A 67,897-nucleotide genomic window follows, 5' to 3' on the forward strand; every position below is an offset into this window, starting at 1 on the left:
GTGCCCCTCATTAAAAAAATCTTCTTTTTTTAAAATTTTAAAAAAGATTTTATTTATTTATTTGACAGACAGAGATCACAAGTAGGCAGAGAGGCAGGCAGAGAGAGAGAGGGAAGCAGGCTCCCTGCTGAGCAGAGAGCCAGATGCGGGGCTCGATCCCACAACCCTGGGATCATGACCTGAGCTGAAGGCAGATGCTTTAACCCACTGAGCCACCCAGGTGCCCCTCATTAAAAAATCTTAAGTGACAGTAGTCCACTTGGTGAGTGGATTGGGTGAAAATGATGAAGATAAAGAAGGAAGATATTTGTGAAACCCCCTCTAGAGAAGATGCTTTTTTTTTTAAAGTTTATTTATTTATTTTTTTTAAGTTTTTTTTTAAATTTATTTATTCATTTATTTGACAGACCGAGATCACAAGTAGGCAGAGAGGCAAGCAGAGACAGAGGAGGAAGCAGGCTCCCCGCTGAGCAGAGAGCCCGATGCAGGGCTTGATCCCAGGACCCTGAGATCATGACCCGAGCCGAAGGCAGAGGCTTTAACCCCCTGAGCCACCCAGGTGCCCCTAAGTTTATTTATTTCTTTAGACAGAGTGTGCGTGCATGTGTTTTTGTGTGCTCGTGAATCGGCAGGGGAGGGGCAAAGGGAGAGGGAGAGAGGGAACCTCAAGCAGACTCCCTGCTGAGCGGGCGCTGACCCCCGCCCCCCATGCCCCTGAGACCATGACTCAAGCTGAAATCAATAATGGGACACCTAACCGACTGAGCCACCCAGGCACTCCGAGAAGATGCTTTTTTATCGTGAATACTGTTGTTGTTGTTGTTGACCAAACGTCCTCCAGAGGTTTCTGTCAAAAAGAGTTTGCTGTAATGGATCGAGGGCTGGGGGTTCTATAGGCCATGGTCTGAGGAAAAGCAGGCGGGGTCAAGTCTGGGAGATGCATGGGGAGTTCAGAAGGGCAAGACCCAGGCCAGCTTGGCCTGCAGGGACCAGGGCAGCAGCTTCCTCCCCTGGCCTTGTGGGGGTGGTTAGCTCGGGCCCACCCCACGGTGGGAGGCTGCCAGGGTCCTGGGGAGCACTCTTGGTGGTCCTGGGCACCACAAGGACTATCCAGGGAAATGGAAGCAGCCCCCTAAAAAGCTCCCCGGGGAAGCCTGGGGGAGGCTGAGGCCCTGTGTCTGGGGGGCAGGGGCATGGACGCCATGGGTGAGTGACGAGATGGTTCTTGGCGCTTCCATGCCTTAGGCCTGTCTCTCTGAGGACACCTGAACAAGGCTTGGACTTGGAGGTGTTTTCATCTCTCAGGGTTTCTGTTGTCCAGGTGCGGCCTTTCGTTTCGTTGTTGTCTTTTTTTCTGGGTTTTGTTTTGTTGTTTTTTGGTTTTTGGGGGGCAGCAAAGCTAGGTGTATTGAGCAATACCACAAAGTGATGGTACAAAGCTCCGAGGAGGGAGGGGACAGGGGAGGTTTTGCCCTTTTGTTTTGTTTTGTATATTTGGTCTAAAGCGGTGGCTAGTGTGTGGCAGAATCATCTAGGAGCTTGAGAAAACAGAGTTCTGGGTGCTACTCCCAGAGATTCTGATTTAAGGGGGGGGGACAGAGGTTTGCGTATCTAATAAGCTTCAGAGTGATGCTGGTGATGAGCATTCTGGCCCCGGGGAGCACACTTTGAGAACCACTGGTGCACCGGGGTACGGACGCGAAAACCAGAGGGGTGAGACCTTCCGGCCCCAGGAAGTTCCCCAGGTCCTCATCCCTGCCCGGCCCAGCTGAGGAGGCCTGTGGTTTGAGACTCCGGCGGGCCAGCCACAGGTCACCCGCCCAACAGGCCTGAGGGGCAGGAGGTGAGTGCGTGTGCTGGGGGGTGACAGCGAGGAATGGGGTTTGGACTTAAGGCCAAAGTCTCAGGGGGACTGAGATTGGGGGTACTGGCTGTTTTGAGGGTAGAACGGAGGCCAGGGGAGGCAGAGGCTAGCAGACTGCTAGAGGAACAGACCTTGGGGGCAGAGGTGCTGTTGCGGCTCCCCGAGTGTGTGTGTGGAGGGTTGGGGGGACCGCTGAGGAGGTTGAGGGGAGGTTGGGCTTGGAGGAACCTGGGAGACCTATCGGGGATAGGGGAGCAATGGGTGTGTGCGCGCGCGCGCGATTCCTGAAGGGATTGGGGGTTGAGATTTGGGGGCTGGGAGCTGTTCTAGGGTTCAGCTCTCAGAGCGGGGAGGCGATAGGAGGCTGGGATTGGGGATCCAGGGAGGGGCGGTGGGCCTGGGCGGGTTACGGAGGGCGAGCTGGGGGGGCGGGGTCGGTAGCGGGTGTCCCGCGGCTCGGAGGAATACGGCGGGGGCGGGCCTCGGGGCGGCGGGGTGGGGCGGGACTCGGGCGGCCGGGGCCACGCAGTCGAGTCTCCGCGGGAGCCAAGACCGGCGGCCGCGCCTCCCTCGCGCTCCCCACCCGGAGCCCGGCGAAGCCACCGCCCCGCTGCCCCCGCCGGCCGCGCCGTGACGCGGGCATGAGCCTGGCCCGCCGCCCGCCGAGCAAGCGCCCCGAACCCGGGCCTTGGCGCCCAGGTAACTTGGGGGGCGTGAGGCGGGGAGGGGGCCTTAGGCCGAGCCCGAGCCCACGAGAACCTCAGGCGACCCCAGCTTGGGAACTCTGCAAGCCCAGGGGACCTACCTACTCGGTCGGCGGAGGGGCCCTCAGGGACCCGCCCGCAAAATCCCTCCCCTGGATCCCCCGGGCCCCTGAAACTCTCCCCGAGCTCCACCTACCCCAGCTCTCTTCTCCAGGGGAGCCCCGGTCAGGGCCTGCCCTCTCCCCTGCCCCACACTCGCCTTCGGAGAAGCCCAGGCTCCTGTGCTCGCTGCTCTGGGCCTGCCGTCCCCACGGGGCATATCCCAGCTCCCATCCTCCCCACTTTCCTGCTCCCCATGGCCTGCTGTCTCTCAGCTCCCCCAAACTCCAAGAGACTTCCCTACCCCAGCTGCCCACTGCCCACCCCCACCTGCAAATGGTTGCTATCCTCCAGCTTGAAGCTCATGGCCAGCTCCCCTCCTTTCCTTGACCCTTCCTCCCCTGGCCCTGGGGGACAGTCAGCCTTCTCCCTCGGAGTCCCCAAGGCCCTGCTTCCAGTGAAATGCTTTCTGTCACTGCAAAGAGGGGTGAGCAGAGGCTGAGCACCTGGGTGATGTGGGCAGAGCAGGGCCTCTGAGCCGGCCAGCCCCAAGCTGTGGGGGCCGGGTAGTTACCGGGATACTTGCATGGAGCGTGGGCTTTAGGGGTCTGCAGGTCAAGGGCAGTGAGAGGCCCAGCAGGATTCATGGCAGTGGTTAGAGGCTGGTCTTGTTTAATGCAGATTCTTTTCTTGCCCCTTGCAGCAGAGCTGGGTCTCAAGCACAGGTCATTTCTGCTCCCCTTCAGGGGTGGGTTGTCAGGAGCTGTGCCCCCTCCCACCCAGTTGCTTGCCTCTCTGTGCTTGGGTGCTGGTTACTTTTAGCTCTCCCTTCCTGGGCAGGGCACCCTATATCCCTGACCAAAGTGGGGCAGCCTGGCCAGGCCTGGACACAGTGTCAGCAGTGTTCTGTCCCCCGAGGCAGCTTTGAACTGAACTGGGTCCGGGGTCTGGCTGTTTTTCTGGGAACAAGAGCTTGCTGGCCTTGACAGCCCTGTGAAAGCCGTGGGACCCAGCGAAGTGGGAGCCCATAGCTACTGACACGCCTCTGGAAGTTGAGCTGGGTCCTGCCAGGTGGATATGGGTGGTGGCGGGAGGAAGGATGAGAAGGACAAATCCTGGAGAAAATTAGCTTTCAGGCCCCAGTTACTGAGCACCTACTCTGCACTAGGCACCAGTCTGCACTGGGATGGAGCTACGTATAACTAGACTGACAAGGCACTGATGTTCTAGAGTGTTCTAGGAGACCGAGAGCAGCCAAGTAGCAAAGGAATAGATGAAGGAACAAGACAATTCTGTAGTGATGTGTGTGATGGAAGACAGTGAAACTGGATGGAGACTGACTGGCAGGCTTCTTTGGCCAGGTTGGTCAGGGAAGCCCTCTGCGAGGAGGTGACATTTGAGCTGAGACCTGAATGAGGTGGTGGAATGAACCTTGGACCATCTGAGGGAACAGTGTCGTAGGCGTGGAACAGCAACTGCGGGGGTCCCATGTGGGGAGGATTTAGGCTTCTTGAGGAACAGATAGAAGGAGGCCATGCACGTGAGCAGCAGGGAGATGTGGCCAGAGGGCTGGGTGAGGGACCAGGAGAGAGCAGAGTGGTGGTGTGTGCCAGCGTAGCATCACTTTCCCAACCTAAGGGCCAGGACGCCATGGCTGTTCCGATGTTCCCTCCTCCCTCTGTTCCTCTCGTCCAGGTCTGTCTTTGCCACCCACCTTGGGTAAGACCTGTATTGTTTGAGTTGGTGGTTCCCCATGAGGGGTTTCCAGGGGTGGAGGCGGAGGATGGGAGGGGAGAATCCTCTCCTGGTTCCTGCTGACAAACATACCAGGGCAGAGGGGACCTGAGTACAGGTGATGGGAGATGTCCCTGGTGCCTGAGAGAATCCTGCCGATAGGATCTTTGCCGGGGGGTGAGACAGCTAGACGACAGCGTGTCCAGGTAGGGCTGTCCCTGAAGCCCTGATAAGATCCTATCTGGCATGGGGAGGGGAGGCCCAGCCAGGCAGGCAGCCTCTCCTGCTCAGCCATTGGCTGCCACCAGCAGCAAGTAGCGTCTGTTCTGGAGCCAAAGCCTCCAGGCAGAATCCAGGTGCGGGGAGGGAGTGCTTAGAGCCGCTGCCCTAGGAGGGCAGGTGGGCAGGGGGCGCCCTGTCCCGCAGCTCTGCTGGGCACCGGGGAGTCTCCCTGCCCCTGCCCCCCAGGACTCCTGCCCTTCCTGGGGAGACCTGAGGAAAGGGCCTTGGAGTCTGGCTTTCTCTGGACAGGAGCCCTTGGTGGCCCGGCTCGGGGTGGGTCCTGTCTCTGGTTGAGTGGTCATGTTGATGCCAAGCTGGGAAGGGGGAATGGGGAGACCCTGCTCCCCTCCTGCAGGACTGGGGGGGCTGCTGGGTACTCTGCTTAGCTTTTCTGGGTGTTGAGAGTGGAGCTTCCAGGCCTGAGACCTCTGGCCTCGAATGAGTGGGGCATTCTTCCGAGCTGCAGGTGGGCTCGTGAGAGGCAGAGCAGGTGGTACTGCTCACCAGTGATGGGGAAAGTGGCCTCAGCCTTGTTCCTGGCCTTCCCAGCAACAGTGCTACACTCCTTGATGCCCCCGTGGGCCTGCACAGGCCCTGCGGGCACCCCCTCTCCAGCTTCACATGGTGCAGTCCCTCAGGGGGATGTGTGTGTGCTGGGTTCTGATCCCACTGCCTGTCAAATTTGTGGGTCCACCTATTGGCCTTTCCCCCCTCCCCTTTGCTGTACCACCATGGGTCCCGAGCTGGGTCTTGGTCTTGCAAACTCCACTAGGGACTGAGTGCGGCCAGGTGAGCTGCCAAGCCCTTTGCCACCCAGGCTTCCCGTGGAATTTTGCTCTTTTGCTGGTTTATTTCTGCAGGGCTGACTCTAGGGCTTGGGGAATGGGCCTGTGCATGGACAGACACGGCAGTGGTGCTCCTGAGAGCGTGGCCTCACAGCCGCCTGGGCAGGTAGCCGGTTGGTGGAGCCCTGACAAGAGGCCTGTGCCAGGCAGGTGGAGGGTTTGGTTTTGGCGGTTTCACAGCCTTCGAAATAAAAATAGCCTTAGTTTTAAAGGCAGAAGCTCTGGGTCCCAAGTGGGCAGACAGGTGCCCATGGATTTATTTCCTCTTTTAAAGTAGGTGGATTTATTCTCATTTTTTTTACTGATGGGGAAACTGAGGCACAGAGAAGCAAAGTGGGTGCCAGAACTGCCAGGCCACTAGATTCACATTCCTGACTGTGCCACTCCCCAGACTGCCTTGAGTGGACTCAGAGGCCTTGTGGCCAGTGGCCAGCCTGCTGTCATCTTGGAGAGGAATTTTAGGGAGCTGGTCCTGGCCGTGGGGGCAAGGCAGCCCCACGGGCAGGCAGTAGCAGAGGAGCTGGGAGAACTTACCAGTCCTTGCTGGCCAGAGCCCAGGTGTGGCAGGGCTGTTTGGGGTCAGTGCTGGGGAGGGGACCCTAGGCGAGCAGAGCCCTTGGGTGTCCCATCTGGGAGGGTCTTGAGAGGGAGTGAGTGGGCAGGGAGGCAGCTGAGGGTGTGCGGAGGAGGCTGTCAGGTGCAAATAGGCTAGGGGAGCAGTCCCCTCTCTACCCCTCCCCTTGTTTGTGTGTGCCCACTGGCGTAGGCCCATCTGTTCCTTGTTAGGGACTCCACAGACAGTCCTCCCAGAGAGTAATTAATGCCGAGTTGCTGGCAGATCCAGCAGCATGCCAGCCCCAGGGCTTCATCCTGGTAGCACAGATGCCCAGCTGACCCCAGAAATGCTGCTCCGTTCCCACCTAGCAATCCCGGAGACACGGTGTGTGGGGAGGTGGCAGTGGGGGGAGGGGCGTGGTGCTGGCCTGGCCCTGCTGCTGTGTCTGGGTGGCAGAGAGGGTTTCGGTGCCGGTAGGCAGCTGGAGATGGCCACGGACCTTCTCGCCACCCTGGGCCTGCCTTCATCCATCACCTGCTCTGAAACTTCTCATTCATTGTTGGCTGCGCCCTAGACTTGCGGTGTGACCTTAGCCATGCTGCTTATCCTTTCTGGGGAATTTTCTTTTCCCCATCTGTAGAATGGGTGTGTTGGGCTGCGTCATTACTGAGAAACCCCTGCCTCCCCTTGTCTGAGTCCCAGCTATATGTTTATCTGCCCACTTCTGAGCGGCCCTGCTGGCATCCCCGTTCCCCGCCCCCCCCCCCACTCCGTATTGACTTCCCCTTGGTGCTCCTCCTGGCTCTCTGGCTGTGTCCTCAGCCCCAGAGGCAGTCCCCAGAGCCAGATGACTGCCTGTTCTCTCTGTAATTAACCCCTGCCCATGCCCAGAACGAGGGGCGCTGCATTCCCCATGCCCTGCGCAGACCAGCCGGTTTTCCTAGCACAGGGCTGGGCCGAGGTGACTGCCTCCACAGTGGCCACCTCCAGCCGGCCCAGCACATTCCTCAGGCTTATCTGGGGGCCCGCCCCGCCGGACTCTGCCCTCCCACCCAGGAAGCAGCACCCAGCGGAGCTGCTGTAGAGTTCCAGGGGCCGGGAGGAGAGCCTGAGTGGGCTTGATTCGCAGCCTGCCTGGGGCTGGAGAGAACCAGGTATAGAGTGGGGTGGGGCAGAGGGACTGCGGGGAGGGGGTCTGCCGAGCCTGACCTAGCAAATTGTCCTGAAGGAACTCCAAGGAGTGTGGGGTTCACTCGGATCCCAGACTCTGCCATCTCCTGGGAACCCCTGCCTCCCCTCTCTTGGAAGACTCTCCTGTGAGGTTCCTGAGCATAGGAGGGGGCCAGGCCCTGGGCCCCTCACCCAAAGTCCACTCCAGAGTTGTAACGGGAGATGGGACGGGACTGCAGCTCCCAAGCCACCTCCCTCTGTCCCCAGCTCCACAGCGGGAGCCAGCGCCACTCCTCCCAGGAAGGGGTTAACCGCCAGTCCCAGCCGTGAGGGAGGGGACTGGGCTGGACCATTTTCCTCGCAGCTTGCCTCCACCTCGGTTTTCCTGAATGGTTCTGCCGTCCCGGGGTGGGGAGGGAAGGGAAGGAAGGAGGGCGGGTGGAGGGAGGGAGGGAGGAGTGTGGGAAGAGGAAGGGAAAAAGAGCGAGACAGCCAGGGGAAGAGAAAGATGTCACTGTCTAATCTCCCTGTCATTTTCATTTCCAGCAGGCGCCGGGCAGAGGAGCTGCTAGAACAATGCTGAGGCGGGCGAGGTGAGGAGCGGCCGGCGCGGCCCCCCCGACGGAGCGTCGGGAACAGGTGATCGGAGGAGCCGGAACCCCCGGCCACCTGGGCAGCCCTCCCCGCGCCCGCACGGCGCCCCGGAGCCCCAGGTCGGGGGGGGGCAACCATGGCGACCAATTTCAACGACATCGTCAAGCAAGGCTACGTGAAGATGAAGAGCAGGAAGCTGGGGGTGAGCCGCGGGGCGGGGGGCCTGGCCGGAGTCCGGGGGGCGGGGTGGGGGACGGGGGTGTCCGCGGGGCCGGCGTCGCGCACTTGTGGTTTCGAGGCTTCTGGCCGGCGGCCGCCCCGCATGTGCCGCCGGCGCCCCCGCCCCAGCCGGCCTGGCCGGCGTCCCAGCAGCCGGGTCAGCGGTGGCCGCCGACGGGCAGGCGGCTCCCCGGCCATTGTTGAAGTTGGGGCTCGGCCGGCGGCGGCGGGAGCGGCGGGCGCTGCGGTGCCGCGTCGGAGCCCGAGACCCACCTCGTACTTACCCTGGCCGCCCGCGGGCCGCCGCCGCCGCCTCGCTTCCCCACCTCTCCCTTCCCCTCTCCTGGCCTCTTTTCTTTTAAGTCCCTCGTCTCCCCCAGCTGCCCGGGGCTTTCTGTGTGCGGGCCCTTGCGCATTTATCTTAGTTATTGCTTTCACTGTTCAAAAGAAGTGTTTGGAGCGGAGAGTGGTCGGCGGTGGGGCAGGGCAGGGGTGGGAGGGCACAGAGGTTCGGAAGCTGGTATTTATGTGGTTTATGAATGGGAACTGAGGGCAGGATGGCCTGTGGCTCTGGGACAGGCTGCTTTTCTCCGAGTTGTTGGCAGTGACTCCTTGCTCGCTCTTGGGGCGCTTGGCCCGGAGCTGGGGGCTCGGAGGGTCTGTGGGGATGAGACCTCAGACACACCTTACCGGGATCCCGGTGAGGCTGGCCTCCCCCCTCCTCCCCAGAGGGCCTGAGGAGGGCCTCCTGGGACCAACATAATGATCTTGGTGAGGTTGTCCTAGAGCTGCCTCTATTCCCCTGCTGACCCTCCCCCACCTCCAGTGAGGGGACCTGGTAGCCGCACCCTCCCCAGTAGGAAGGTAACCTCCTGAAATCGGTGGCCCAAGTCTGTTTTTCCGGGTCTCCTGTCTCTTTCTTCCTCCCCTCCCCCATTGCCCCGGTGGGGGTGGGGTGGGATCAGACTGCTCAAGGCTTCCTGGCTCAGCCTGAGTGGGGTGGGGGAGGAATAGGGCTCTGATAGGGCTTCCCTGCCTGGATCGCAGACGGAACACGACTAGCCTTGTAGAGGGATGGTTCTTGCCGGTCCTCCCCTTCTGTGGCCCTAGGGAGGGGGTGGCTATGGGGTGTGTTCTGACCTGGCCGAGTGCAGTGGCTGAGCTGCGGTCCTGTGAGGAGGCTTATCTGGATTTGAATTTGTGTCCCAGCCTGGGTTCCAGCCCAGGACATGGGGCCCTGATGGCCATCACCCACCCTGCTGTTGTGCTGAGAAAGGGATGGAGCCCACTTGGAGCACAGAACAAGGAGGGGAGCTGAAAGCTGAGGTGGGGGGCCAAGGGAATAGGGGCCCAGCTTCTAGGATGGCTCCTCCTTCCTGTGGGCCCAGGGGCCACCTGGGCCAAGGCCCTGTATAGGCAGAGCTTACCAGAAAGGGAAGCCCCTTGAGGCAGCCACTTGGGCTCAGTATCAGACCTGTTCCAGGAGGAGACCTGGGAACCAAGTGGCCTACAGGTGGGCACAGCCAGAGGAGGGGCTGGGAGCCAGGGTGTGGCTGGCAAGGCTGAGTTTGGGTTTCCCTCTGCCTGGGGGGATTCAGCTCCCCCCTGCAGGCCTGATGTGAAGGGCTCAGCCCCCTACCCATTCTTGTCCCAGGGCGGCCCTTGTCTCAGCTCCCAAAGGTGAGCTGGGAGGGGCGGAAAGAGCCGGCGAGCAGACCCTTCTTCCCGCCAGGGCCTTCCTCTGGCAGAGCTGTGGCGGAGTGTTTTTGGTTCTGAAGTGCTGATCAAAGACCAGGAGAAGAGGGGAAGGAGGGCTCTTGAGCACAGTGGCTCCCTGGGGCTGTGCATGCGTGTGCGTATGCGTGTGCGTGTGCGTGTGTGTGTGTGTGTGTGTAACCAAGCAACCAGGGTGCTCAGGCCCCTGGGCCTTCTGCCCCAACGCTGCAGGCTGCATGGAGCCCAAGCTGGCATATCTGGGTGGGCTGCCTTCATTCACTTCTCCATCCATTCATTCATGAGCTCCTCGTATGGTCACTCACTTGTTCAGCAGAGCTGTGCTAGCAAGATTGCCAGGGTGGGAGGGAAGATTCTGAGACTAGAATACAGCCTCTGTCCTAAAGGAGCTTCCCAGCAGAGAGCTGAGGCAGCTGCGGTTTGGGTGGACAGGCCAGGGCTGGAGCCAGGGGACAAAGATGCCTCCTATAGTCCCAGATAGGAGCCATTAATGGCCTGGTTCTGAGTGGCTTCTTGGCACGGGGGCCACCTAGGCCCACCAAGCCTGGGGTCCTGCCTGTCCAGGACCTGGTGCCCACATGGCAGAGCAGAGCGTGGAGGGGCTGTGGGCTTGGGGCTGTGGCCCCCTTGCTTCCTCCACTCTGCTCTGGCAGCCCTCAGGCTCCCTACAGTTTGCCAGTGGGAGAGTGAACCAGAGATTCCTTGCTAGTGGGCTCTGCCAGGCTTCTGGAGAGCTTGCTGGTGGAGTGGGTGCATCCCAGCCAGACTCTGGGCTGGAAGAGCGCCTGGGATGGAGGAGGGGGCCGGGAAGGAAGAGCCAGCAGCCTGGGCCGGTGGCTAGGCCAACCCTCATGGGGTTTGACAAGCAGTTTGCCCCATAGCCCTGGAGTGTGGTCAGCTCCCTGTGCCCTGGCTCCTTGTGTCTGGAGGAGTATGTAAAGCTACAGGAAATGTAGGTGGCTTTAGGCACAGGGTCATTGGCAGTGGTTGGACAGGAGGGTAACTTGCCTGGAGAGGCACTGTGCTCTGGGGTAACCCCAGGTTCTTGGCTCTGCCCCTTTACCTCTGAGAGCCTCTGGTGTCCCAGCTGGAACAGGGAACGAATCCTTGGCCCCCCACACTCCAGGGCGTCAGAACGAAGAAGGGGCAGCCAGAGATTCAAGGGGCAGGTATGATGCCCATCCAGAGCCCTCCGCTGGCTCCGAGAACAAGGGCTGGGGCGATGTGCAGCCCACAAGCTCCAGCAAGGGTCTATCCCTGCCCCTAGGACACTCCTCCGTTGTGGCTGGCACAGCTGAGCCCTTGACAGAACGTTTATTTCGTGGGCTCCGAGTATCAGCTCTGGGCCTAGACAGCCTTTTTAAGATACCGGTCCCACCATTGTATCAGCTGGGACTTAACTTTTTGGTGCCTCAGTTGCCCCTTCTGTGAAGGGCAGATGATAAACCAACCTCAAGATGGACCTGAGGTTAACTGTGAGGAGCGCTAAGAAGTACAAATGGGAAGCATTCAGTATGTGTTGGTTGGCTGTTTATATTAAGCTTAGAGCCGAACGCACAGTACATGGTGATTCAGTGCACCCTTTGGGGAGCACCCTTTCAGAGCCAGCGAAGAAACAAACCCGTTTTCTCAATTTGAGGAGGGGGCGTCATTGCCGGTGGTGTTTGCCTTCCCCGGGTTTTCTCCTGGGTGGGTCTCTGGGGAAGGCTGGGTAGCACTGCCCCCTGTGGTAGGCAAGGGTAATTTCAGGGTCATGTTGGGTGGGAGGCGTCCCAGGAGCCCTGATCCCCTTGCCATCTCGCCTCACAGATCTACCGGAGGTGCTGGCTGGTGTTCCGGAAATCCTCCAGCAAGGGGCCCCAGCGGCTGGAGAAGTATCCCGATGAGAAGTCCGTGTGCCTCCGAGGCTGCCCCAAGGTTGGTCTTGGGCCCTAACTGGCCGAGGCTGTAAGCAGTGATGATTTGCAGAGTCCTGAGGTCTGCGAGCACCCTCCTGGGGGTGGCATAACTTGGGGGGCGGAGGATATAGTGGGAGGTGCTCCAGCCTTAGTCCCTTGTGGATGCTGTCCCAGGTGACCGAGATCAGCAACGTCAAGTGTGTCACAAGGCTCCCCAAGGAGACCAAGAGGCAGGCGGTGGCCATCATATTCACTGACGACTCGGCGCGTACCTTCACCTGCGACTCAGGTGAGGAGCTGGGGCTGCAGGCTTCCATCCATCCAGCCTGCCCCGGGCCAGTCATGGTCCAGAGGCCCAGCCGGGAGGAAGCAGAGCAGGACCAGCCCCGGCTTGGTATGATGTGTGGGGGTAAAGCAGGGGAGGAAGCAGGTCCCCAGGACAAGGTGAAACAGGCAGGCCGAATCCACTGGCCTTGTCCTCCCTGCCCTGCACAGTGGGGTACTTCAGGCTGAGGCAGATAGGGTGGGCTGCTGGGGGACCCTGGTCTGGCACGAGGTACCACTTTCTCTAGAGCTGGAGGCAGAGGAATGGTACAAGACGCTGTCCGTGGAGTGTCTGGGTTCACGACTCAACGACATCAGTCTGGGAGAGCCAGACCTCCTGGCCCCAGGAGTGCAGTGTGAGCAGACAGGTGAGGACTGGTGCTGGCAGGTGGCCAGGAGGAGAGGGGGAGGGAAGAGAGTCCTCCCCTGGGGAGGTTCCAGGCCTGTTCCTCTCCCACTCCAGACCGCTTCAACGTCTTCCTCTTGCCCTGCCCCAACCTGGATGTGTATGGCGAGTGCAAGCTGCAGATCACCCACGAGAACATCTACCTCTGGGACATACACAACCCCCGCGTGAAGCTCGTCTCGTGGCCCCTCTGCTCACTGCGTCGCTATGGCCGGGATGCCACACGCTTTACCTTCGAGGCTGGCCGGTAGGACCCTCTCACCTCCCCCTGCCCTGACCCACTGTGGTCATGTTGTTGGCTGCCATTCACTCTGTCACGCATGGTGCTGGGAGCTTTAGTTCTTTATCAGCGTAGAAAACCAGAAAGGAACCTAAGATTCCCATTTTATAGCTGAAGACATTGAGGCTCACGCCAGCCAGGTCAAGTGCAGCTGTTTACCAAAAAGTCAAACTGCTTGCGCTCAAGTCAGAGCTGGTGCTGGTGCTTAGAGGTCTGTGTGGACCAAGGCTTCGTTTCTTCACTATTAAATAGGGGATCATAAAATTATCCACTCTGTAGAATGATGGTGAGGATTGGGTAACCTAGAGCTTGAACTCTGGAGCCAGCAGGCCCAGACTTACATTGTGTGTGATCCTCTGTATAACCCAGCTTCGGTTACTGACCATCTTGTGTGCCTGTTTCCTCATCTGCAAAATGGTTTGAGAAAACTCGGAATAGAGGAAACTGTGCCGGTGCGCAGACCAGAGGGGTGAGAGAGAAGGCCGAGTGGGCTGAGTCTTACAAAGCACTGAGCTCCTCTGGGACCCAGAAACCGCCAGGCAGGTTGGGGCTGTGTGGACAGCCCCACCTGCTCCCCAGAGGGCACGGGATGCAGCCAGCGGGTGGTGTCGGAGTGCCCGGCCAAACATGTGTATAACCCAGTACCCAACACCTCACCCTCTGTGCCTCTCCCGTGCCTAGGATGTGCGATGCTGGGGAAGGGCTGTACACCTTTCAGACCCAGGAAGGGGAACAGATCTACCAACGGGTCCATAGTGCCACCCTGGCCATTGCTGAGCAACACAAGCGCGTCCTGCTAGAGATGGAAAAGAACGTGCGGGTGAGGCTCTGGGTGTCAGCCAGTCTGGGGTGCCAGTGAGGCTGGAGGGTGGGCGTCTAGGAGGGAGCCACGGCCCCCAGAACTAATGGGAGGGACCCGCCCTTTTCCACTCCACAGCTGCTGAACAAGGGCACGGAACACTACTCGTACCCCTGCACGCCCACCACCATGCTGCCCCGCAGCGCCTACTGGCACCACATCACAGGCTCCCAGAATATCGCCGAGGCCTCTAGTTATACCGGTGAGTCCCCGTGGGGCCCCCTGCTCCCTGGCCACCAGGATCTGCGGAAGATGGGGGCCCACTGACCTGCACCCAAGCCCTGAGCCTGCCTCTGTGTCCACAGGTGAGGGGTATGGGGCAGCCCAGGCCAGCTCAGAAACAGACCTCCTCAACCGATTCATCCTGCTAAAGCCAAAGCCCAGCCAGGGAGACAGCAGCGAGGCCAACACCCCAGCCCAGTGACAGCAGGGCTGGTGCACGGCAAGGACCGCTGGGGGGCCCTGTGGCGGGGCTGCCCGCAGCCTACTGTGGATAGCCTTGGGGGGCTGCTGGCCAAGAGCCTGGAGAAACGGAGCAAGCTGTCCTTTCCCTCCCCCCAGGGGTGCGGCTGGACCAAGGCACAGGGCTGGCCACACCAGCAGAGCATGTGCGAGGGGCTGGAGCTACCGTGGGACTATATACTGTTAATGATTTTAATATATATGGCTTATGACATATTCTATATTAATGAGATCTCCCCCCACCTACACATTTTTTAATCCCATGACCAGGTCCCGGTCAGGCTGTTTTTGAACATGAGGGCAGCTGTTCCTGTTCTCTGTGGGACAGCACCCCCCATCCCCCCGCCCGGACGCGCTGGAGCTGCCAGGGCCTGAGGTGGTAGCCAGCTCTCCCCAGGCAGCCCAGCAGCTACAACAGCAGGTGGCTTCTCCCTTCCTCTGGGCCTGGAGCAGCAAAGGAAGGATCAGAGCTTCTATGGTGCCACTCGGCAGCCTTGCACTTGGGAGTTTTAAAGAGAGATGACATCTGGCTCATACCTCAGGTGAAAATCTGGTTTTAAAATGTAGTTTTTGCCAAGGCTCCTTCCTGCTTAGTATGCTCAGAAGATACCCCAGGGCCAGGGGTGCTGGTTCCCTCAGCCAGGCGGAGGGCAGCCAGTCCCAAGCTCTTCCCTGCCCGAGGGCTGGCCAGGGAAGGCAGGACTGCTGTGGGGAGCACCCCTGCTGCCCCCTCTCACTGACCGAGGGCAGGCGAGGGCCCAGCAGAGGGAGCCCCTCTGCCCAGTTTGGCCACCCTCTGGTCAGCCTAAAGCACTCAGAAACGGAGCCCTTCCCACTTCCTCTTCCCCACATGGTGCTGAGGCTCCCTGCTGAAATGCAATTAAAGCAATTGATTTTCTAGTGCTGGTATTTATTGACTACCTTGCAGAAGGGCTATCTTTATATTCCCATCAAACCTTTGGTTGCGTGTGTGGGTTTTTGTTTTTTAATACTTTAGGGTTCTGATTTGTGGGAACAGACCCTGTTGTAAATAACCACTATTCAAGTTGTGGCAGGACGATCCAGCCAGAGGCCCCTCCTGGAGAGCCCTGGATCCGGGGAGGGGGCCACAGCCAGCTTGGCTCCAAACCTGACCCAGGGAATGACCACCCAAAGGCCTGGGAGAGGGAGGCAGGGCCAGGCTGGCTCAAGTTAGTGGCACGATGACGCATGAAGGAGATTATGTTGTGCTCTTTATTGCCAAAAATAAAAACTTTTAAAAAGACAACTCCTGTTAATAAATATCCCTTCCTTTCTGTAGCAGGTCTCCGGTTTTCTCCTGGATTCTCCTTCTAGATGGCCTAATTAATTGCTTTGGGGTGATTCTACCTCTAGGGCTGAGGGGTCAAGGCCAGACCTCCCTTAAGGCCCTTGCTCCACAGCCTGTGAACTTAAATAATCAGGCCCCTGGCAGTAAATGCAGAAATACAGGGTTTATCTGGGGAGGGGGGCAGCCACAGTCTTAACACCATTTACTAAGGGTTCTCAAGTCTGGGCCACTTGGGGGTTTGAGTGAAATGCCTATAGGCTGGCTTGGGCCAGGAGCTGGACTGATAGCTCCAGCACTCAGTCCTGACGCCAGAAGACCAAGGTACAATGGTGAGAACTTTTAGAAAGGGGCTGAAGAGGTGAGTCTTACCCTGCAGTTCTCACCCCACCCAGGTATGTCAGGAAACCGGTTGAAGGGGTGGCCTGGGGGTGCTGCTGGCAATCAGGGGGCAGGGCCAGGATGCTAATGTCTAGTAAAAACCTGCCTGGACTCATACCAGTGGCACCCCAGGGCCATCTGTCCGCAACGGAGCAAAGCTGGGAGGGGACCCCTCCCCCTTCAGCTACTTTCCTACGGTTACTGATGGCTTGCCAAGAAGCCTGAGCAACAGCTGTCCACCCCAGAGGCTACAGGTATCTCTGGAGAGACTGGAGAGCCAGCTGCTGGTCTAGAACCCCTCTTGCTGAAACAGGTGAGCTGCCGCTAGTTTATGGTCAGAACATCACTCTGGATCTCGTGGCTTAACTGGGTCTGTAAGTCACTCAGCTTTTTCTTCAATCCAGAGAGGGCTGAGAGGACAATAGTTTCAGGACGCAGAGAGCCACAGGACTCCACATTGTAGTAAAACCTAAGAGGAAGAGTCGGGTTAAAAGCCCTCCACGAGGCAGGCCGGCTAGCCCAAGCTTCAGCCCTGGATCATGCTCTCTCCCTTCTGGGTCCTGACTCCCTTTCAGCCTAGAACGTGGCTTTGGCCCAGAGTTGAATTCCAGCCTCTTACTAACAGCAGTCCTACTGCACACTAGAGGACTTCAGGAAGGCCAAGCCACCTCAAAAAGCTTGCTGTTCACCATCAGAAGACTGGTCCCTTTCTCGCTCTGGGCTGGTCCCCTTCTCTAAGGACTGAGTCAGTAGCAGCAGAGTCAGAGTGGCTAACTGGAGGGCTCCTCCATCCCCCAATGATGAGGGGAGGATCTGCCCTGGAACATGCACATGGCACAGGCTCTGCAGTTCTCCATCCTGCCTCAGCTCCTGGGCACCGGGATGTCTCCCCAGCTCAGGGTCTGCACCAAAACCCTAAGTTCTTCCACGCTTCACCTTCAGGTACCAGATGAGGGTCTTACCTCTCTGGCTTGCCATTGGGGTCATAGGGAGCCTGGGACTCATCTTCATCCAGCTCAGAGTACTCACTCTTCGGCCTGAGATCAAAAACAGGTCAGCAGGGGCAGCTACTGATGCTGCCTGCCGTGAGGCTGCCCCCACCCCACTCCCTCGGAGCCATGTCCACACCAACCCCTGTAAAGGCCTGCCCTCACTCCCGACGAGAACTTACCATTCCTCGGGCTTGGGGTACACCGTGTGCCGCAGGGCATTGTCAGGATCATATTCAAAAGCCACCCCTGCAGTAGGGTTCCACTTGGCATGCTCCTTGCCAAAGCCCTTTTTGGCATAGGCTCGAAGTCTTAGCTCCTGGCCTTTCCTCAGCTTGACAATGAGGATGTCTGTGGGGAGAGGTGTAAGTCAGCCAAGGGCCAGCAGAGACACAGTCCCCTGAGTTTTGACCTGGAATGCCACTGGAAAACCACAGAATCTGGACAAATAGCTCAAGATCAGCTGACAAGGAGACCAGGCACCATGAGAGGTTGTGTCAGGTCCCTGTCTCCGACTGGCCTGCAAAATGACAGGTCAGTAGACATTTGCACACGCCCTCCAGCCCCTTACCATCCTGTTCCACGTAGTCATTGGGGTCATTATCTCGGTTCCGAGAGGTCACCTAGAGGGAGCCCAAATAGAGCCAGGGGTTAGCAGCTCGTCTTCCCAATCACCTCTTCCAGCAACAATGTTCGAGCACCTGCCACACCAGGCCAGGAGGCCTAGGAATGCAGGGGAGAAGTGCCTCCTAGGGCTAGACTGGTGCTGGGGCTGGACTCCGATCCCCATCTCCAGGCACAGGGACAACTTTCTCAGTCAAAAAGGTACCATGGCCTTTAGAAGGGTCCTTGGGGGACACAGGACCCCAACAGTGCTACTGTCCACCCTAGCTAGTGTCCAGAACTATTAGACTTTTCAGACCCAACAGTGCTACTGTCCACACTAGCTAGTATCCAGAATTATTAGTACTTTTCAGACCCTAGACTGAGAGGAAAGCAGAGGGTAACACAAGGGAAACCACATCTTGTAACACCACCTAAGTCTTGCCCACTTGGAGCTAAGAGGAGGAGGACAAAGGTGCTGGGTAAGGAGGATGTGGTGAGACACTAACTGGAATGACCCGGGGGCTGTTGGAGATGAGGTCTCGAGACGTGACGTGACGAGTTTGGTCTTCATTGCACCGCACGTCGAGGGTGAACTCCACCGAGCACTCGGGGCAGAACTCCTCACACGTGCAGTCCTGAAGGAGGAAGAGAAGCAGGAAGGAGTCCATGGAGAGATGGGGAATCCTGAGCTCCCCGTTTCTCATACCTGGTTCCTTCCCTTTCTCTATCTATAAAATGGCCGTCCATGGGCTCTAGGCTCTGGTGAGCTGTGTCCATCTGGTACACATTCTCAGGGGCTGCTCAATGCAGGCACTTCCCAGTTTAGAGACAACCTATACCCACTGATGCCCACATTCTCCTTCCACCTCCGCCAGCTGCCAGGCGACCGCAGGGAGACACAGTGCTAACAGCCCACCCTGGCCCCTGGGGTGCTCTTCTACAGAGAATCAAGGCATTGAGAGAATGATGCTTTCATGCTTCATAGGGCTTCCCCTGAACTAAATGGACTGACTCAAGCAGGTCACCAGCATTTAAATAAAATGATCCAGGGCACAACACAAAAAAGTACATTTCAAGTTCTAAACTACTTACCTTTTCTTAAAAACAAAATCTCTCCATTATGGAAAATTTCACAGATTCAAAAGAAAAGAGCAAGTATGAAAGGCTACGACCATGTAACCATCACTGGTTTCAGTAATTATCCACAGTTCTTTAAGCAACTGATGCTGGAAACAACCCATTCCTCTCGTAGGGACCACCACCTACAGTGTAACTTCAGGCAAGAAGAGTTACTGGAATGTAACTAAGCCAACTGTTCTCCCCCTCACACCAGCAGGAAACTTTAACCTGCTTCTGATGTTTTTGAGATGAGGAGGAAGAACGAGGGGCCACACCTGGATAGTCTGCAGTCATACACAGGTGAGGCAGGAAGGCAACCAACCTAGAGCTTTAGCAGAAATATGAAATGGAGGGGGTACCCGGCTGCCTCAGTCCATGGAGCACGCGACTCTCGATTTCAGGGTCATAAGTTCAAGCTCCACATTTGGTATAAAAATTAAAAAAAAAAAAAAAAGGCAAGATCCATTAATATGCTGTCTGCAAGAGACTCATTTCAGACCCAAAGACACCCCCAGATTTAGAGTAAGGGGCTGGAAAACCATTTACCATGCTAATGGACATTGGGAAAAAGCTGGGGTGGCAATCCTTAGACAAATTAGATTTTAAACCAAAGACTGTAGTAAGAGATGAAGAAAGACACTATATCATACTTATTCTTAAAGGTCTATCCAACAAGATCTAACAATTGTAAGTATTTTTGCCCCTAATATGGGAGCAGCCAATTATATAAGCCAATTAATAACAAAATCAAAGAAACCCATCAACAATTATGTAATAATAGTAGAAGACTTTAACACCCCCCCCCATTGAAACGGACAGATCATCCAAGCAAAAGATCAACAAGGAAATAAGGGCTTTAAATGACACACTACACCAGACAGACCTCACATATATTCAGAACATTCCGTCCAAAAGCAACAGAATACAAATTCTTCTCTAGTGCACATGGAATATTTTCCAGAGTAAATCATATCCTGGGTCACAAATCCCATCTCAACCAGTACCAAAAGACTAGGATCATTCCCTGCATATTTTCAGACCATAATGCTTTGAAACTTGAACTCCATCACAAGAGGAAAGTTGGAAAAAACTCAAATACATGGAGGCTAAAGAGCATCCTACTAAAGAATAAATGGGTCAACCAGGAAATTAAGAATTGAAAAAAATTCATGGAAACAAATGAAAATGAAAACAACTGTTCAAAATCTGTGGGACACAGCAAAGGCAGTCCTGACAGGACAAGTATATAGCGATACAAGCCTTTCTCAAGAAACAAGAAAGGTCTCAAGTACACAACCTAACCCTACACCTAAAGGAGCTAGAGAATGAACAGCAAATAAAGCCCAAACCCAAAAGGAGAAGAGAAATAATAAAGATCAGAGCAGAAATCAATGAAATAGAAACCAAAAGAACAGAACAGATCAGCGAAACTGATCAGCTGGTTCTTTGAAAGAATTAGATTGATAAACCCCTGGCCAGACTCAAAAAGAAAAGAGAAAGGACTAAAAAAAATAAAATCATGAATGAAGGAGGAGAGATCACAACCAATACCAAAGAAATACAAATAATTATAAGGACATTATGAGCACCTATACGCCAGCAAATTAGACAATCTGGAAGAAATGGGTGCATTCCTGGAGACATATAAACTACCAAAACCAAACCAGAAAGAAATAGAAAACCTGATCAGACCCATAACCAGTAAGGAGATTAAAGCAGTCATCAAAAATCTCCCAAGAAATAAGAGCCCAGGGCCAGACAGCTCCCCAGGGGAATTCTACCAAACATTTAAAGAAGAATTAATTTCTATTCTCCTGAAACTGTTCCAAAAAATAGAAATGGAAGGAAAACATCCAAACTCATTTTGAGACCAGCATTACCTTGATTCCAAAACCAAAGAGCCCACCAAAAAGAATCACAGAGCAATACCCCTGATGAACACAGATGCAAAAATTCTCACCAACCTAGTAGCTAATAGAATCCAACAGTAAGTTAAAAGGATTACTGACCACAACCAAGTGGGATTTATTCCTGGGCTGCAAGGTTGGTTAAACATCCACAAATCAATGTGATACAATACATTAATAAAAGAAAGGACAAAAATCACATGGTACTTTCTACAGATGCAGAAAAAGCATTTGACAAAGTACAGCATCCTTTCTCAATCAAAACTCTTCACAGTGTAGGGATAGAGGGTACATACCTCAATACCATCAAAGCCGTCTATGAAAAATCCACAGCAAGTATCATTCTCAATGGGGAAGAACTGAGAGCTTTTCCCCTAAGGTCAGGAACATAGCAGGGATGTCCACTATCATCACTGCTGTTCAACACAAAGTACAAGAAGTCCTAGCCTCAGCTTTCAGACACTAAAAAGAAAGAAAAGTCATCTGAATTGGCAAAGAAGAAGTCAAACTCTCACTCTTTGGAAATATGACACTTTATGTGGAAAACCCAAAAGACTCCACCCCAAAACTGCTAGGACTCATACAGGAATTCAGTAAAGTGTCAGGATATAAAAATCCATGCACAGAAATCAGTTGTATTTCTATATACCAACAACGATACAGAAGAGAAATTAAGGCATCGATCCCTCTTACAACTGTACCCAAAACTGTAAGATACCTAGGAGTAAACCTAACCAAAGAGGCAAAGAATCTGTACTCAGAAAACTGTAGAACACTCATGAAAGAATTGAGGAAGACACAAAGAAATGGAAAAACGTTCCATGCTCATGGAATGAAAGAACAAATATTGTGAAAAGGTCTATGCTACCTAGAGCAATCTACACATTTAATGCAATCCCTATCAACATACCGACAACTTTTTTCACAGAAATGGAACAAATAATCTTAAATTTGTATGGAACCAGAAAAGACCCCAAATACCTATAGGAACGCTGAATAAGAAAACCAAAGTTGGCAGCATCACAATTCCAGACTTCAAGCTCTATTACAAAGCTATAATCATCAAGACAGTATGGTAGTGGCACAAAAACAGACACATAGATCAATGGAACAGATTAGAGAGCCCAGAAATGGACCCTCAACTCTATGGTCAACTCATCTTCGACAAAGGAGTAAAGAATGTCCAATGGAAAAAAGGCAGTCCCTTCAACAAATGGTGTTGGGAAAATTGGACAGCCACATGCAGAAGAATGAAACTGGACCATTTCCTTACACCACACATAAAAACAAGCTTAAAATGGATGAAAGACCTCAATGTGAGACAAGAGTCCATCAAAATCCTTGAGAAGAACACAGACAGCAACCTCTTTGACCTTAGCTGCAGCAACTTCTTCCTAGACACATCACCAAAGACAAAGGGAAGGAAGGCAAAAAAGAACTACTGGGATTTCATCAAGATAAAAAGCTTTTGCACAGCAAAGGACACTTTTTTGTGGACAAAAAGTGTTCCTTTTGTGGACAAAAAGTCAACAAAACCAAAAGACAACCGACAGAATGGGAAAAGACATTTGCAAATGACGTATCAGATAAAGGGCTAGAATCCAAAAATCTATAAAGAACTTATCAAACTCAACACCCAAAGAACAAATAATCCAGTCAAGAAATGGGCAAAAACATGGACATTTCTGCAAAGACATCCAAATGGCCAAAAGACGTAAAAAAGTGCTCAACATCACTCGGCATCATGGAAATACAAATCAAAACCACAGTGACATACTATCTCACAACAGTCAGAACAGCTAAAATTAACAAGGAAACGAAATATGTTGGCAAGGATGTGGACAAAGGGGAACCCTCATACGCTGTTGGTGGGAATGCAAGCTGGTGCAGCCACTCTGAGAAACAGTATGGAGGTTCCTCCAAAAGTTCAAAACAGAGCTACCCTATGACTCAGCAATCGCACTACAGGGTATTTACCCCAAAGATAAAAATGTAGTAATCTGAAGGGGCACCTGCACCCCAAAGTTTATAGTAGCAATGTCCACAATAGCCAAACTATAGAAAGTACCCAGATGTCCACCAACAGATGAATGGATAAAGATATGGTGTATATATATGTACATACACAACAGAATATTCTGCAGCCATCAAAAAAATCTTGTCATTTTTAACAATGTGGATGGAACTAAAGGATATTATGTTAAGTGAAATAAATCAATCACAGAAGGACAATTATCATATGATCTCACTGATATGTGGAATTTGAGAAATAAGGCAAAGGATCATAGGGAAAGAGGAAAAAATGAAACAAGATGAAACCAGAGGGGGAGACAGACCTTAAGAGACTCTCAGGAAACAAACTAAGGGTTGCCGGAGTGGAGGGGGATGGGAGGGATGGGTGGCTGGGTGATGGACATTGGGGAGGGTAGGTTATATGTTGAGTGCTGTACCCCTGAAACAAATAATACATTTTATGTTAATAAAAAACAAAACCTTGAAACTTAAAAATATGAAATGAAAAAAAACCAAAATGTCATGGAAATTAAAAATATGAAAAAGTAGACAACCTCAACAAAATATGTCTGACAAAAGGGGAGGAATCTGAGATTAACAGACTAAAGAAGTTAACCACCAAATGCATGCATGAATTTTGGATGAATGACCAACCCACAAACAAAAATCAAGAAAGCCCATGTGGGAGACAACTAGGAAAATCTGGATAAGGACTGTGCACAAGTATAACAAATTATTGCTAATATTCTAGGCATCACAGTGTGGCTGTGTGGGAAAATATCCTTACTCTGAGGACAAACATACTAAGGTAGTGAGGGGAGAAGTGTCATGGGATCTGCAACTTTCTTTCAAGTGGTTTAGCAAAAAAAAAAAAAAAAAAAATGGGTAAGAAAAATAAAGCTAACATAGCAAAATATTAGCAATTGGCAACTAAAGGTGAAAAATAAATAGCTGTTTATTATTGGAGGTTTTTAACTTTTCTGTAGATTTTGAGAAAAAAACAAAAAAAAGGGTAGAGGGATCCAGGCCATCTATGATCAGTAAATACTAGAAAAAAATGTAATGGACGGAACTGCTAGGTCCTGGGGCATGCGTATCTTTACCCAAGACGTTGCCAAACTGCTCTTTAACTGGTTGTAAAACTATCCCCACCAATATCTGTGAGGCTTCTTTCTTTCTTTTTATTTTTCTTTAAAAAAAAAAAATTATTGACAGAGACACAAAAAGAGAGGGAACAGAAGCAGGGAGAATGGGAGAGGAAGAAACAGGGTTCCCAGGGAGCAGGGACCCCGATGCGGGCCTCAATCCCGGGACCCTGGGATCATGACCTCAGCTAAAGACAGACACTTAATGACTGAGCCACCCAGGCGCTCCCTACCCCCACTTATTTTTTAAAGATTTATGTATTTGAGAGAAAAAACAGAAATGTGATACAGATAGAAAACAGGGAGGAGAAAGAGAAGCAGGCTCCCCGTTGAGCAAGGAGCCTGATGCAGGGCTCAATCCCAGGACCCTAGGATCATGACCTGAGCCCAAGGCAGATACTTAACCAACTGAGCCACCCGGGCGCCCCTGATGTTTCATTTCTTACAAACAAAAATCTGGAGATGTGAAGCAAATAGTGCAAAATGTTAGACTATGACAAGTTGTTTGGCAGGAGCAAGAGTTCTCGTCAGATAAACTCCATACTTCTATGTGCTTAAACTTCTCTTTAAAAAAATAGATTTATAAGGTATCATATTAGCTACCACAAAAATGACATGCCCCTGGGAATATTAGAGGATGGACTGGTTCAGGATCACCCAAAGTCACCAAGAGGGAAGAGTCTCAAGCTGTTACCTAACGCAGCCCTGGAGAAAGGAAGCAGGAAACCTAATCCTGTCCGGCTCCTGCCAAGTGCAACGCCTGGTAACATATCATCAGAGAACAAACACAACCCTCGAGGAAGGGGCCATGTTTAACAAGCATCACCTATGGGGAGAGGCACAGACACCAGCCTTCCAGTCCCTCACGTCTTATTGTGGGGAACAGTTCTCACTCCCTTTGTTCTCACCCTCATGCCTCCCTAGCCCCCCAACCCTCTGCTGACTCCTTTTAGCCTCCCAGGCTCCTGTCACTGGGAAGACATACCCTGGAAAGCAGAGTCTGAACATATCAGAGTCTGAAAAGGCAGTCCCCACCGTTCAGTATAAAGGGGTATTCTGGGGTATACTCCATCTTGTGCGGCTGGATGGAGAGACTCCCCAATGCCCTGGAACCCCACCAATCTATGTCCGCTTGGGGACCCATGTCCACTTAGGGTCTGGGCAACAACCCCAGTCTTTCTAACAGTTAGACGTAAGAGATCAGGACAATGTCTCTCAGAACTCAACTCCCCCACCCCCTGCCCCTCACCCCCCTTCACCCAATCACACAGCATACCCGGGAGTACTGCAGCTTGTCCACAATGTCGTCACTAGTGAGGGGGATTAGTCCTGGAAGAAACAAAGAAGCACTTTAAAGAAGTCCAAATGGCCAAGCGAGAAGGAGAACCTAGAAATCCCCTTGGGAGTGAGGAGGCGTCCTCCTCTGATACCAAGCATAGTACCCTCCCTTTCACCTTTCAAAACTCAGCACTATGGGGCACCTGGGTGCCTCAGTGGGTTAAGCCTCTGCCTTTGGCTCAGGTCATGATCCCAGGGTCCTGGGAATGAGTCCCACATCAGGCTCTCTGCTCAGCAGGGAGCCTGCTCCACTCCCACCGCCACCTGCCTCTCTGCCTACTTGTGATCTCTGTCAAATAAATACATAAAACCTCAAAAAAAAAAAAAAGAAATAATATTAAAAAAACCAAAACCCAAAACCAAAATCCGGTACTCACCAAGTCTGTGAGCAATGAACTCATCGTGAAGGACTGAGGAATTGGCATCAATCTGAACCCAGTCAATGGCTAAGAAATAAAGAAAAAAGACATACAGTTTAGCCACCAAATTCACTTAAAGACTTACAGCAGTAGTTCAAGATTTAAGAAACACCTGATGCTTACTAAATCGCAGAAGCATGGGCCAGGCTGCCAAAGGCTGATTCTGCAGCTCAAGTGGGGAGCAGGGATCTGCATTTTAACAAGAACCACATGCAACACCCTCCCCCCCTTCCCTACTCAGGCAGATTTAATGCAGGGGAGGCCTCTTTCCCACACAAAATACTGACTTAGAAAATACCCACGGGAGTGGGAACATGTTTCTCTGAACTGAGTATCTCTGTGAGAAGCATTTACGTCTGCTATTCATGTCAACACCAAATCCAAGAACAGGGAAAATCTCAAAGACAGACTTCGGGTCCATATCTCATTTTATGATGCAATGACCAGATTACCCAATTGTAACACTTTATTGTCACTCAATCAACTAATGTTTAGAGAATTCCTTTAATGGGCACAGTACGCTAAGTACCAAACGAATTCTTACCAGCAATGACTAAAAGAAGGGTAAGAATTGTACTGTCAAACACGCTTGACTTAAGCACATATTCATTTATTCACAAATAAACACCTGCATTCAGACAAATTCATAAATCAAATGGCCAGCCACCAAAGGGCGTGGACACTAGAAGTGGAAGTCAGAAGAGGACCAGCCAGTTAGGACTCAATCTGCTTTGTCCTATGCTTTCTACTGCTTCCCCAACCCAAGCCAAAGGACCATGAGCCAAGCATTTCTGACTCTGCCTCCTTACTCCCTCCAACCCCCTCCCCCAATCTCACATGCCCTGACCCTCTCCCCTTCAGGTAAAATCCTGAGCCTCCTATAAAGCTTTGCTTGACCTCCAAGATACAAATACCAACAATCCCTCCCTACAAGCTCCTCCCTCACAAAACTGTCCAGACTAAAGACACTTGTCATATATACAGATATTTTTTAAACGATTTTTTTGAGAGAGAGATGGAACAAGTGCGGGAGGGGCAGAAGGAGATTCCACGCTGAGCTCAGAGCCTGATACAAGACTTGATCTCACAACCCTAAGTTCATGACCTGAACCAAAAATCAAGAGGTGGGGGGGTGGGCGGCGGCGCCTGGGTGGCTCAGTCGGTTAAGTCTCTGCCTTTGGCTCAGGTCATGATCTCAGGGTCCTGGGACTGAGCCCCGCATCAGGCTCACTGCTCCTCAGGGAGCCTGTTTCTCCCTCTCCCTACCCGCTGCACCCCCTGCTTGTGTGCTCTGTCAAATAAATAAAATCTTAAAAAAACAAAAAACAACTCCCTTATTTTACTTCTGATGAAACTGAGGCATAGAAACATGGATTAGGGAGAGGGAGGACCAGCACTCTAAGTGACTGGACATGTGTAGCGGTGGAAACTAGTGTTCTCTTGTTCACCAATCACTTGGCCTGCTTATTTCCTTAGGAGTGCAGCAGATAGGAATTACACTTCTTTTTCCAACCCAAACTCCGAGCGGATACTCAGGAAGTGTTTGTAACATACTTATAAATGTGAAAAACACCTGGAGCAGGGTGGCTGGAAGCACAGCAGATCCTCCTTCCTCTGGGCACAGCAACAGCACTGTGGTTCTACTTCTGAACTACTTACTGATTCACGTCTATCCCGCAGTACTGTTATCTGTGGATTCGCCTTTGCCCTGTAACTGCACTACGCGCTCCAAGAGGGCAAGAACCCTGCACTATTTAGCTCTGCATTCCCAGTTCCTAGCACACTGCCTGGCACTTACATGTTCCGTGAGTGCGGCTGAAGAACGGGCTCGTAAAAAGGAACATACTGGGCACTAAACACAAGGCATTTAGTAGAAATTCCTTCACTTAACCCTTGCCATCACTCTGTAAGTACTACTAATATCCCAACGTTACAGAGAAAACCACAGCAATGTAAGAGTGGGCCCTAGTGTCCCTGAGCCAAGGGTACAACACTGCTGTCTTCTCAGAGCCCCTCCCAGCTACCCTCCACCGCCCCCCAACCAAGCGCTAGGAGCAGGAGCCCCAAGGTGTGCGGAGGGATCTGGCCACCACAGGCCGGTTTTACTTACCTATTATGGGCACCTCGGCGATGAAGACCCTTCGTATAGAGTTGGCTACCCTGAGGAATGAAAACCAAGCGACATGAAGGCGCCGCATCCTGGACGCCGATGCCCCGCGCCCACGGTTCCCAAAGCGGAAGCCCCACCACGGGGACCCAGCTCAGGAAGGAGGCGACCCCCCGCGCGGCCCACAGCCGCCAGCCTCTTTCCTCAGAGGCCTTACGCCAGGTCCGTGTTCTCGATGATGAACTTGACATTCTCGTCGGTGAGCTCCGTGATCCGCACGGTGGGCTGGTTGGCATACGGCATCGTGCCTAACGACACACCAGCTCCCGAGTTTCAGCTGCTCTGCGCCACGGCCGCCGCCGCCGCCGGAAGTGGGTCAGCGCGGGTCGCGCCGCTTCCGCATACACGCGCTCACAGCGCCTCCTGCCGCCCGGAGGCCGCCGCTTCAGACCCCACGTTTTACACCTCCACCTGCTTTTTAAGCGCACCGGGTTCAGCCCGGGGGGTGGGGGGAAGGGGGCGGGGGAGGGGGGCAGTGGGAATTGGCAAAACCTGTGCACGCCCTCGACTCAATAATAACATTTCTAGGAATTCATACTACGAAAACGGCTGCAGTTGGAAGCAAAGATACACGTGCGGGGGCGTTCCCTGCAGCACTCTGTAACAAAGATAACAAAACTAATTGTCTATTGACAGAGAGCGGGTTAAATATAGGAAACATAAAATATTACCACGCCTTTAAGAAAATGAAGTAAATCTGCACGCTTACGGAAGAACGTAAGTATGTTTCAGCAAAGCCTGGCTCACGCCCTCCTGAAACTGCAGGAAGATACAAAGCCTTTCCCTTCAGTCCATCACCAGCACCTGTGTGGTTGCGGCAGGTGGGTGGGGGCTCATCTCCGCATGCCCGGCAGTGTGCCCCTCATCAGTGGATGCTCAGTAGAGATTACTAAATCCGCCCCCCCTCAACTGTGTAGAGAAAGGTTTGAATGGGCAGCTGCTCCTAACAGAGAAGAGGCTCTAAAATAGAACTTAGCAGGAGCTACATTTAAGGGGCAGGAGAGTAAGAGAGGGGATGAAGAGTTTGCCTTAGCTGGGGGTGACCCTCTTCCTGAGACAGACAGAACTGGCACTGAGGGGGCGTGTGCTTCCCGGCCTGTGTCATCTCAGGAAATTAAGGATTAAGGTTGGCTGCTGAATGCAAGAATGCTATGAAGGAGAGAATGGGATAAAATTTGGAAAAGCCACTGTAGAGGACTTGACAGGAAGTCATGATACAAAGAATTAAAGAGGTACAAAAAGGGGCGGGTGGAAGGCCAAAGGACTGGAAACAACTATTAGCTAGTGACTTCCCCCATCAATACCCCGTCAACTTAAGTCGGACATAGCAATGCAGAAGACAGATGCTCTGGACAAAATTGTATTCCTCATAAATGTTGAAGCCTAACGCCCAATGTGGTATTTGGAGACGGAGTCTCTGGGAGGTCAGGAGGGTAGGAAGGGTGCCTTTATAAGAACAGGAGGAGACACTGGAGCTCACTCACTCTCTGCCCTGTTAGAACATAGAGAAAATGTGGCATGTCAGAAAGACTTCACCAGGAACTGGATGGCACCTTGATCTTGGACTTCCCAGCCTCCAGAACTATGAGAAACAAATGTCTCCTGTTAAGTCACCCCATCTATGGTATTTTGTTATAGTAGCTCAAGAAGACTAAACAGAGTTAACCAGACTTGCAAAGGGAACTCAGCCAGTGTAGGGAGAGAGAAAATCATTAATGCTAAAGAACAGAGCACCGAAATGATTAGTGATAGGAAACAGCAGCCAAGGGAGCTAACAGTGTGGGGAAGGCCACCATCACCCACACTTCTAGAAGGGAAGCAGGGCCCAGAGAGGCAGAGCTGCCATAACCACCCCCTAGTAGTAGTCCTCACGAAGACCAGAGCCCAGGTCTCCTGGCTGCAAGCCTCAAGCCTTTCCAGCCTCACTGCTGTCCTCCCTGTGGGGTCCTGGATACCTGCTGTGGCCCACATGGAAACTGCCAACATGAAACTGCTTCAAACATATTTATTACTATTTTTACACTCTTAAGTTCACTAATAACCCTGCCACACGAGCTGGTGTAATGTGACAGCAGGCCTGGGTTCCCACCTCTGGCCGAGCTGAGCACCGCTGTCCAGAGGCACTGGTCTCAGGTGCGGCAGCTTTCTGACGGGTTCCCAGGTGCAGCATCTTGGATACCAGAGAGGAGAGCGGTGCGAGGACCACCTATGTGCACAAGTCTGTGCTATGCCGGGGGTGGCCAGCCACCTTGTACTGGCTCCACACCATGACTCTGATGTGGGAGCCCCAGAGAACACTCCAGGAAGGTTAAGACGTGATCAAGGAATCCGTGAGACCATGACAGGGACGTGCTGGGTTTCTGTGGCTCGAAGGCTTGGATAAGAGCTTCATTTTCCAATCACACAGCTGCAACGCAGAAAGGCATCAAAAGGCCTGGCCTGATATTTGGAACTGAGGAGGTGGCCCAACAGCAGGCTACAGCGGTAGCAAGAGCCTGGGTGGTGGTTGCAGTGACTAAGGAGTCCTTCAGTGTTTTCTCATTAACACCCTATTCCGTGGATGGCACTTCTTATTTTCCAAAGCCCTTTCAATGTATCTGTAGCTTTTCTTCTGGGCACTCTAGCTCACACTCCATGATGCTCACCGGCGCTGGTTTAGACCTGTCAAGTTCTTGAGCTGATACAGGGAAGAAAAGGGAAGGATGAGGCCTTGCCCTGTCCCTAGGACTCCTGTGGGAAAGACTGGGATTTTCAAGGTGGCAGGCATGGCTGAGACCCACAGATCTGACATGCCAGGGACCCGGGAGTCAGCCATGATTTTTAATGGCAGCAAAAAAAAGAGGTAGGGAATTTGGGATCAGAGACTAGGGCTGAACACTCTTAGTTTTATTAGTAGCTTTCCGGTATAAAGCTTTTCGGATCCTTGACACATGTTGTAAGGACCACAGGGCAGGAGTGGAACGGGAAGAGGGCAGGCGTGAGTGTGGCAGTACTCACCGTCACTGCTGCACCCATGAGTCCCTGCACCAGTGCCTCTCCAGTGGACTTTACCTAGAAGGAGTCAGGGTCAGGTTCTCTTAAGTCCCCCACACAAGCTCAAAGGTCAAACAGGCAGGACAAATCAGGGGAGACTCATGAGGACCCTGTGGACTGGAGGAAGAGCCAGCCCGACTCCCTGGGCAGGCCCTCAGGACTGTCCTCTGAGGCCAAAGGGGAGCAAAAGGACAGGAGACCAGCTGTGGCTTGAGGAGAGTGGTATGCCTAAAGAGGTGGCTTCCCAAAGGGCCAGCCCCTACTACCTGCTTGGCGGTGTGGCCCATGTTCATTGCGTCATTAATCCGGTTTTCCAAGAAGCGCCAAGTGTCCTCAAAGTCTGGGGAGGAGTCCTGCATCATCACCAGCTCTGTCGTGTTATAGATGCCAGCCAGCACAGCTCGCCGGGTATACCAGTTAAACTGCAGAGAAACCCAGCCAGGAAGGTGGGTCACCATTATTGCTGTGGACTGGGGGAAATCTGGGGTGGCTCCTATCCAAAGCCACAGGCTCATGTGGGCTCCCTCCTGATCCCTTCTTTCCCCCAAAGATATATTTGTCCTCCCTGGATAACATTACTGTTCTCAAACTTGGCTGGACATCAAAAATTACCTGGGAGATTAAAATGCAAGCTCCTGGGCCCAACCTCCTAGAGCTTAGAATCAGGGGGTCCCAAGAAAGTGCAAGGAGTTGGATGTCTGATAAGCATCCCAGGTGATTTTTGCTATAGCCAGTCCATTTCGAAACTGCTGGTGAAAAGACTAAGTCTCAGGCCACCTAAACTCTGGAGAGGCTCTATGGTTAGCCAGTTATGAGCACACTGTGGTGTGTTTATCAATCATGTGAGGCAGAGACAGGACTAAGGACAGATCAGAGCACCTGGGCTGAGCTGAGGGTTCTGGTCCCTTGGCCACTCAGGGGGGCCCAGCAAACTGCTCTTTGCGTACTAGCTCAGCTACTTCGTGTTTTATTCCTTTAATTTCTCGGGTTTCTAATTTCATTTTCTCACCACTCTGTTGGTGGTTGTACTCCCACGTGGGGGAAGGTTATTAAAGTCCTTTGTTAGAACTGTGGCAGGAGTATTTCTTTGCCTCCCCAGCCTAGATTCCACAAGGCACCATCACAAATTAATTTCATCTATGAAGGTATACTTTTTATTTTTTAATTTCCTACCAGAAATATGATAGCATTAGCAAGTCAGATTCTTTCCTAGTGCCTATTTAAAGGTTTATTGATCTCTTAGCAAAGCAGGCCAAAGTGGCCTGGGGGAGGGAGTTCCTTTTCAAAGTAATGAGTGGCTCCATGGCATTTTTTTTTTTTTTTTTAAGGTAGGCTCCATGCCTAACATGGAGATCTCATGACCCTGAGATCAAAACCCAAGGTGAAATCAAGAGTTGGACATCTAACTGACTGAGCCATCTAGGCACCCCCCCCCTTTTTTTTTATCAATCTCATGCAAGACACACACTGAGAAAGCCCACTGTAGAATCTGAATCTTAGGAGAAAATGTTTATAAAATGGCAGCCTAATCACCACTGGGGTCAGAGGGAACAACTGCTTATTTGTGGCTAGAGTGCTGGCCCTTGGGTGAGGACCTGGCTCCCACTGTGGCTTGTGGAGGGACCTTCCCCACCCCTAGCCTCTCCTTCCCTAGACAGGAATAGCACCGCAGGCCCCCGAAGGGATCTGTGATCAAAGAACTTTCACAAACCTCCTGAAGAAATGCTTAACCCAAGCCTTTCCCAGTATCCAGTAGGTTTGCAGAAAGCACTCACGTCAGTGGACTGGTCCCCAGCGTAGTGCCACATGTCATCCACCATACTGGTGAGCAGGCTGAGGCTGGATGGGATGTTGTGAGGAAGCATGAGGATGCTGAGGGCCTGAACACAGAAGGACAGAGAAATAGGACACAGGAACGACAGCACGCAGGTGGAGGGTGCCTCACCCCTCCATGGAGATATGTAAAAGGGCCTGCCCAACTCTCCTGCTGACGCCCACCATCTCCACCCAGCTGGTGTGAGCTCCTGGCAGTTGGCCAGCCTGGCTATGGCTGATGGGAGCCAGGGGCAGATCCTACCCTCAGCTGGCCGGCTCAGCTTCTCCATCCCCAGCACATGGCCTTGGAAAGGCCAGCAGCCAGAGGGTCTAGCCTGGTCTAACAGCCCTGAGAGCAAAGATGAGGGAGGGCACCCCATTCTATAACATGGAGGAAGAGGCAGAGATGGGAGAAGGGTCCGGTGGTTTCTAGGTCCAAATGCCAGGCCATTCCCAGGGCCCAGCAGCATTCCTGCCCTCAAAGCCCCACCGCAGCTTCTCTGGTGTTTTGCTTAACTCAAGTTGGTTTCTCATACCTGAAACCAAAAATCCTTCAACTCATACAAGAAATGGCACCACCCAGAGCTGCTTCCTTAGCAGATGTAACTCCTGAGAGGACAAGGTCTTATCACTTTACCAACTCAAAAATCCATTGGCTGTGGCCTATGGGGGAGCTAGTCAGAGGCCCTGGATTGGCTGGAAAGTTTTCTCTTATTGAAGGAGCCCACAAGAAAAACGTGCTGAATCAGAAGGCAGCTGGGGTCCAATCCAAACTTCCACTGTTTTAACTGCAAGGTGGAATGAGTCAAGGCCAGAGGTCTGAAGATCAAGTGTGGCAGGCACAGGTGTTCTAATGCCTGTCCACTGACTGACTGACACTACAGGCTCAGTGGTACCCCAGCTGGGTGGGGGACACAAGATGATCTTGGCTGTCCTCTTATCCCTGATGTGCTTGGACTCCATTTTCTTAACTAAGAGAATGGCCCATATGGTGACATGCTTGGAAACCAGAAAAAGGAAGCTTCCGAGAAGGGGATAAAAAACCCTTGGAATGAATACTCTAATTCTCAAGCACCATGTGGACAGCTGGCGAAGCCATCTCAGTCCTCGGACATCCAGAACACTCAGGCCTGTTAATGGCGATGGCCAAGAAACTCCTCTCGTTTTCTAATCTCTGTCACGGATTCCTCCTCACTGAAGAGCTGGTGGCACACTCGGGCCACCAGAACCCACACGGATGTGACCTAGTTCCCCGGGCTACTCACCTTTCTAGGTATTGAGACCCAGGTGTTCCTCCCTCTGGCACTCCCCGGTTTGCACTCCCTAGCTCTACGGAGTGCTCTGAGAATCCCAGAATCCCCGGGTCTATGCAGATGAATGAGCTAACTTCTGCAGAATGTGCAAGGTCCTCTGAGGGCTAGGCGCCGAGAACTAAGCCCATGAATACACTGTTGCCCTGGGGCCTAGATATGGACACTGTACCCGGGGCCAGTGCTCAATGTACGGGATCAGCATTCTCAGTCTGGTTTCCACTGCGTCCCTCAGGAACTGGTCTGTCTTCCTCTTCCTGGAAGAGGGAAAAGAAAACAGGTCAAAGGCATGGGCTCGGTTGGTGGGGGGCCCACTGGCCCCTGATGCTGGCCTATCACAGAATGGTGGCTGTGTTCTAGGCCCGTCCAAGCAGCAGGGCTGCTCCATGGTCCTCTCTCCTGGCTCTGCTTGGATTGGCTTTCTGGGGCAGACGGTGGGGCCTGAGCCTCCCCCAACCCTGATCCCTAGCTGCCACCCTGAGCGGACTTACTCTGCCTGGCCCAGCTGTACCAGCTTCTGCTCCTCTTCCAGCACGCGAGCGAGCTGAGCATTGCACTGGGTCACAAAATGCAGGATCAGCTCACTGCCGTCATTCCCAAACATGCTGGCTGCCGCACTGGACAGACCCAGGGACTACAACAGGAGACACGGAAAACAGGAATGTGGTAGACAGATATAGTGGACCCTGTGCTACCTGTTCCTCACTAGTGCCTCTTTTTCTAGCAACAGCAGATTGATTCTTAATGGGCTAACTCTACTCTTCGTTCCTGGTCCCTGCGGTTTGGGTGAAGCTGACCAGAAGTTCCTCCATGCTCCATCAAGCCCCCTGGTGCATGGTAAAGCGTGAGGTCCAGACTTGGACAGCTGGAGTTCACAGCGACTAGCTCAGGGACCTGCCAGGACCCAACCCAGGCCCTAAGAGGCTGCCTCTGGGCTTCTGCTAGTGCTGATGGGAAAGAAGTGCTCTCTTTCCACTGGGGCTGCTGAACCATTTTTAGTCCTGCATGGGAAGCCCTTGCTGAGAATGAAGCTCACAGAGAGGAAAGCGAAGGAGACAGGACGGAGAGATGATTCCCAGCAGCACAATCCAAGAACACTGTGCCAGAACTACTTCCAGATTTTCTGTTACTGAATGACTCCAAACACTTCCTTTCCTCCTTGAGCCAGTTAGAACTGAGCTCTGACACTAGTAACCTGGAGCCTGACACTTGTAACTTGTAAAAGTTACACTTGTAACTTGACACTTGTAAAAAAGGGGGCTGGGAAGAGCACTCAGCTCTTCCTCACCAGTTCACTTCACCTAAATCTCCTAGAAATTAGGCCTCTCAGTTATTTAAAAAAACCAAAAACCAAAAACCATCTCTCTTAGTGAGTTATTAGGGAGTTAACAAAGCCACGAAGATCCTCAGCTCTTCCTGATATATGGTGATCACTGAGCCGCTACCAGAAGCAGAGCCCTGACAGCACCAGGGACAGAGGGCAGAGAAGGAACAAAAAAAATGATTAACTCCAGTCGCCAGCGCTGGGAGTGGAGACAGAGCTCCTGCTGACCCAGCCTTCCCAGACCGCAGTACGGCCGGCTTCACAACACACGTGCACTTCTAATGGGGATGTCTGCTTACCGCGCCAGGCGCTCTGCTAAGCACGCGACACACACCATCTCACTGTGGGCTTGCGGCAACGCCCGCTGCTGGGCCTTATCCTCATCCACATTTTACAGACCAGGAAACTGAGGCTCAGAACTCATCACCACCAGGCTGTACTGCTTCTACTACATGGGTAACAAGAGGCTCAAAAATACACACACTTGAGTGGGCACCTGGCCAGCTCAGAGGGTAGAGCATGCAACTTCTGATCTTGGGCTGTGGATTCAAGCCCCACGCCGGGTGCGGAGATTCCTTAAATAAACCAATACTTAAGTATACATACATGCACACACATATCCACATGCACTCTCTGGACTAACACAGTGAGTTCACGTCTCAGCCCCAAGGCTGCCCTCAGCTTCGTGAGGCAGGGGCTGCAGCCCCACCAGCCACCCTCCCGGCCCCATGCTAGGCAGGATCTGCCGATTTCGAGGCAGGAGGAAGACTGCAAGGCTGGAGGGGGAGGGACCCGGCAGGTCCGCTAGGGGCTCCCATGGGGCATCTCCCCAGCCGCACTTCTTCAACTCGGCAGCAGCGCCCTCTGGCGGCCCCAGAGGACTGGTTCCAGCCAGCCACCACCCTCCCCTGCCCCCAGGGACCCTCTGTCTGAGTTCCAGAGGGCAGCACTAGCAGCCCAGGAGGCCTGAGTTCTGCCTCTACAGGGGCTCTCCTTCAAGCTTCTCCTTTTAACAATTCCACTTTCTCCCCCTGTCCCCTTAGCCCTGGAGATGGAGCCACTTCCTGCCGCAGCAGCCTGCATAACACCCTAGAGGGTGCTTACACTGCCAGTGGCCCAGTTACCAACCTTCCACCTAGCTCACCATTCTTTGTATTAAATTCTCTCTATCTGGGGGTGCCTGGGTGGCTCACTCATTAAGCATCTGCCTTCAGCTCAAGTCATGATCCCGGGGTCCTGGGATTGGGCCCCACATCAGGCTCCCTGCTCAGCGGGAAGCCTGCTTCTCCCTCTCCCACTCCCCCTGCTTGTGTTCCCTCTCTGTGTCTCTGTCAAATAATTAAAAAAAAAATCTTTTAGAAAAAAATTCTCTCTCTGAGTAACTGACATAGTCTCTGTCCCCTGACGGATACGCTCCCTGAAATTGCAACTCCACTTCTCCAAATGCACTTAAATGTGTTGCACAAGTAGGTTTAGAACACTAAAAAATCGGGAACAACTCAAATGTTCATCAGTTGAGATCAAGTAAACACAAAGGGTATTATGCAGCCACCACGAATGAAGAGATACAGAGTGAAAAAGAACAGTTACCCGCAGAATAATTCAGTATCTTTCCAAACAATCCCGGTACACTTCTCTCCTCTACTTGTTCTGCCACTTCCTGTAATGATTCTTTCAAATGTTCTCCGCCACCCTCAAATCTCTGTCTCCTCCTACCCTTTCCTAACTTCAGGTTCATGAGACAACCACACCCACTTCACAGAGAACAGAAGCTGTCTCCGCAGAACTCCCTTAATATTCCACAAACTAAACCTGCAGCTGTCTTCTCCAACCTCACCCCAATACACCTAAGACTGTCCTCCCACTCATTTTCTGGATCTCGTAGTTCCTGCCTTCAACGGACTTTGTACTTTTCTTTTGCCACTTTCTCTCATACTTTGACCTCACCCTTGTTTCTGGGTTCTTCTGGCCAGTGTTCAAGCATGCTCACCCTTCCATCCCATTTTCCCTGCAAGCTTGAGACAGGAGAAGTGAATCCGGAGTTCCTCTGCTCACTGCTCTCACAGAGCTCTTGCAGGGCAGTATGTGGCCCTGCCGGACAATTCTGTACACCGCGGCCTCAGCACAAGCCTGCGGCTTAACCTAAAGCAGCTATCTGTTCCTGTGCAGGAGGCATGTACTGAGAAAAATCAGGAGAGGTGGTCTCCTAAACGGTGCCTTCTGGAGAGTTTTCAAACAACTGATTTCATCAGTTCTAAGATGTACCTATTTTATCATTTCTTTCAAGATTTTTAATTTTTTTTTGAAGTAACCTCAACACCCAATGTGGGGCTCAAACTCACAACCCCAAGACCAAGAGCCGCAGGCTCTACCAAATGAGCCAGCCAGGTGCCCACCTGTTTCTTATTTATTTATTTATTCATTTGAGGGGGGCAGGGGGAGGGTCAAAGAGGGAGGGAGGGAATCTCAAGCAGACTCCTGGCTCGGTGGGGAGCCCGACTCAGGCTCAATCTCATGATCCCAAGACCATGACCTGAGCTGAAACGAAGAGCTGGGTGCTTAACCGAGACACCCAACTGCCCCTCTATTTTTTTCAGTTTAAACAATCAGTGTGAATTATACACCTGACATGTCCTAAGTAGCATTTTCTCTTTTTCAGAGATGCATACTATAATGGTGCTTCTAACAACCACTGGTGTCTTAGACTCAAAGAAATGTGGTAGTTGTGATCATCGGCAACGCTTCCCTAGTGCGCTGCCTTTAGAACTTAGCTCACAAGAACCAACTCTACAGTATGATCTTTCTCTACTAAAAAATAAAACCATTTCACCCTATTGGGGAAAAAAGCCTCCCCTCGCAAAATCCTGGAGCAGAGAGGGGCTCAAAGCTGGGCCGGAAGTAAGCATGAGGCCGTCTGTGTCTGCTCGGGCTGATCCCAGCCAGGCCGCCCCACCCCGTCCCCTACACACCTGGGCTCCTTCTGCGATGGCCTCTGCTGTCCACCCGTGTGCAGGCACGAAGTCCAAGGCTGCCGTCAGGATGCGGTGCTGCAGCTGCTCCTCACTCTCGTGGTCCTCCTCCTCCTCACCACCCTGATCTGTGTACCTGAGACCCACACGCAACGGAGATGTGGCAACAGAGCCCAGCACACCTCATCTCCCTGCCTGCTGCGTGACAGGCAAAATGTGCCTGACCAGAAGCCGGAGGCTCAGTGCCTCCTCTGAGCACATGTCGGGAAGATATCTACTTCTGTGCCAGTATTGCTATTTCCACGCCAATGGGACAAAAGTGATATTGTCGGGGCGCCTGGGTGGCTCAGTGGGTTAAAGCCTCTGTCTTCAGCTCGGGTCGTGATCCCAGGGTCCTGGGATTGAGTGCCACATCGAGCCCCACATCGGGCTCTCTGCTCGGCAGGGAGCCTACTTCCTCCTCTCTCTCTGCCAACTTGTGATCTCTGTCTGTCAAATAAATTTTTTAAAAAATCTTAAAAAAAATAAAAAAATAAGTGATTCTGTCTTTCTCTTCTCATATAGTCACTGAGAGAGGGGATCCAGGGAGCAAGGAGGCCAGGTCACAGGAAGGCAAATGCCCTTAGCACTCTGGATTTCTCTGTTCATAGCCCTCAGCACAATGTTTCTTTATCTGTATTGGTATCAAATGATAACTCCAGGGCCTAGCACAAAGTAGATCTTAAAAACATATTTGCTGAATTGAAATAAAAAGTATTTTAGTTGGGAGACCAGAAAAATGACAGGAACACCCTAATTTCAGGGCTAGAGGAACTTCTCAGTGGCAGGATTAAGAAGAAAAAACAGGCAATGGAAACGTAAACTATTATCACCTTCCTGGACAGTGACTTGGCCCCACGTATGTAACAAAATCCTAAATGTGCACGTCCTTTGATTCAATGCTCTCACTGCTGAAAGATAATCACATTATTTTTTTATACCAGTGAAGGAAATCTAAATATTCATCAATAAAAGATAGGTTAAGGGACGCCTGGGTGGCTCAGTTGGTTGGGCGGCTGCCTTCAGCTCAGGTCATGATCCCAGCATCCTGGGATCGAGTTCCGCATTGGGCTCCTTGCTCAGCGGAGAGCCTGCTTCTCCCTCTGCCTCTGCCTGCCACTCTGTATGCCTGTGCTCACTCTCTCTGACAAATAAATAAATATCTTTAAAAAATAAAAGATAGGTTAAGTAAATTTTATTTTTTAATTTTGGATTTTACTTATTTATTTGACAGACAGAGATCACAAGCAGGCAGAGAGGCAGACAGAAAGAGAGGGGGAAGCAGGCTCCCCGCTGAGCAGAGAGCCTAATGCAGGGCTCGATTCCAGGACCCTGGGATCATGACCTGAGCTGAAGATAGAGGCTTTAACCCACTGCGCCACCCAGGCGCCCCAGGTTAAGTAAATTTTAATACTGCCATACCACTGGAATATTATGCAACCATTACAGTCATACAGACTGAGAAAACATTAAAAATGTACTGTTGAGTGAAAAAGCAGCTTCTGAAACGGCAGGTATAGTGTAATTAATTACTATATATAGATTTATGCATGGATTATACTTAGAAAAACGTCTAAAAGGATACTCATGAAAACGTTACAGTTATTTCTGGGTTTGTGATTTCCGGTCATTTTTGCTTTATTTTTCGGAACTATTTTGTATTGTTTAGATATTTTAGAATGAACAGGCACAATTTTTCCCAAAAAACCCATAGATTCCTTTCACAGCAAACCTCAAAAATGATAGAAGGTGAAAAGGGGGACAAAAAGAAGAGAGGAAGGAGAAATAGGACAGACATACCCGAGCACGCAAAATGGCCAGAAATGGATGAATGGGGGTTCTGGTGCATACCTGGGGGGTGAACGAGAAGATTCTGGATTGGGTTCTTCTGCCTCGTGTGTCTCAGAATGTTGCTGAGAGAAAGATGGAGGAGGTTGTTGTTTCTGCTCATCTGTAGTCTTTAGCTGCATGGCTGAAGCATGGAAGGCACGTGATACCACGGCTGATTGGCAACGGGACACTGAAACAAAAACTGGGCTGGTCAGCCAGGGACACTTACCAGAGAAGACTCTTTGAAACTCAGAATGGCGAGAGGGATGGGGGAGAGGAAAAGCAGGGCTGAGTCTACTCCAGAGCCACTTATCCAACTGCTGAGTTCCAGGCAAAAATTTTGGGTAAGTTGGCAACCTTGTGATATGATGTGAGGGCAAAAGCATGAGCCAGGTAACTGAAGACCTGGCTTTTGGGCCTGCTGCTATCATTTGTTAACTATCTTTTTTTTTTTTTTTTTTAAGATTTTTTATCTATTAATCTGACAGACAGAGATCACAAGTAGGCAGAGAGGCAGGCAGAGAGAAAGAGGAGGAAGCAGGCCCCCTGCTAAGTAGAGAGCTCCATGCAGGGCTCGATCCTAGGATCCTGGGATCATGAGCTGAGCCAAAGGCAGAGGCCTTAACCCACTGAGCCACCCAGGTGCCCCCATTCGTTAACTATCTTAATGGACAAACCACCTCGCCTCAATGACCATGATTTTTAAATATGCAGAATAAGAGTAACAATCTGTTCACTCAATGGGAGTGTTGTGAAAGCTAATCAAAAAGTGAAAGTGACCTGAAAATGTCACATATTTATATCATAGCAAGAGCACTGGACTAGAAATTAGGTCTAAGTATTGGCTCCCATAGTGTTTATATGGTGTCATCAGACGGGTCATGCAGGGCTTGATCCCTGAGATCAAGACCTGGGCTGAGGGCGCCTGGGTGGCTCAGTCGGTTAAGTGTCTGCCTTTGGCTCAGGTCATGATCTCAGGGTCCTGGGATTGAGTGCCACATTGGGCTCTCTGCTCAGTGGGGAGTGTGCTTCTCCCTCTCCTTCTCCCTGTGTTCTCCTCTCCCCGCAAATAAACAAATAAAATCTAAAAAAAAAAAGAAAAAAAAAAGGCCCGAGCTGAGATCAAGTCAGATGCTTAACTGACTGAGCCACCCACGTGCCCCTAATTATAAAAAAATCCATACAAGTTTAAAGAACTATGGCGTGAACACCTATATATCTACCACCTGGGTTCTACAGATCTATCACACTCTTCATTCATCAATCCAGATTATTTTTTTAAAATCTGGCTTATTTTTATGCATTTGTTGTAGCCCTCAGTATTCTTCACTCTACACATTCTGGCATGCATACCATTAACCAGAGGTTCAATATTTATTTACTGTTCTTTTATTGAGACAATTATATAAAATGAAAACACACAAATCTTAACTGTGCCAATTCTAAGTTTTGACAAAGGTATATGTACTTGCATAACCTGAACCCCTATCTAGACAATATTATCACCCCAGAAAGTTCCCTCATGCTCCTTCCCAGTCACTCCCCACTTACACTGTTCTGAAATTTTCACCCTAGTTTAACCAGTCCTATAAGTAGAATCATACAGTATATTTTTTATGTAAAACTTTTTTTGCAGTCTTTTTTAGATGGATTAGTAGTTTTGTGGAAATTATTTTTTTTTATTGCTGAGCAATATTCCATTAAGAAACACTATTCTGTTGATAAACACCTGGATTGCTCCACCCTTGTCTTTCATGGTCAAATTTGCTATAAACATACTCTGCAAACCTTTTGGTGGACACATGCTTTAATTTCTCCTGGGTAAATACCTAGGAGTGGCTTTGCTGGGTCATAGGCATTACTTTACACATACGTACTTTGGAGTTCTATATAAAAACAATAATATTAATACTCATTTTTGTAAAAAAAAATCTGGACTAACTCAAGGAACAATGATCTTAAAAGAAATGCAGAACAGTTATGTGTAAAAATATCAGTATTTTACTATTTGTACAAAAAAATGGAACAAATACTCATAAAACTTTGAAAAGGAGGGGAGAAGTCCCCAAGCACAACTGTGGAACCACTGAGGTTCGCAAGATTTCTGATGAAATGCAGGAAATTATAATTATTTCATTAATTATATATTTATGCTAAGGCGTCAATATGTTCATTCTATTTGTGGATGGTGACACTGATTTTCCATTTACAGTAATAACATAAAGTAACCTCTTCTAAAGTAGACATCTATAGTTTTAAGAACTTGGATGTACAAACGAACATACAGGTTCTGTTGTGGGAATAATCATAGAATTACTGAAGTGGTGAGGAAATAACTGACTTAGGAAACAATGGACTAGGAGCTCTTTGCAGCTGTTTCCAACTCTGTCCCCCGAGTGGCCCTGCCCGGGGACTTGGCAACAGAGTTATTGAGACTGGGTCCGGGTCTACCAGTCTGCAACTGCCCAGCTGTGACCTTGGGCACCCACAGCCCTCTCTGGTGCTCCGTTAACTTCGCTAAAGGGAGTGACAGGCCCTGCTCCGCTACTCTTTGCCCCTCACAGCCCGAGAATCGGGGCAGAAATCAGCCAGGCGACCCCTTCGGGTCCAGGACGCCGGCGGATCCGCGCCGATGCCCTTCACGTCACCTTGGTCGCGGGCCGCCACGACGACCTCTTCCGCCCCGCACCCAGCCCAGTCGGCTTCGTGCCCCCTCCCTCCCCCACCACGCTCCCCGGCTGGGCCGTCCCCTCACCGGGCAGGCACCGTAGCTGCAGGAGCCTCCAGCCCGCCCGGCCGAGCGCGCCGGACATCGCCGCCGCCGCCGCCGCCATCTTGGAAGCGGGCACGCTGTACGCGGCGGGCAGCCCCAGCAGCTCGGTGAGGCCACTTCCGCCCTGCCAGCGCTCCGGGCAGCCTCCTCTTCTCGCGAGAGGCGCGAGGTGCGAAGCCGGTGGCGCCGGAGAAGCCGGGAGCGAGCGAGCCCCGGGAGGCAGGTGAGCGTTGTGTATGCGGCCCAGGAGCTCGATCTCCCCAACCGTCCCACCCGTATCCCTAGAACCTCTTGTTTCCTATTCCCAGCCCCGTCCCTCGGTGAGCACCGAACCATGACCACCTCCCTGGGGAGCACGACGGGCTTTTGCTCGGGGAAGCCGGTGTAGGGCACTGGCCGGCCCTGCGTGTCCCGTGCTCCTGGCGCTGTGGCTTCTTCCCCTTCCGGGACTGCCTAGACTCCCATGCTGCCGGCATCGATCTGAAACCCCGGAGACAGCTCGCTGATGGGGTAGAGCCTTGATGACCGGGGTCTTAGATCCGCTTCTGCTAATTGTCTGCCGTTGTGACCTTGGGCCTCAGTCCCTCGTCTCAAACACGGAATGACATGCTTAGCTTCTGTCATCAGAAGTCTCGGTCTTTGAGGGTACCTGAACCCCCAGGTCGTAATTTTAAGGTAGTGACTTACCAGACCCTCCAAAGTGTGGAGTTGGTGTTGTTAAATAACAAACTTTTAACCGGGTAACTTGTAAAGATCTAGCTGGCTTTATTGAAGTATTCATGAATCCGGCAGCATCCCGTCTAAGTAGAGAGGAGCTCCAAAGAGCTACAGGGAAAGAAGGGTTTTGTGTCTTTGCGGCTTTTTTAAAAGATTGTTTATTATTTGACAGATCACAAGTAGGCACAGAGGCAGGCAGAGGTGGGGGCGGGGGTGGGGAGGAGCAGGCTCTCTGCTGAGCAGAAAGCCCACCGTGGGGCTGGATCCCAGGACCCTGAGATCATGACCTGAAGCTGGAGGCAGAGGCTTAACTCACTGAGCCACCCAGGTGCCCCGAGAAGGCTTTTTTTAAAAGGCAGAGAGGGGGTGAGACAGGGAAGTCATAAAGGGGAGATAAGGGTTATTTCAAGTAAGGTCACCTTCCTTTGGGGGACAGATGGGGGTCTGTTAGCCAGATTACCTTACTAATGCTGACCAGAAAATTTCAGACTGACCCCTTAAGATTACATTCCCCGAGAAAGTCGAAACTGCAGTTAGGTTAGGTCTTAGATTCTGTTTGGTGATGATGTGGGCTTAGCACCACTGACTCCATTTTGGGCCTGTTTTCTTCTTTTTAACAGTTTAACTGAAAATATTGCAAACTTGCCAGATCAAAAGAACCATCTAGGATTTGTAGGTGATTTGTAGGATCTGAAGTTTGAGAAAGGCTGGTGGTGTTCATTGTGACATTGAATGCTAATCTCTGAGTGACTCAGGGAGGTCACGGACTGGGCACTAAACTGAAAGTATAAATGCAGAGTGCTCACTGTGATCTGTCCTCAGGGAAGGCTTCCTATTAATACGGAGAGCTAACTGGTTTGGGGATTAGGGATAACTGATGACAGAAGCTAAGCATGTCATTCCGTATATTTTGTGTTTGCAGTTGGACCCTTGTCTTTGTGTCTGTTTTGCAAACCCTTATCAACTCTAGTCTTTCCAAAACATCTTGCCCTCTCCTACCTCAGTTGTGAGGGAAGCCCTCCTAGCTAAAACTACTCCCCAAATGTCAAAATTCCAGATCCACATCTCTGGATTTCATTAAAACACTACTGATCTGTCCATGAGGTTTTGTTTTGTGAGTTCTGTCCACCCATATTCAGTTGAGCCTTTCCTGTGGAATTCTAGCTCTGGGTTGTCCTTCCTAAAACCCTTAATTCTTGACACACACACCTAATTGCCTGGAGATAGTCTTCCATTTCTTTCTTTCTTTTTTTTAAACAGGTTTTAAAAAAAAAACAAAAAAACATTTTATTTATCTGATAAAGACACAGAGAGAGGGGGCGCCTGGGTGGCTTGGTGGATTGAGGCCTCTGCCTTCGGCTCAGGTCATGGTCTCAGGGTCCTGTCGGCTCAGGTCATGGTCTCAGGGTCCTGGGATCGAGCCCCGCATCGGGCTCTCTGCTCGGCGGGGAGCCTGCTTCCTCCTCTCTCTCCCTGCCTGCCTCTCTGACTAGTTGCAATCTCTGTCTAATAAATAAATAAAATTAAAAAAAAAATAAAATAAAGACACAGCGAGAGAAAGAACACACGCAGGGGGAGTGGGAGAGGGGGAAGCAGGCTCCCGCTGAGCAGGGAGCCTGATGGGGGGCTCAATCCCAGGACCCTGGGATCATGACCTGAGCTGAAGCAGACGCTTAACAACTGAGCCACCCAGGCACCCTTACATTTCTTTTCCTTCAAGTTTCTTGTTTCCTTGCTGATTATCACCTTTTTTTCTGTGTGTGTGTGTGCGCGCGCACGCACACGTGTGCATGCTTCAGCCAGTTCATTATACTTAAAATTTTCCTTTCTGATAGCGTTCAGTAGTCTCAGAATTTTTTTAGGCACCTGACTCAAGAAGATTTGATCCTTGGTTTGAACTGATACGCTAACTTCAGTCTTACTTATTTTTTTTCCTTTCGGCCCTCTTCATCCTTGAGAGGAGCCAAATTCGAGGTTTATTGGGTGCCTTGGAAATAAACAAGTGCATCTCCAGAAGATACTTGCAGACCTCTGCTTTCCCATGGGCACGTGTGTAGGGCAGTGAGCGCTGGAGAGGTTGTTAACAAACAAGGCCTGTGACATGACAATGACGTCTTCAACTCCACCTCTTTCTAGATATGAAACTAGGCTATGAGTCGCTCTTCTAAGTATGTCAACTCAGGCGCCAGACAATTTTTTCCTTCTAGTTTTATTGCCAACACCACCAAACTCTGATGACAGACAGTATTGTCCTTTGGCTTTAGGATACTTAGAAGAACATTGTCTCCCATTTTATTTGGAAAATGCTGACCGAGAGGGGTGGCTGGGTTAATGTTTAATAAGTGCATTTTAGGAGCTCCCTCTTGCCACAGAAGATTAGTTTGTGGGGGGGGGGGGATATGGAATGCGAGCCATTTTATATTCTTCTAATGTACTGGCACAGTCCCATGGGACCAGTGTCTACGACATCATAAAATGCAGCTCTTATACTGTGTAATTCTAACAATGAAGAGGAAGCTTCACATCTCTCCCTAGAGAGTCCTCAGCAGGCATGGCTGAGGAGAGAGAATAGGTTTTATAGGGACTCTTTGAAGCAGAGGCAAATAAGCTGGCCACCAAGAGCTAAGAGTTCCCTTAGAATATCCTTTCCTTGGTAAGAAAAGAAGAGAACGGCGGACCCATGGTTGACAATCCAGTGGCAGCTAGAACCCCAGTTCATCTGTATTCAAAACCCGTGCTCAGTAAAACGGCCTCCATTAAGGTTGCTAGAAAGGTCTAGACACCTGGCATTTTGTTTTTGTCTGGCTAACAGGTAACCTTTTGGTCCTTTATTTCATGCTGGTTTTTCTGTGAGTACAGTGCAAGGTTGTAGTTGGTGGTGGTAGGCCAGGAGCCTATCCCTTTCTATTGTCCTGGGGTGAAGCTGTGTCAATATCATTCTAGAAACAGATCCTTTATTTCTTATAACTTAATGCCCAGCAATCCATATTCCTGTCTTCCCTGGATGGTTCTTAAATGGGACATTGATCCCAAGTTGCCTACCTGAAAGATTTGCGAGAGTCCTTCCTCAAAGTTTTCAGATCTTGATTATGTGCTTTTTAAGGCTTTAAAAACAATTCAGGAATTCTGAATTATCTGAATTCTGAATTATCAGGAATTCTGCTTATCTGATAACACTTGGCTTCCTTTCACTGGGGCTTGCAGTCAGGTCAGGATAAAAAAGAGTAGACATTCCACATGGAAGCAAATAGATAAAAAGGCATGATTGAAGCAAAAATGAGGAGGTTTTTCATAGAACAAGGAGGGATTCCCTTTGGAGAGGTGGGAGATCCAGAGGGAGCCAGATCGTGGAGGCCTGACTCCAGAAGAATGAGTTTTGGTTTCTCTGTAGAAAAGAAACTTCTTTAGGAAATGAATGACAAAATCAAAGTCCTATAGTATTTAAGGATGACTGGCTAACTTGACCATGTTTTATAGACAGAGGAGCCGGTCATTTGAAGTGAGAGGGTAACAGACATGGCTTACATTCAGTCCCAGAGTGTGGTGTCATCCTTGGGACCGAGTTAGCGACTTCTGCAGAAGCCAGGAGTGTTCAGCCCAAGCCCATGCTTGACCTGTCTACCTGGCTTCTGTCTTTATGCCATTTATTAGAGCTATTTTAAGTCGAGAACTTGATGGCATTAATGTTGAATAAAGAAAGGAGGAGCTAAGTAGAATGCTGTCACCTGACCTAATTGCATCCTTAGCGCATTCTATACTCTTCGTATCAGGTGGAAAAGAAAGTTGACCCACGGTGGTGGCGGGGGGCAGGGGCTCTCCATCAGTTAAAAGCATGGACTTTACAGTCCCTTGGATTTGGATTCAAATTCCAGGTCTTGCTTTATCTCACATTTACTAGTGTATGACCTGGCAAAGTCAATGGCTTCAGTGTTCTGCCCGTAAAATGGGAATAATACCTAGTTTCAGGTTGTGCTGAGGTTCAGTTGGAATAATGTATGCGAGGTGCTTTGAACAGCCCGGGTAATAGTACCTGTGACACACGTGGTAGGTGCTATGATCGTTGCAGATTCAATGGGATTGAATTTTCCTATTTTGCTGAAAGGGAAACCATTATTCAACTTGGCCAAATTTAAATATATTGTCTCTTTTTTGGGGGAAAAAAACCATTAAGCTCAGGGTGGCATTATGTCTGCCAATTTATTTGCCTTCTTTGCTGTGTCATACTTTTGCCTAATTAATGTCCCGTGTGTTTTATATTCTGTTCAAGCTGAGTTGTCCCAAATCAAAGCAGAAATAATCTTTCTGCTTCAACCTCCTTCCTTGACTGCCAAGTCAGGACTCTCATCAAGGAAGCAGCCTGCGTCATTTGGGAACATTGGGGTTATGAATCCTTGAGATAATAATGGGTTCATTATTTCAGTCTCTCTGGTGTCTACACAAAGAGGTTCTAACGTGGACAGAATGCCGCGGTGGGAGGTCGGAATTAGGTGGTGATTCTAATGGTATCTGCTGGTACATCATGGGTTGAATTGTGCTTTTCACTCTGCTCAGTCCTGACTCTCCTTCAGCCTGTAGGTTTTAGGTCCATCAGCACAGCCAGCATGGCAGAGTATGGGATCTCAGCTGGCCAGTCTGTGGCCGTGGTCTGGGATAAGTCATCCCCCGTGGAGGCCCTGAAGAATCTGGTCGATAAGCTTCAAACGTTAACCGGCAATGAGGGCCAAGTGTCTGTGGAAAACATCAACCAGCTATTGCAATGTAAGTCCCTACCCACGTTGTCTTTACAGGGCTGCGGGGGTTGATAGGGGTGCAAGGAATGTGGTTCCTTGATAATCCGAGTTTTTGTTCTGGGTGGCCCACGATGGCAGTGGGTGGTCACCCTGCTGTCTTTCAGTTGCGATCCAGTGGACTTAGGAGTGTAGTTGATTTATGTAAGTTTGTTGTTTCTTATAAGACATTCCACATTTTTTAAAAGACTTTATTTATTTGAAAGAGAGAAAGAGAGAGCGCAAGCAGGAGGAGAAGCAGACTCCGCACCGAGCAGGGAGCCCAACGCAGGGCTTGATCCCAGGACCCTAAGATCATGACCCGAGCCGAAGGCAGATGCTTAACCGACTGAGCCACCCAGGCACCCAGATATTCCACATTTTTTAAAAAAGCTTACTCTTCAGCCAGCTTCCTTTTTTACTTCTTTTCCTGAACATGTAAAAGGATATGAAATTACTAAGACCAAGGGAGAGCGGCAGCTTCATTGCCCCTTTCGCCAGTAATGGTGGTCTGATGGCATTTGCTGGACAGCTAGCTGTTCAGTCTTCAGGGCCAGGCCCAGAACCTCTCCAGGGTCTCGGGAGGGCTGGGCAGATCGCCTTGGGGGCCCAAGTGATTGCTGATTAGAAAGAATCTTCCTTCTTTTCAGCTGCCCACAAAGAATCTAGCTTTGACATTATTTTGTCGGGTGTAATTCCTGGAAGCACCACTCTGCACAGCGCTGAGGTTTTGGCTGAGATGGCCCGGATCCTGCGGCCTGGCGGATGTCTTTTTCTGAGCGAGCCAGTAGAAACAGCTGTAGGTAAGGAAATCTTCATTTGGAAGACGAGAATTTAATAGCCTTGACTCTTCAGGTATGTTTGCCGCATGTCTGTGAGCGGGAGCTGTCATCCGGAGAGCCTCCTCCTCAGTGGTGAGTGATGGTAAAAATCTGAAGCAACACATCTGAGGGGATTGTGATCTCTCACCGACCCAGCAGGCAGTAAAATAGAAGGAAACTGCCTCGCGGGAAATGGCTGGGTCCTTCAGCGGGTTGAATGGTTAAACTGTGGTACATCTGTACTGTGGAGAAAACTGTAACAATAAAAAGGAATAAGCCCCTCATTGGAGCAACAGCTTGGATCGGGCCTAATGGAAATTCATCACGGCCAATCCCAAAAGGATGCATGCTACGTGATTCTGTTCCTATAATACTCTCAGAATAACACAGTTCTAGGGATGGGGGCCAGACTGATGATTGCCAGGTGTTGGGAGTGGGAGGCAGGGGATGCGTGAGGCTGAAAAGGGTCACAGGAGGGCTCCTTGTGACTGTGGGAGCACGCACACTCAGCCTCGCCTGCACACACGCACACACGTGCGCGCATGCACGTGCCTGTGAAACCAGTGAGATCTGGGGAGCTCAGCAGACCCTCAGTGACCATTCCCTGGTTTTCCTAGCATGCCGTGCTTGTGGAAGGTGTTCCCATGGGGGGGATGGAGGCGAAGGGTCCTTTTTTATTATTATTATTATTTTTTTGTAACTTCCTATGCATTTATAGTGATTTCAAAATAAAAAGAAAATAACGACTGGAAGTCTGGGAGTGATGAGTCATATTGTTGACTCACGTGGACCTAAGGGTGGGATCCAGGAAACAAAACCTCTGTTTCTTACTCAGTGGTAAAGCTGCCAGAGAGCCATGCGATTCTGAACTTGTAAACTTTTCCATCTGTATGTGATGACTTGACTTGTAAATACAGTCAGAGAATGAAAGGATTTTGCAATGTGTAAAGGTGTTTATGTGGAGATACCAACTTGTGACATGGATCCCGGATACCAGCGTCCTGTGTCAGGGGGGTGGGCTGTGGGCGGCCACATACAGCATCTCTTTGTCAGAACCACACAGAGAGAACACTCGCGTGCTTTCCAGTTAGTTCCTCAGCCTCCTTCTCACTCAGTGTCCAGCCACCCCGGGAAGGTCTTCTAAGAAGCCAAGGGGGATACAGCACAACAACAGTGGAATTATTGTATGACCCTTAAGGGCATAGGTAGGAGCACTTTGAACAACCAAAGGGATTTGTCCATTTAACATACCATCCCTGTTATTGCTCATGGCCTGCCTGACCCAGATAGGTTGGAGCCTTTATGATTTTTCCTGTCTTTGACCCATAAAGCCACTAACTGGGGTTTTCCTCTTGGCAGTTAACAACAGCAAAGTGAGGACGCCCTCTAAGCTGTGTTCGGCCCTGACTCTTTCCGGTCTCGTGGAAGTGAAAGAGGTATGTTGGTAAATGAGGTCATACGTATACATCATTCAGTCACTAGCTTTTTCTCCCACCTTTAAATATCTTCCACATTTATCCACCTCAGCACGTTGGCCCTCACTCTTCTTAACCATCTGACAATATCAAGAGCTGTGGAGGGGCTGGGACTCACATAACCATTCGGTAGCTGTTGGACACAGAGGTGGCACTCCCCCATTTTTTTCTCCCTTAGCGTCTGCTACCTTTTCCCAAGAAGACATTTCTGTCCCTCTGTGGTTTCTTTTCTTTTGTTTCTGCTGCGTTCCTGGTGGGTCTGCTTCCCTGCCGGAGGCTGTGACCTCGCCAGCATGTCCGAATCCCCTGTGTACTCATAACCGCTGCAGCCCGCGGAATGACCAGCACAGTGCTGTGTACCTCATAGACAGCAATTGGATAAACACTTTAAAACTTTCCAGAGGGTTGGCTCAAAGCAAGCACATAGACAAAATGACACTCCAGGGTATAGAGCCCTGAGAAACCGAACATGAGGCCTGAGGCGACATCTGTCATCTCCCGCTGTCATACACTTACCAACACCAGAACGAGTATTTGATGCCCGTGTGGGTGGACACAGTCCCTCATCATTTTGTGGAGTGAGTGCAGCCTCATCCTTTCAATGTCTTGAATTCCAGCTGCAACGGGAGTCCCCGAGCTCTGAAGAGATACAGTCTGTCCGAGAACACCTGGATTACCAAAGCGACAGCCTGCTCTCTGTGCGCATGATGGGCAAAAAACCCAACTTTGAAGTGGGTTCTTCTAGTCAACTGAAGCTTTCTCTTGCCAAGAAGACTTCTCCTCCAGGTAAAACTGGCCCAGGGGCGTTGTTGTGTCCGGGTGGGCCTAGAAGGACATCTTCAACGTTGAACCTGAGATCTAGATAGAGGTGGTGATGTCCCCAGAGGATCAGTCTTTCCTTCATTTCTGTCATTTCCAAAGGGAAGAATATTTAATGTTCTGTTGTCCCGAGAATATTCAGATCCAGATGTGAAATAATGCATAGCTGTTACCTCGCTCAGCCCTTCTGCGCCAGGAGACACTGAGGCCCCCGGATTCTAGAGGCCTGAGCCACATGGTTTAGCTGACAACATCTTGCCACACCCCAGAATGACGACAGTCGTCCTCAGGAGACCTCACAGTGGCAGTCGTGGTTGATCAGAGTGACTTGCTCCTCTTCCTTTATGTCCTTTCTGTGCTGGTCAAGTCAGCTTTTCTTACTGTGAGGAGCTTAAGCCGCTTGTAAAAATATTTCTTCTCAGAAAGTTGCACCCGCCCTTTGCCACCCCCGCCCCTCATCACCTCATCCCTGTTTCATGATGCCTGAGTTGAGAGAAATTGTCCCAGCTGTGAGGTACGTGAAAATTTGCAGGTACAGTCACACTATTCTGCCTTCACTGGCCAGCCGCAATCTTTAAGAAATACGCTGGAATCCCAGCCTTTGGATTCGTGGTTCCAGAATGGGCAGGAAGGCCTCAGAGGAGCAGTTTGCCCTGGGTACAGTCTGAGCCTCCACCTGCAACAGTGGTCTTCATGGCTGCGCTCACCCCCACGGCCCAGCCGAGGGCCTGCCCACGCTGACTCCGGGCTCAGCTCTCAGGGCCTTCTCTGCACAGACAGGGTCGGGAGGGCTGAGGCTTGTGTCTGCCTCTGGTTTGCGTCACGCCGCCGCCCCCGGCTCCGGAGCTGGCTTCCTCATACGTGACGGGTTCCTGGGAGGCAAAAGCTTTGGCACACTTCCCCGCTTAATCTTCAATCTCCTGCAGTAGGTCTAGGGAGGACGACCAGCCCCAGGTTCTAGGGACAGAAACCAAGATGAGGACAGAGCAATGTGGAGTGAAGTGAGGCAGCCCAAATGTCAGAGCCGGTTTCCTCATCTATAAAATCGGGACAGCACATACCCACCTTCAAAGAGTCTTAGCAGGACTGACTCACACAACACGTATGAGATCTTCACCTTAGTGTCTCCGAGGAGCAGGTGCTTAGCAGATCCTGGCATCGGTCACCACCCAGCGACTGGCCGCAGGCCACGGCTTCTCCGAGCAGCACAAGTGGGCCTCAGACCCAAGCCCCCTGACTCCCAGTCCCGTGCGCTCTCCAGAGTCTTAGGAGAGAGCACGCACGTGGGCCTGTGTTTGGTTTCTGCTGTTTTGATGGAGCTCTTTTTCTTTTCTTGGTCGGACTCAGCGAAGCCTCCCATGGACCCTGCCGCGGCCAAGCTCTGGACCCTGTCAGCCAATGACATGGAGGACGAGAGTGTGGTGAGTCAGCCTGCGGTCCATGGACTGCTTTCCGTGTGGCCTCGCTCTGGGGCGGCCTCTCTGGACACAGAGGGGTAAAGCCCAGCCTGCGGCTCGGCCTATGGCTGGCAGTTGTGATTGAGAAGGAAACTCCACATTGGTGGCATTTTAAGAGCCTTTTTTGGCATCTCTTTTCCCCACAGATTTTCTTGTTCTCACTTCATGTGATATGTTAAAGATTCTGGTGGGTGTGTGTGAAACTGAAAAGAGTTTGTCAGCTAAAGTATGTCATTGGCTCCTTGGTCTGGGCAAGTCACTGCACACTCATTGTCTTAAGAGCCGTGCTTGTCCGTCTTTGATCAATACTGTCTGTTAAAAAGTTCTTCATTTCTGCAACTGTTGAAGTTACAGTGATAGCAAAACAGGTCATAGTTCATGTCCTCATGAAATTTACAGATGAACTGTCCACACGTTTATCAAAGAATTGTACAAATGTATATGTCATTATTTGCCTTCTCCTCTGGAATTATATAGAAAATATTTTATTTCTTTTTTCACGTGACAGCACTTCGTATATGCAAATAAAAAAATATAACACCTTTTTTTCTTCCTGCTCCCTCCCCATACACACACACACACACACACACACACATACACTCTCTCTCTCTCTCTCCCCACAACATAAATTAGTTCCCAGTCCCCCACAACCTAGTGCATCTTCTGGAGACACAGTCAAGTTCCCCTTAGTGGTCGGCTTGAACGTGATGATCAGCCCAGAGTAGGTCGGTGGATGCCTTCTTTATACGGGCCGGAGAAACCCGCTACCACAGCCCTTTATCCGGCCTTCTGGCAGCAGAGACCATGACCGTGTCCCTCACTTCTTCAAACACTCTCTAGGATCTCATTGACTCCGATGAGCTGCTGGATCCGGAAGATTTTAAGAAGCCCGATCCAGCTTCCCTGCAGGCTCCTTCATGTGGAGAAGGGAAGAAGAGGAGAGCCTGCAAGAACTGGTAAGTGTCAGCATAAGCGGAGTCTGCGGGCTGCCTCTGGTGCCTTCTGAGTCTCAAGGAATCAGAATACTTGACTATTATTGCAATATTTATTTTATCGTGAAATGCGTACTGATGACCCAGGTTAAGAATCAGAAACATGACTGGTATCTTAGAAGTCCGCGCTTCGTGCCTCCTCAGCTGCGTCTTGCTCCCTCCCCCCTACAAAGGTTACCATCCTCGCAAGTTCGTGTTCATCGCTCTTGGCTTATTGGATAGTTTCCCGCCTAGTGTGAAGCTCCAAAAGATATATTCTTGAGTGGTGAAGAACAGGGCAGGAGGCCCAAACCTGGCGAGGCAAGGAAGAGTTGGTATCCTCTCCATCTGTGAAGGCTCCCAGTGATCTTCTGGGCTGAGCTCTTCGAGGATCTCCCAGAGTCCCTTCCGGGGAAGTCAGTAGGGGGCATCATGGGAGGGCTCTGGGACACCAAGGGCATGCGCAGAGGGAACACCTGCAGGGCTGCAGTGTGACGCGGTGACCAGGTGGCCAGCAGAAGTGTGGTCAGAGGGCATGGGCTGCTCGGGCTGTTTAGCCCGAGCTCTCCTCCTTGGAGCGGAGCAGAACACCGTGTCCTCAGCAGATCAGCAGGGCGGGCAGGGACGGGAAAGCCAAGGGTTAGCAGCACGTGGTCCAGATAAGCCAGGGACAGGGTCTGGGCTGGCTTGCCTGCGCTCGGGGACAAAGAATGATGTGATGGCGGCTTGGTGTGTGACCGTGGCAGCCATCTGTCCCATCTACTGGGCTCTCGCTCCAGTGCTCTCGTGTGCCTCTGTCCATGGCAGAGCTGACATCTGGGGGGGTCCTCTCCACTGTGCTCCTCAGGGTTCCCCTCTTTCTGTCCTATGTTAGCTTTTCTGGCTTTTGTAGCACCTGCTGCTTTCTTGGTTTTCTCTCTGACTTTGGTGGAGTCCATTCTCCAGGAGCTGCATTAGAAAGGCTACTTGGGAGGCAAGTTTTGTTTTTTTAGGTTTTCAGACTGTGTGTGGCTAATATGTCTTTTTTCTGTTCTCATAAAGGATTGGACATCTGGATATAGAAATTAGCTTGGAAATAATTTCCTTACATGATTTTGGAGACATTTCTTTTTTTCCAGTGATTGTGACAAAGGTATCTGAGGCCATTCTGTTTCCTGATCCTTTCTGTAAGACCTCTTGTTCCATTTCAGAAATTCATAGAATCTTCTTTATCCCTGGTATCATTTTGTAGTATGTCTCGAATAAGGGTCTGCTCACATCTTTTGCACTAGCCATTCGGTGTGGCTTTTCAGTCTGGAAGTCATGTTCATAGGCCTGGAAAACATTCTTTAATTTGTATGTGAGTTTTGTCTTCTCGCTTTCCTTTCTCTGTCTGTGGCCTGTGCCTCAGACACTGGGCCCCTTTAACTGACCCTGTCATTTTCTTTTCTTCCACATTTTCTTTATGCTTTACTTTCTGGGAAATTTCTGCGGGTTTATGCTCCAAAATTTCTGTTGAGTTATTTTATTTCTACTATCATGTTTTTAATTTCCATGATTCCTTTTTTTGTTTGTTTTGACTTTCTGTTTTGTTTTGTTTTTAGTATAGCATCCTTTTTTTTAATTTTGCGGGTGTGATCTCTTTTCCCTTGAGGTTTGTAGTAGTTCTTTGGAGGTTTTTTTCCTCCCTGCATCATCTCTGTTTCTTTCAACTTGCTCTTTTCTTTTCAAGATTTTATTCATTTATTTGAGAGAGAGGGAGGAGAGCGAGCAAGCAAGAGAGTACAAGAGCTTGGGGGAGGGGGAGGGGGGAGGGGGCAGAGGGAGAAGCAGTCTCCCCACTGAGCGGGGAGCCCAGTATGGGACTTGATCCCAGGACCCCAGGGTTATGACCTGAGCCAGAGGCAGATGCTTAACCAACTGAGCCACCCAGGCACCCCAACTTGCTTTTTCTCTTTTAGGAGGGCTTTTACCTCCCAGGAAGCTCCGTTGTCTCCATGATTAAGAGGGGAGGACTGGGGCACCTGGGTGTCTCAGTGGGTTAAAGCTTCTGCCTTCGGCTCAGGTCATAATCCCAGGGTCCTGGGATCGAGCCCCACATCGGGCTCTCTGCTCAGGAGCCTGCTTCCCACCCCCCCACCCTCTGCCTGCCTCTCTGCCTACTTGTGATCTCTGTCAAATAAATAAATAAAATCTTTGAAAAAAAAAAAAAAAAAGAGGGGAGGACAGAAAGCTGGGAGCCCTGAGCTTAGCGCTGGGATTTGTTGACTGTGCTTTAGCAAAGGGAGCCTGAATGGGCCTGTGGGGAACACCACAAAGTCAGCATCTTTGGGTCTTTACCTTTGGGGTGGTTAGATGTTTCAGAGAAGGGTCTTTCTGGTGCCCCCTGTTCCTTTCGAGGTTTCGGGGTGTGATGTGTTTTGAGAGTCGGCCACCTGCTTGACCGGGGCTACCTCCCTGCCCCCTCGGAGTTCGGCTCTCCTCAGTTAGAGTCATAGCAACCCCCCCCCACCCGACAGTCACCAGCGCCGAGTTGCCACCGTCTCTTTTCCCGTAGTCCCTGTCTTTGCGGGTTAGGTCTTTACTGAAGTGTCAGTGGGACCTCGAGGGCAAGTAGAGTAGATGCGTGCATTCTGTCTGTCCTCTTAACCGGGAAACCTCAGTGCTTGGTGTTTTTGCATTCATTCTATGGACAGAAAGAGCAGTGAACAGTTAACTGGTGGTGTGTGGGCTTGCTGAGTCATAGGTGTTTTTTTAAGTGTGAAAGTTGCCAGCATTCACAAATCAAGCGATTTCAAGTAAAAATCCAAATTGTTTTCTGTCCTTAGCTTCAGAACACGTGGTAACACGGGGTCTGCTTCCCCCCACAGCATTAATGAGCGGAAGCTGGGTAGCGGCCAGCCTGTGTAGACAGGGCACCTCCCCTCCGGGTCTCCCGTGGCCCACCATCTGCCTCCCTGAAGAGCCTCAGGCACTTCCCTTGTCCGCCTGGCCCCGTGGGTGTTTGTGAGCTCAGACGCCCTGGTATAGTATAAAGAGACGTTTCTCAGCGACTTTGGGCTCTGTCAAGGACTTGGAGCCCCGGGGGGTGGCCCGTCTCACTCACAAGCTCCTGATGTTCCCCCAGCACCTGCGGCCTCGCGGAAGAGCTGGAGAAGGAGAAGTCAAGGGAACAGGCGAGCTCCCAGCCCAAGTCGGCCTGTGGAAATGTAAGTATCCGGATCCTTACTCAGTGCTCACGAGACCCCCACTGGTGTTGGTCCTCATCCGAAGCCAGCACAGCCTAGCTCCCGCTCCCAGTTACTGCCCGCATATTTTAATAACGGGCAGATTTCTGAGACCGTGCAGGAGAGCGCTCACCCCTTGAGGGGGTTAGCGTGCTCGTGCGCGCAGGGGAGGCTCCTGTCATTTATTTTTGGCCCTGCTCTTCCCAGCTCATAGTTGCCTAATGCCGTTCAGCCATTTGGCTGAGCTCGGCTGTGATGGAAACACGGCCTCCCTTCTCTAGACCACTGTTTTTCGTAAAACCAGAGCTCTGCAAACCTCTTAGTATGTGGGTTTTGGATGGACCCCATCTGCGCCCGGCCATTTCCACCAGGTGACCGTAGGCATGTTACGAATTTAGGGGTCCCTTTCCTGCCCATGTATCCGGGACGCGCGGACACTGAGCTTCCCCAGGTGATCGTCTCTTCTCTCAACAGTGCTACCTGGGCGATGCTTTCCGCTGCGCCAGCTGCCCCTACCTCGGGATGCCGGCCTTCAAACCCGGCGAGCAGGTGCTCCTGAGCAACAGCAACCTGAGTGACGCCTAGGAGGGAGCTGACGTCCCCCGGCCAACCCCCGTCCCTCCAGTCCCGCCGTCGTGCTTCCTCCCACCCTCTCTGCACTCGCTCGCTCTCTGCTTGGAATCCATTTGCAGGGGGCGTGCTCGGTCAACAGAGCAGAGAAGGCCCTGGGGTGCGGCGGTGTGCGGTGCTGCTTTCTGTCAGAAGACCTAAATATAATGCGGCCTGCTTACTCCGAGTGGGGGGACCTGTTTCTCCACCTCGTGTTAGGGCACGCTCTCCCGACATCACTACACTGACCTGTCGCTCGGAGCCCAGACACCCTGGAGTGGTCACACTCTGGGACAAAGAGGGCCCCTGCCCCACTTCCAAGCTCAACCACAGTGCCACGAACCGTCTTCCAGAGGTGGCGGTCTCCTCAACAGGCAGTTGGTGGTGACATGAGTCACGTGTCTCATGGCCTCAGGGCACCAAAGGACTCACCCATTGGTTGCTGTGATCATACTCCGTGTCCCTCTGTCCCTTCCCTCCCACCTCACCCCTGTTTTACTGTATTATATCCGTCTTATAGTTTCTGTTCATCTACAGTTATTAAAGTTGTGTACTTCAGCACATGCATTGTGGTGAGGGGCGTGTATGTAGTGTGTGTGTGTGTGTGTGTGTGTGTGATGTCTGACACAGCCATCTTACTGCAGCTTGGACCACAAAACTTCCTTTGTTGAAGAGACTTGGTGTCACCCCAGTGGGGCCAGTCCTACACTTAAGAGTCAGGGCCTCTCTTCATCTTAAGAGACCAGGGTGATAAGGATTTAAAAGAAAACAGGACAGAAATCTGAAACAATAAATCTCTCTGACCAGGAGACCTCTCATTCTCTTTGTTTCTCACTCACACAGACTGGAACTGACCTCGCCAAATAGTTGGAGAATTTGTATGGATTTGAGAGACCAGGATGGGCGGGGGCAGGGGTGGGGGGCACCGGCTGGCTCCGTCAGTAGAACATGTGTCTGGATCTCAGGGTCCTGAGCTTGAGCCCCATGTCGGGCATAGACATGACTTAAAAAAAAGAGAGACCAGGACTGGTATATTTTACCAATAAATGGAAGTGAATGCTCATTGGTATTTGTCCTTGCAACTTAACTTGATTCTCTAAGTCTGCTTTTGCTTATCCTGGTCCCTGCTGGTGGGCTTTCTGGGCGTGGCTGAGTTCTGTTTGACCTCCAAGCCCCTGTGGTAGGCAGGGTTCCAAGATGACCCCAAGCCCTTGTGTCATCCCCTGCCTGTGAGACCACCCCACCCATGTGAGCACGGACGGGACATCACTGCTGGAATTGGGTTATGTCGTATGGCAATAGTAAAAGGATTTGGCAGATGTAATTCCAGTCCCTAATGGGCTTCAGTTCAAAGGGAGCTTACCCTGAGTGGGCCGCCCTAATCAGGTGATCCTTTAAAAGAACCAGAGAACCAAGAGTTTCGCCTGCTGGTCTAAAGCTACCATGTGGAGAAAAGGTCCTAGAGGGGCCGCCTGGAGCTGAGAGCAGCCCCTGTCAGCCAGCCAGGAGAAGGGGCCCTCAGCCCTGCAGCTGGGGAGACCCTGGGCAGGAGCCCAGCCTCACTACATCTGGAGTCCTGAGCCACAGAATCTTCAAGGGTAAATGTGTATGGTTTTAAGTCCCTAGATCTGTGGTAATCTGTGATGTCACAAGAGCAAACAAATTCAGCCCCAGACTACATTTCACATTTACAGATATATATATATATATATACACACACACACACACACATATATATATATATTTTTTTTTTAAGATTTTATTTATTTGAGAGAGAGAGTGAGAAAGAGCATGAGCGAGGAGAAGGTCAGAGGGAGAAGCAGACTCCCCATGGAGCTGGGAGCCCGATGCGGGACTCGATCCCGGAACTCTGGGATCATGACATGAGCCGAATGCAGTCATCCAACCAACTGAGCCACCCAGGCGTCCCACATTTACAGATATTTATAACCAGTATTTACTGAGAACGGCTGGGATGCTGTTCTTTGTTTCCGTTGCAGTCGCCAAAGTGAAGGACAAAAATCTCTAACTTTCAGGTTGAGAACAGGAGATTCTGAACCAAAGAGCTTCTTGGGTTGGGTGTAGCAGAGCCTGGGGCAACTGCCATCAGCCCTTGCTGACCTGATTCTTGGTCTGCCTTCCTGTCGCTGCTGGCAAGAAGGATGACACTAGGTCCTGTCTGCTACACTTGGCATAGTTAAAGGTCCCGTGTTGGCAGCTGCTGGGCCACCCCCATGAAGGCTCAGAGTTGGACCAGCAGGCTGGAGAGAGGCCTTGCCAGTCAGCGGCACACACCTGTCCTCAGAGCTCGGCACAGCGAGCAGACACCGGCGGGGATCGCTAGTCACACCTTGTGACTTTGGAAGATAGCACTTCTGAAGGAGGTTTTAGAGCCAAAAACAGACGCAGATATCACTGACTGCAACCTCGGTTTACATCTGAGGACACTGGGTGGGACAGAAAGTACCTGCCACCAGCCGAAGACCTTTAAAGCTACAGGTGCCTGATGCCCCTGGGCATTCTGGGTCAGTCATGAGTCTGAGATGGTGCTGGGAAATCTTCTTCTTCTTCTTTTTTTTTTTTTTGTAAACACTGTAAGGTCTTTTGCTTAGAACTCCCCTCTCTCCCTGAAGTCACTCTAAAGCACAAAGAGGGAAGGACAGTGGAGCAAACCACACCTTCCTTGGTTGTCAAAGGCTTCCAGCGCGCTGGGAGAGAGTGGGACCGAAGGAAGAATCGCACAGAGAAGCCTCATGAGCAGGAGGCACAGGCTGTTGGGCAAGAGAAGAGGGGTTTTGCTTTGTGACCATCCTACAGGCACCCGTCTGTTGTGTGGGGAGGAAGAGGGGGCTACACATGGAACCCTTACCATGAATCCGTGAAGGTGCGCCCAGGTGGGGCTCCTCCGCCCTGCTGAGGTCATTGGTTTGGACAGTTACGCCCTAGCGTGTCAGTTTCGACTCTGCTCGTAGCTTAGCATGCCTTGGGTGGCTCCAAAAAACCAACAAAAACACCTATGCTTGGGACCCCTCCTTGCCAAAGACCAATCAAGTCAATCTTTTCAAATCTGGCTAAGGGTGTCAGCGTATTTGCAAAGCTTTCCCAGGTACTCATTTCTAAAATGCCTTCAGGATTGAGAATCCCTGCCCTAGAGAAGTTCTTTTCCGCACGCACCAGAAGACAAGCTCAAAAATGGTCAAAGCAGCATTACCTGTAACAGCAAGAACCTGGAAATGGTCCAAATGGCCTTTAACAAGAGGATGGATGAACGAGTCGTGTCATTGCACGGTGGAAAGTGGCGTGCTGTGGCCATGCATGTCAGCGTGGAGGGTCTCCCATGACAGCCATAAGAGCAAGTCACAGGAGAGCGTGTGTACACAGTGTCACCCCTCCCATAGAGCACAAGGTTTGAAAACACACAAGATGCATCAATGGGAGGGATGTATATTGTATATTCTGTGTTTACACACACATGCGACAAACGAGAGGAAATCAAGGAGAATGATAAAATTCAGCCACATAATTGTCTCTGGAGGTTGATGGGAAGATGTCATTCTATAAAGAGAGGAAAATGGGGCTTCTAAGCAGAAAGAAGTTTCTGTTTATTGAGCTGGCTGGTAATTATTCTATATCATTTTATATACCTTACATATACATTACCTACTTTCGTATTTAAATTTTTTTTAAATTTATTTATTTGTTAGAGAGAGCGAGCGAGTGAGCACAGGCAGACAGAGTGGCAGGCAGAGGCAGAGGGTGAAGCAGGCTCCCCGCCGAGCAAGGAGCCCGATGCGGGACTCGATCCCAGGACGCCGGGATCATGACCTGAGCCGAAGGCAGCTGCCCAACCAACTGAGCCACCCAGGCGTCCCCTACTTTCGTATTTATAAGAAATTTCATTAAGGGCACCTGGGTGGCTCAGGGGGTTAAGCCTTTGCCTTCAGCTCAGGTCATGATCTCAGGGTCCTGGGATCGAGCCCCACATGGGGAATCTCTGCTCAGCGGGGAGCCTGCTTCCTCCTCTCTCTCTGCCTGCCTCTCTGCCTACTTGTGATCTCTGCCTATCAAATAAAGAAATAAAATCTTAAAAAAAAAAAGAAATTTCATTAAAAAAAAAAACAAAACTAGGAAGGGGTGCCTGGGTGGCTCAGTCGGTTAGGTGACCCACTTGGTTTCGGCTCAGGTCATGATCTCAGGGTTGAGCCCCCGATCGAGCCCCATATCAGGCTCTGAGCTGGGCCTGGAGTCTGCTTAAGATTCTCTCTCTCTCCCTGTACTCTAAAAAAAAACCCCACAAAAACAAACAAACAAAACCCAGAACAAAAACAAAAAACTAGGAAAACCCACACATAAAACCCTGGGTTTAAGGAAAATGCCTGCCAGCCCAGAACACGGTCCTGCACCTCTCTGATGCAAACCTCCAGGAAATATTTGGCGCAGTTAAAATCCCTTTCAAAATTGTAAACGTAGAACCAACGCTAACCGTAATAACAAAGCAGATGAATATTATCCGTTTCCAAAAGAACTTGCTACAGGTCACACATGGATGGAACACAGTGCAGACACAAGAGCGCAAGGCGATGATTGACAAGGCATAAAGAGGGAGGGAGTCCTGCGGCAGAGATCCGAAATGTCAGAGCTCAGGCAAGACTCGAAGAAACATAAAACCACGGAGGGGAAGCAGCCTTGGGGAAGAGCGCTAGGAAGAACGCAGAGTGCTAAAAACAGGGTCAGTGAGGACAGGAATAAGAGCACTAACCAAAACGAAATGGACATGAAGAGAGAAGGATCAGGAGACAAGAATTAGTCACAGAAGGTAAAAGAAACACAGTATCTCAGAATCACCTCATGAAAGAGACAATTCCAAAAAGTTTCCAGAAAGCAAGAGTAGATCTCTATGTTGAAGGCATATGTTGAAGGCAAAAGGAGTACAGAATGTTCAAGTCTAAAAGTAATAGCTTTCTGGGGCGCCGGGATGGCTCAGCCAGTGGAGCCGCAGACACCTGATTTGGCTCAGGTCCTGACTCAGGGTCCTGAGATCGAGTCCCACCCAACACGCTCCATGCTCAGCAGGGAGTCTGCCAGATTCTCTCTCTCTCTCTCTCCCTCTGCCCCTCCCCCTACTCGTGCTCATGCACAATCAATCAACCAATCAATCAATAAAATCTTTTTTAAAAAGTAAGTTTTCTTGGGGGGGAGGGGGGACAGGAGAGGGTGGTGGGGATATGGACATTGGGGAGGGTATGTGCTATGATGAGTGCTGTGAAATGTGTAAACCTGGCGATTCACAGACCTGTACCCCTGGGGATAAAAATACATGATATGTTTATTAAAATAAAAATTAAAAAAAAAAGTAAGTTTTCTTAGCTGCAGTGCCTGGACCTGTGCAGGCTGAGTCCCCTTACCTCTGAAACAAGGTGACACTCTCCATAAATATGTGCAGTGAAGATTTTTGTGGTCTCGAAAAGCTGCTGGCTTGTGCTCATGTTATCTTCTCGGTTCCCTCCGTCTGTCCTTGCTTCCGTGGCTGTCCTGTTACAGTGACAGACCTGGCGCGCACTGGGGGCGCGCGATGAGGACAGCGCAGCTCTCTCTCCTCTCGCTGGACAGCGAGCTAGGGACCCAAGGTTTCACTGGGACCTTGGCGGCCTCACGGGTGGTGCGGGTGTGCACTGAGCGCCGCTAGCACCGCCCACCAGCTGCTCCCGTGAAGCCCCTGCGCCCCCCCCACAACAACCCGGAAGCTGCGTGGGGCTGCGGGGGGGCTCCAAAGCGCTAAGCCCCTCCCTCCCTTTCTCCCTTCTCCCCTGTTGACCATGACTTAAACATTTTTTCTTGTACCTTACCCCAGTTTTCAAATAGAGTTAGATATACTGGAATACAGCTGGATTCATTGTTTTCATTGAGATCAACTCTACTCTTTCATACCTGAAGGGTTACAGCTGTGTTATGCCTTTCCTTCCCTCCTCCACCCTCCCCAGAGGGGTTCTCTCACCTGAAGCTGATGCCCAGCACACCTTCGCCTCTTCTACAGTGTTTCTCTGCAGAAAAGAACTTATGTGACGCTTGCCCCCCCTTTTTTCTGAGGTCAAATTGACATAACGTAAAATGAGCCATTTTAATGGGAACAATAGTACATCAGCAATGTTGTGCAATCACTTTTGTCTAGTTCCAAATGTTTCCATCACCCCCAAAGGCGGCCCTGAACCTGTCCAGGAGCTGGGCTTTCTCCCCCATCTCCCCCAGCAATGCCCATCTGCAGTCTGTCTCTGGAGACTTGCCTATTCTGGGTGTTTGGTATGAATGGAAGCATACCGTGTGTGACCTGCTCTGTGTGGCTTCTCTCTGTGTATTTTCAAAGTTCATCCACCTGTAACAGGTGTCAGTACTCACTTCTTTTTGTGGCTGAATAATATTCCATTGTAGGCACGAGCCACTGTGTATCCATTCATCTCCTGGTAGACATTGGGGCTAGTTCCATCTTGGCTTCCATCTTGGCCATGGAGGATCGAGCTGCTATGAACACGGGCGTGTGTGCACTGAGCATTCCTCCCCCCCTTTTTAAAAAAATTTATTTGTTTGACAGAGAGAGAAGTCACAAGTAGGCAGAGCAGTAGGCAGAGAGAGAGGGGAAAGCAGGCTCCCTGCTGAGCAGAGAGCCCGATGCACGGCTCGATCCCGGGACCCTGAGATCATGACCTGAGCCGAAGGCAGAGGCTTAACCCACTGAGCCACCCAGGTGCCCCATCCCCCCACTTTTCTTTAATGACCAAAAAGTTTTATTATAGAACTATCAAACACTTCAGTCTAAGGGGGGAGGGATGAGCAACGGCTAAAACTAATAAATGAGGGAAACCTACTTGTTACATACATGAGAGACAAGTAATTAGTCTTGATCAATAGGCAGGTTTTACAAATCAATAAAATGTCAGTTCAATTAGGAGGAAACTGCAGGTTTTCTCAGACTCTGATCCCCTGCAGGCAATGTGGGAGCAGAAAAGCAGCAAACTGAGCCCTCATTCTCTTGACAGGGCACATCCTCAAGCCGCTCAGAGAAAGGTCCGATTTCATCATTTTAGGGAGAAAAGGGCCCAGGAAGGTGGAGTGATTGTGAGAAGACCCCACAGCCAGTCAGGGGCAGAGCAGATACAGGGCAAGTCCCTGACCCCCATGTTAAAATGTACCTGTGGGGTTTTAGTTTATGGAAGGGACTGCGCTGACAGAGAGATCAGTGCTAGTCTGACTGCTGACATTTCCCAAGAGAAGGGGCCGTGGGCCATCACTCAGGGCAGAGGAAAAGGGAGGAGAAAGCGGAGAGGCCAAAGCTTTTATTGGGGTCCCCGTGGGAAAAGCACCGGGGTTGGGGCAGGAGAAACTCCTGAGGGTTAGCTAGTGTGAATAATTCCGACAGGCTTTGGGCAGGGGGCTGTCCCTAATGGTCTGGTCCCTGTCGCGGGTGATCTGGGGCAGGGGACATAGTGGTCTGCCGTGTGAGCTACAGAAATGGGGCGTTTAGGGCAGTGAGCTCCAGGTTGGTTGGAGAGTTTGTCTTATGACTTTTGCGTGCCTTCCAAAGCTGGAACGCAGGGGAGGTGTAACTAGCTTCAGCCATGACTTCGGGCCTGTGACGACTGGAGGCCAAACAGGGAAATACAGAATCTAAGAAGACACAGAGAGGAGCCCCGGCGTGGTGCTCCAGGCGCTGGCCACGCCATGGCTGGAACGTGGGGCCCTGTAAGTCCCAGCATTTTTGCTTCTTTGTCTTCATCCGTCTAACCATGGGCAGGGTGTTGGTGGTGCCTTTGCCTCTGCTCTCCCAGGAGAAGGGCTGGCCAGCTGCAGACACCCTCCCCCCGGGGCCCGCGAGCAGCTACCGTGGGAAGTGGGTAACCCAGTCCCTGGGACCCGTCGGAGGAGGCTGGAGGGCCTTGGCTGGAGGGCCTTGGCTGGAGGGCCTTGGCTGGAGGGCCTTGGCGCTCAGGCACCTCCCGTTCCAGCTTTATGGGGGCGCCCTCTGGTGGCCAAGCGCAGAGCAACTTAGTTCTTGGCCACTTAGAGGCCAAGCTTGAAGCCCTTAATCAGGGCGTCCGCTCCTCCGGGATTTTCTCCGTTCCTGCTCCTCGTGGAGTTCAGCCCGGGGCTGGTTGATCGAGATGTGTAAATCGCATGCCCACTATGCACAAAACACGCCACCCCCTTAAATAAGTCAGGTACTGACTTGCCTGACCCAAATACCAGTGCCCGTGAGCTCACTGGCGCGACCAACGTGCAGTTAAATATCGTAAAGGGGGCAGTGTGGTAGAGGTGAGGCTGAGGCCGGAGGGGGGACCTGGTGGAGGGTCAGTGCAACCAAGCTGATCTCCGAAGGGGGACTGGGTTTCAGTTGAAAAAGGGGGCGGCCCTTCCCGGTGAAGGGACAATGTGATGCCAGCGCCCCCACTGTTCTCTGTTCTCTGGTCACTGCTCGGGCCTCTTTTGTGCCAGTCAGGGGAGTCCCCAAGTCACGGTTCCTTCAGAGGGCCCCTTTTCAGAGGGACATGGTGGCTGATCCCATCTCCTGAATCTTGTCACTCCCCTTCCCAATCCTGATGTTAAACATCCTCACAGTTCCCCACGAACCTCCACTCCTCTGAGCTTCCAGATGGGCCTCTGAGGAAGATTTCACTCAAAGAGGTTTTGCTTCTTTTAAAATGCTATGCACATGGATGAAATGCACATCCTCTTGAGTGTCTTTAAGCTCCGAACTGCAAGGGGGAGGGGTCTGGGCCCCAGCCCTTGTTCTCCTTTGCTGTCCAGGGGCTCCTTCTTGCTTCCCTCTATTTGGAGATCATCTTCCCTCCAATCCCCACCCCGCCCCCACACAGTGGATCCAGAAGAACTCAGACCTGGGCTGCCTGCAGGATTCTGGGTCCAAGGCAGTTGTTGGAGGGATACTCCTCGGGTTCAGGGCCGAGGAAGAGCCCAGCTGCAATCTAGGAGACCCTGGGGTCACAGAGAAGCCAGTTTATTATCATCAGCCTCATTATTATTGTTGTTCGTCCTGTTTTATTCCTGCTTCTACTGTAAGTGATCTTGGGTCTCTCATCCGGCCTGTAATAAGATGACTGGCCACAAGGGGACAACAGGAGTCAAAACTTTACCTGAAAATCACTCCTAATTACAGCCCTCTAAGACTGTGAATTACAGAATCCCACGAAGAGAAGGATCCCCCCTCACCCCGCTGTCCCCAGACTGTGTCCCAGAGAGAGAAGCCACAAAGCCATGGCTGGTCAGAAGAGTGAGATAGAACTAGAATCCAAAAACCCTGCTTCCCCCGCACCCAGCACACTATGGCTCAGGCCCCGCGTGGGACTTGCTCAGAGGGGTCTGGGAGTAGGGAGTCCATAACCTCCCCGTCCCTCATCCGTCTTAGCACTTAGTCTGTGGGGTGCTCAGGGTGGTTCATGGAGCTCCCGTCTAACGGAGGAGCCAGGACTGACATACTCACACAGCAGTCATCTGGGAGAACAACCCCATCACAGCGGGCTGCCCTATGGTCCCTAAGAGCAGGAGGAATCAGAGCAGGAGAGACAGCCCAATGGGCAGTTTCTTGGGGAAGGCCTCCTGGAGACTGGGCTCATCCCACAGACACCCTCAGCTCCCCGGCCGGGGCCTCTCTCACCAGGACCTTCTCTCACCCCTCACATGTGTTCTGCAGTGGCCATGCCCCCCTCTCAGCCTCAGTTTCCCCTTCTGGCCTGGACAGGACATGACAGGACCAGCTGTTATTCCACTGTGACAGGCTGGGTGGGCAGAACACGCCAACCCAGACTAAGGTATGAAGAGAGAGACTTTTTTAAAGAATTTTTTTAAGATTTTATTTATTTACTTGAGAGAGTGAACACGAGCAGAGGGAAGAGGCAGAGGGAGAGGGAGAAGCAGGCTCCCCACTGAGCAGGGAGCTCAAAATGGGGCTCGATCCCAAGACCCTGGGATTATGACCTGAGCCAAAGGCAGATGCTTAACCAACTGAGCTACCCAGGTCCCCACGAAAAGAGAGACTTGAATCTGGGCTCTTTGTGCTATGATTCCAGTCTAGAAAAGGAGGCAGGGGTCCTCTTTGTCCGTGTAGGGCCTCCCCTAGACTCAGAAAGCTCGGGGCTAGAGTAATGAACACTGAAGCTGGAGGTCTCCAAATGGTCCAGGCAGAAATCAGGATTGTTGGAGCCCAGGGTCCTGCATGCGTTTTAAATATCTGACCGCCTTCTTCACCCTGATGTCCCTGGGGTCCGAACAGATGGGCTTCTCCTGGACACTTATAAGCCTACATAAGAGGGAGAGGGAGAAAGCCGTCAGCGGGTGTCAGGGCAAGAAGGACTTTCACAGCCCTGGGATCGGCCTTGCTCTGTAGCGACCAGGCCCCTGAGGCCCCCAAGAGAAGCAAGAAGTTGCCTGAAGTCACACAGCACCTCGGTGACAGACCCGGGACATCAGGTTTGTCGGCAGTGACTCTTGACTCTCAAGGCTCCTGACAGTCCCTCCTGGGGAGCCTGGACATTCTGCC

The 67,897-nt window shown here is 51.4% G+C and overlaps 5 protein-coding genes across 7 annotated transcripts in view; 2 read left to right on the forward strand and 3 right to left on the reverse strand.

The window, feature by feature from the left end:
- Nucleotides 1-2,392: 2,392 nt before the first annotated feature.
- DOK4 (docking protein 4) lies at nt 2,393-15,287 on the forward strand. Of its 2 annotated transcripts, none has more exons than XM_080829461.1 (9): nt 2,393-2,563; nt 7,801-8,050; nt 11,611-11,718; nt 11,874-11,988; nt 12,272-12,391; nt 12,487-12,676; nt 13,391-13,529; nt 13,647-13,770; nt 13,874-15,287. In XM_080829461.1, the coding sequence occupies exons 2-9, from the start codon at nt 7,985-7,987 to the stop codon at nt 13,990-13,992; spliced, it is 981 nt and encodes a 326-aa protein (XP_080685587.1). In that variant the 5' UTR covers nt 2,393-2,563; nt 7,801-7,984; the 3' UTR covers nt 13,993-15,287. The 2 variants fall into 2 exon arrangements, with proteins under 2 accessions (XP_080685587.1, XP_080685588.1); XM_080829462.1 differs by lacking the exon at nt 2,393-2,563 and adding an exon at nt 7,129-7,238.
- POLR2C (RNA polymerase II subunit C) lies at nt 15,245-27,834 on the reverse strand. Its single transcript, XM_080829464.1, has 9 exons — nt 27,578-27,834; nt 27,364-27,413; nt 25,212-25,280; nt 24,773-24,825; nt 17,819-17,947; nt 17,278-17,329; nt 16,889-17,057; nt 16,680-16,754; nt 15,245-16,186 (listed from the first exon to the last, which is right to left on the reverse strand). The coding sequence occupies exons 1-9, from the start codon at nt 27,661-27,663 to the stop codon at nt 16,042-16,044; spliced, it is 828 nt and encodes a 275-aa protein (XP_080685590.1). The 5' UTR covers nt 27,664-27,834; the 3' UTR covers nt 15,245-16,041.
- A 1,576-nt stretch (nt 27,835-29,410) lies between these two features.
- Nucleotides 29,411-42,648, reverse strand: COQ9 (coenzyme Q9). The gene is made up of 9 exons (XM_080829465.1): nt 42,496-42,648; nt 39,762-39,930; nt 37,872-38,007; nt 34,070-34,212; nt 33,751-33,835; nt 32,229-32,333; nt 30,720-30,875; nt 30,418-30,471; nt 29,411-30,097 (listed from the first exon to the last, which is right to left on the reverse strand). The coding sequence occupies exons 1-9, from the start codon at nt 42,572-42,574 to the stop codon at nt 30,062-30,064; spliced, it is 963 nt and encodes a 320-aa protein (XP_080685591.1). The 5' UTR covers nt 42,575-42,648; the 3' UTR covers nt 29,411-30,061.
- A 22-nt stretch (nt 42,649-42,670) lies between these two features.
- CIAPIN1 (cytokine induced apoptosis inhibitor 1) lies at nt 42,671-57,917 on the forward strand. Of its 2 annotated transcripts, none has more exons than XM_080829466.1 (9): nt 42,671-42,736; nt 47,799-47,988; nt 48,647-48,799; nt 50,177-50,253; nt 50,910-51,078; nt 52,459-52,532; nt 53,409-53,524; nt 56,646-56,727; nt 57,220-57,917. In XM_080829466.1, exons 2-9 carry the CDS (start codon nt 47,832-47,834, stop codon nt 57,328-57,330), a joined length of 939 nt encoding a protein of 312 aa, XP_080685592.1. In that variant the 5' UTR covers nt 42,671-42,736; nt 47,799-47,831; the 3' UTR covers nt 57,331-57,917. The 2 variants fall into 2 exon arrangements, with proteins under 2 accessions (XP_080685592.1, XP_080685593.1); XM_080829467.1 differs by having other exon boundaries at nt 42,679-42,736; nt 47,806-47,988.
- Nucleotides 57,918-67,197: 9,280 nt separating this feature from the next.
- The window catches only part of CCL17 (C-C motif chemokine ligand 17), a 2,504-nt gene continuing 1,804 nt past the window's right edge, over nt 67,198-67,897 (reverse strand). The window contains exon 3 of the mRNA XM_080828720.1: nt 67,198-67,657. Coding sequence (XP_080684846.1) covers nt 67,546-67,657 — 112 coding nt within the window. The 3' untranslated portion in view covers nt 67,198-67,545. The remainder of the gene's footprint in view (nt 67,658-67,897) is intronic.

This window comes from Martes martes (assembly GCF_963455335.1).
Source record: "Martes martes genome assembly, chromosome: 17".
Classification (NCBI taxonomy): Eukaryota; Metazoa; Chordata; class Mammalia; order Carnivora; family Mustelidae; genus Martes; species Martes martes.

What these genes read in the sequence shown, in the direction of transcription:
- DOK4 (XM_080829461.1), top strand. Translation starts at nt 7,985, where the DNA reads ATGGCGACCAATTTCAACGACATCGTCAAGCAAGGCTACGTGAAGATG. An exon ending in TACCTTCACCTGCGACTCAG is followed by an intron (nt 11,989 to 12,271) that starts GTGAGGAGCTGG and finishes CACTTTCTCTAG; the next exon opens with AGCTGGAGGCAGAGGAATGG. An exon ending in CGAGGCCTCTAGTTATACCG is followed by an intron (nt 13,771 to 13,873) that starts GTGAGTCCCCGT and finishes CTGTGTCCACAG; the next exon opens with GTGAGGGGTATGGGGCAGCC.
- POLR2C (XM_080829464.1), bottom strand. Translation starts at nt 27,663, where the DNA reads ATGCCGTATGCCAACCAGCCCACCGTGCGGATCACGGAGCTCACCGAC. An exon ending in TGACTACGTGGAACAGGATG is followed by an intron (nt 17,058 to 17,277) that starts GTAAGGGGCTGG and finishes CTCTCCCCACAG; the next exon opens with ACATCCTCATTGTCAAGCTG. An exon ending in TACCCCAAGCCCGAGGAATG is followed by an intron (nt 16,755 to 16,888) that starts GTAAGTTCTCGT and finishes TTTTGATCTCAG; the next exon opens with GCCGAAGAGTGAGTACTCTG.
- COQ9 (XM_080829465.1), bottom strand. Translation starts at nt 42,574, where the DNA reads ATGGCGGCGGCGGCGGCGGCGATGTCCGGCGCGCTCGGCCGGGCGGGC. An exon ending in CCATCGCAGAAGGAGCCCAG is followed by an intron (nt 34,213 to 37,871) that starts GTGTGTAGGGGA and finishes CTCCTGTTGTAG; the next exon opens with TCCCTGGGTCTGTCCAGTGC. An exon ending in GTACAGCTGGGCCAGGCAGA is followed by an intron (nt 33,836 to 34,069) that starts GTAAGTCCGCTC and finishes TCCCTCTTCCAG; the next exon opens with GAAGAGGAAGACAGACCAGT.
- CIAPIN1 (XM_080829466.1), top strand. Translation starts at nt 47,832, where the DNA reads ATGGCAGAGTATGGGATCTCAGCTGGCCAGTCTGTGGCCGTGGTCTGG. An exon ending in CAAGAAGACTTCTCCTCCAG is followed by an intron (nt 51,079 to 52,458) that starts GTAAAACTGGCC and finishes GGTCGGACTCAG; the next exon opens with CGAAGCCTCCCATGGACCCT. An exon ending in AGGAGAGCCTGCAAGAACTG is followed by an intron (nt 53,525 to 56,645) that starts GTAAGTGTCAGC and finishes ATGTTCCCCCAG; the next exon opens with CACCTGCGGCCTCGCGGAAG.